The sequence below is a fragment of the Thermobia domestica genome, chromosome 18 (assembly GCF_964235325.1).
Source record: "Thermobia domestica chromosome 18, izTheDome1.hap1.1, whole genome shotgun sequence".
Taxonomy (NCBI): Eukaryota; Metazoa; Arthropoda; class Insecta; order Zygentoma; family Lepismatidae; genus Thermobia; species Thermobia domestica.
In genome coordinates this window covers 35168855-35240943 of record NC_137471.1, presented here as the reverse complement: position 1 = coordinate 35240943, position 72089 = coordinate 35168855, and the positions used below count along the sequence as shown (strand labels likewise).

At 36.3% G+C, this 72089-nt stretch overlaps 2 protein-coding genes across 6 annotated transcripts; both read left to right on the top strand.

Annotated features, from left to right (window-relative positions):
• The first annotated feature begins 12652 nt into the window (after window positions 1-12652).
• LOC145675456 (uncharacterized) lies at window positions 12653-46209 on the top strand. 5 transcript variants are annotated; one of them, XR_014129121.1, is made up of 5 exons: window positions 12653-12707; window positions 17910-18047; window positions 41400-41451; window positions 43146-43283; window positions 45902-46209. XR_014129121.1 is itself a non-coding variant. In XM_081745882.1 (4 exons), the coding sequence occupies exons 1-3, from the start codon at window positions 12666-12668 to the stop codon at window positions 41421-41423; spliced, it is 204 nt and encodes a 67-aa protein (XP_081602008.1). In that variant the 5' UTR covers window positions 12653-12665; the 3' UTR covers window positions 41424-41451; window positions 45902-46209. The 5 variants fall into 5 exon arrangements, 3 of the variants coding, with proteins under 3 accessions (XP_081602008.1, XP_081602007.1, XP_081602006.1); XM_081745882.1 differs by lacking the exon at window positions 43146-43283; XM_081745881.1 differs by lacking the exons at window positions 12653-12707; window positions 17910-18047 and adding an exon at window positions 21268-21465.
• A 5198-nt stretch (window positions 46210-51407) lies between these two features.
• Window positions 51408-52925, top strand: LOC145676158 (uncharacterized). The gene has a single exon (XM_081747062.1). The coding sequence runs from the start codon at window positions 51594-51596 to the stop codon at window positions 52881-52883; it is 1290 nt and encodes a 429-aa protein (XP_081603188.1). The 5' UTR covers window positions 51408-51593; the 3' UTR covers window positions 52884-52925.
• Window positions 52926-72089: the final 19164 nt, after the last annotated feature.

Genomic DNA, 72089 nt, shown 5'->3' with positions numbered 1-72089 from the left:
TAATTTTTTGTGCGCCCTCTAATTACCCAATTGGAATAATCTGCACTTGTTTTTGTTCAATAGGGACTGATGTTTGACTGGCGTAAGTTGACTTGCATTCATACTTATAGGCACGAATTTATAAACATAAATTTCGAAGAAGAAAAAAATATTTTTTCTACTCCAAAATAAGGAAATTTTAATTCCCCTAGTTGGCAACTCTGATCTTGGGATGGTCCAATTGGTCTCAACAATTAAGTATCCATATGAGGTATGTACCTGACAAGTCCTAAGTATGTCATCATCATCATAAGTATTCTGCCCTTACTGGCAGGTCATTTCGAGCACCTCAAAAGCTTCCATGCTCCGCGGTCCTCCGCTAACCTCTTCGTCTTCACGTATGATCTTTCTGTTTTTATATAATCAATTAATTGTAGTCTCCTTCGTCCCCTCCCTCTTTTTCCCGCTACCATACACTCTAGGACGTCCCTCATGATACAATTTCTTCTTAGGCAATGTCCCAACCAGTTTCTCTTCCTCTTCTTAACAACATCTGAAAGTGTTCTTTTCTCCCCCACCATTTCTAACACCCTCTCATTAGTATTCCGCTCAACCCAACTAATTTTTTCATTCTTCCCCACGCTCACATTTCGAAGGCTTCCAGTCGTTTTTCATCACTTTCACATAATGTCCACGTTTCCGATCCGTGCAGTACAACACTCCACACGAAGCATTTTATAAATCTTTTTGTCAACTCTTTATTCAAGGTCCCATAAAACTGACTTTTCTTCCTCCTAAAGGCTTCTTTTGCCATTCCTATCTTTGCTTTTATTTCGCGTTCGCACTTCATGTCATTACTAGGAATACTATTCAGATAGAAAACTAGTCACTTGTTCTATTTTCTCCCCTCCCACTTTTATATTTGATACAGACCTCTTCGTTATTCTTTTGTCCTTCTAACATTTATTTTCATCCCATATTCTTCAAAGCCCATCCTCAGATTTCCTAACATTTTATTGATTTTCTTTTCAGATTTTGCAACAAGCGCCATATCGTCTGCAAATTTTATGCATCTAATCATTCTACCTCCTACCGAAAAGCAGTCATCATCATGTAAACTCTTTTTCACTATCTCTTCTAGATAAACATTAAATAGTGTTAGCGAGAGGCAGCAACCCTGTCGAACTCCCCTTCCAATTGCAGTCTCTTCCGTCAGTTCTTCCCCTATTCTAACATTTACTTGTTGGTTCATGTATAAGTTTCTTATGATTCTTCGATCTTTCCATTCGAACCCTATTTTCTTTAGAACTCCCAACAACAATTCCCAATTTACGCGGTCAAAAGCCTTTTCTAGATCAATAAATACAACATACACCTCTTTCTCTTTTTCTATAAATCTTTCACCGATCGCTCTTAATAATCCAATTGCATCTCTTGTGCTCTTACCTCTTCTGAACCCGAACTGCTCGTCCTCAACTTCTTCATTTGTTCTTCCATATAACCTTCTGTAATTTTAGCTGCATGAGAGTCCTGTGTAGATCTCTCTAAAACGAAGGAAGCTATAGGGAAAAAAAAGAAAAGTGGAAGTTTAAAAATTCTCGACTTTTTTATTTTTGGGCTCAAATTTGAGAGGGAAATTCGACACTCAGGAAAAAATTACCATCAGAATAAACTGTGATCCAACCATATTTGGCATAGAAAGAATCATCCTGATATCTTAATTAGTGATCACACAGCAGAGGATTAAGAAAGCTGTACATTATTGTGTGCCACTTTCCCGACCCTGTCTCGAAAGGGTTAAAGGTCTATCTTGGACAGAAAAATATAAAATCAAATGAGAAACGATATTTTACAACTACGCGTATGTAGTTTGCTATTAAATTAATGCTCACTAAATCTCACGTTGTGTGTGAGTATGAAATGTATTATCTGATTCAACAGCATCCATTATATATATGATATATTGTTTAGCGTATCGTTTTAAGTAGGATTCTACAACCTCAAGTACATAAGCCAGATGAAAGCTCTCACAGAATGATTGATTGCTGCCCAGACACAACTTGTCATCCACAAATGATTATACCTCATATAACACGGTGAAACACGTTACAGTGACATATGGAAGGAAGTGGTTAGATAATTTATTGTAGTGTGAATTAATCGCGAACTGTTTGTCTACAGTGATTAAAAGGGTTTTGCAATGAACAAGTAATTGCCACACAGGAAGTTTGGCTGGAAATGTGTGTTATGTAAGAGTTTTATGTTTTACTAAAATTCTACCACAAATTATAGCGTTTTATGGGAAAATATTTTTATATATATACCGGATGTTCAGAAAGTAACTACGCAGTGTCATGTTGTGGTGTGCTAAGTGATAACTGATATGATTTTCAATTAGTAATACAACATTTTTGATTGTTTAACATATTTGTACCATATTTGAGCCCTATTTGACCAGGTATTTGTATTTGTTCACAGGTCCAGTTTGATTGAAGACCAACGTCTTGTGTGATATCATTGTGATCCAAGTCATCATGCTGACGATTGAACAAAGAATGTTTCTTGTGGAGCATGTGTTCCGCAATGGACACAAGTTTACCTCAGCAGTAGAAGCTACATTTGCAGCAAAGTTCCCAGGAGTGAAGATGCCTCACCGCAATGCTGTACGGAACCTCATCACCAAGTTTCGAAAGACCGGAAGCATTCGTAATGCTCCAAAATCAGATAGGCCATCCACAGCCACCCCGATGTTCTGCACAACGTCTTCAAGAACATGCAGAAACGTGTGCAACTGTGTCTTCAAGTGCAAGGGGATCACTTCCTGCATCTCTTATAACTTCCATGACATTAAAGTTTAGCTTCGAGTTAAATTTCAGTTGTTTAAAGTGGTTTATGGAAAATAAAATACGGCAAGTTATGAAATGTATAGTTACTTTCTGAACAAACCGTATATATATATATATATATATATATACATATATACGTGGGTCGTTCAATAAAGATGTGGCCTGACCCATTTCCAGTTGAGATAGGTTATAGATATTAACAATGTAGAATGGTACCTATCTGTATAGAAATATTGCAAAATATCAGCCTTCTAACCTAAACCGTTTGTTTGTATCAAATCCTAATCCATAATAAGATGTGACTGTGGACAAAGTTGAGACCAGAGCCGTGATTCGTTACTTCTTTTTAAGGGAAAATCGCCCAAGCAGCTTCACGAGGAGATGATCAATGTGTATGGTGATGTTGCCACATCCTATAGCATGGTGAAACAGTAGCACAAGGAATTTAGATGTGGTCGGACATCAGTGCAAAATAACCCAAGTACAGGAAGGCCTCAATCAGCCATTGAAATGACACTCTGAAACAAGTGGAGGCATTAATCCTGGAAGGCAGACGAATAACTGTCCAGGAACTATCCCAACAGGTCAAAATAAGTGTAGGGTCCATCGAAACAATCATCCATGACTATCTGCACCTGTCAAAAATGAGTGCCAGGTGATTCCAAGATTGCTGCAACCTTTCCAGAAGGAACAGCGCGTGCAAGCATCAAGACAATGTTTGGAACTTTGCAATCGTGGCCCAAAGGACTTTTTTCCCGTACCATTACACAGGACGAAACATGGATTCATACGTTTGATGCCGACACAAAAATGGAATCCAAACAGTGGTGTCACAAGGGGTCACCACCCCCCAGAAAGGCTTGTGTGGTGCCATCGGCTGCCAAGGTGATATTGAGTGTCTTTTTAGGATTGTGAGGGCATCATCATAACCTATTACGTTTCTAAGAGTGCCCGAATTACTGGACAATACTACAGTGATCTGCTTCAAAAGTTACGAGCAAAACTCAAAACATTCAGACGAGGAAAACTGTCGAAAGGTGTGCTGCTGCTCAAGGACAATGCAGACATTGCCAGGAGACAAGCAGCCACTTGTGGGTAGCAATTTTGCCGCATTCTCCGTACTCGCCTGATATGCCACCGTCCGAATTCTTCCTCTTTCCTTCGCTGAAGAGATTTCTTAAGGGGAAACGTTTCTCTTCAACTGCGGACCTCATTTCTGCAACATCAGCATGATTCACAGAGCAACCTGCATAATTTTACAAATATGGCATACATGCATTGAAGCACCGATGGGAGAAGTATGTAAATTTGCGTGGTGGCTATGTGGAGAAGGAGTAAGCTTTTCGCAAAATATCAAGCAGCTCTCTCAAATGGAAGTGGGTCAGGCCACATCTTTATTGAACGCTCCACTTATATATATATATATATATATACTGTTCCAAATTATAGAATTCATTAAGCTGAACATAATGGTGAGGATGAATGTAAATTTCCATGCATAGTTTTCGAAAATGTAGAGAAAAACGAACTTTTTTGGTCAACCTAAAAATTGACGCTGTGGTACGCGGTGTGCATCAAAAGTGCATGCCGTTTTGTTCTAAAGTCCTTATTTTTTTGTCGTTTCAGGGAAGTAATTGCGGCGTCGGAGACATTCATGAGCGAATATTGGGAATAGTAGCAGGAAAGTAGTAGAGTGAAGAATATTTCGAAAAGATTAGATAGGATGATTTGGCACATTATGAGACATAGAGGAATCATGTTAGTGGCAATGGAGGGAATTGTAGAAGGAAAATTACCTAAAGGAAGACCGCGTATTGAAATATACGGACAAAATAATGCAAGATACAGGGAAATAAAGATACAAAGGAATGAAAAATCTAGCCCCGGAAACCTGCAGCAAACCAATCAAGAGATGGCTAACCTGAGGAGAAGAGAATTTCAATGGATCTGTGCTGGTAAAATTAGAACTACTACAGTCCAAAAATCACTAGCTGGCCTTGTGTTAATTGGCCACTAAAATGCCGAAAATTCTATATAGCCAAGATAGGCCATGAGCTCACCAAGAGTGATTGCACGGTGTGCGTTCGTAAGGAATAGGCGCGTCAGCGATGGTGAGTATAAGCATAAACGAAGATAGTTGAACAACACTTCATATAACATTAAAAAGATATGCCTTGCTTGTAGCACAGCTTTGCGATACTTCTATGGCACAGCTTTGTACACTCTCTACACATTGCAATTCACTTCATCATAGGTTTCTTATAAAATATGACTTGATAAAAGCATACTTTACATTTAGATTCCACATTATTAGTCATGTCAGAGGTAAGATCCAGATATACAAATATTTTGCATTCTTATACATCAGTCTTCCAAAATAACATACGTAAATTTTACAAATCTGTGTTTGCCTAAACTGAGTCACTACCCACACAGCAAGTTGGATCAACGTAATGTAAAATTCTAATTTACTATTTTGTTCTGCATTAGGGTAAAGAGTGTTGACTTCAATATCAGTGCCAGAAACTAAAGAAGTGGAAGAAGAAGACAATCAAAATATTAGTAGGCCTATACTGTTTTTAAGTGAAGGATATTTCAATTGAATATTGCTCTTGTAGTGTTAATATTTAAACCATTTAAGGTAATTAATATATATCTGCATCATATTTCATATACTTAATTTAGTTCCAGGTTTCTCCAGAACCAACGTAATTGGAAACAACGTGGGAAACACGGGAAACAACGTAATTATTTAAGTTTTCAATAGTCTATATATAGATATGTAAACTTATTACTGCCTTCTGCCATAGGACACTCAACAAACTAGGGAAAATTTGATAAGAAAAGGGAAAGTATTTTGTCAGTCAAGGGAAATTTTCTTAAGAGACCTCATCCCGGAAAAATTAAAATACCGCTAATTTTGCAGTAATTGTGTGATATCTTCAAATAGATAAAAGATATCTCATGTAACGGTATCTCATGTAAAATGATATTGTCTAGAGCGCTCTTGTTCCACATTTCAATTATCTTTTATCTATTTGAAGATATCACATACACTGTAAATACTGTAAAATTAGCAGTATTTTAATTTCGCCAGGATGAGGCCTCTTAAGGATAACTACGAACACTGGCTGTGCTGTGATTTACTGCACCTTTCACTTTCGCATGACAAATGTTTTCGGTTGCTGCCGCAGCGTTATGCCCGAGTTCGAATTCTTACGGTAACAATTCACGTATCAGACGTTGTTGAGCAGTCAACATCACTGCCAATAAAAATTAACTGAAGGAACTGGCGGAGTGGTGGCCTCAGAGTTAAAAAGAGTTCGTTTGCTACACCACCTCTTGCAGAAATACATAAGATACCTCAAGAAAAATCACCTTAAAGAATACATTGCTCAAACTACTACTGCTTCATAATGGCTCAACCGCCGAAGAAGACTTCTCACCGCTGGCGCAACAAATCTACTAACTTAAAAATTTTATTCATTAATATTCAAGGTATAAGAAGGAAAACACTTGAACTGTCTATATACGCTGCCAAACACAAAATTGACGTCATTGTCATTAATGAAACTAAATTAACCAATATCAACGCTCTACAAATTCCAAACTATAAGACTGTACGCCATGACAGAAAGTCGCCGTCTGGAGGTACTGCTATTCTAATAAGGAAAGAAGTCTCTTTTTCCATCTACAACATTCCCAAACGGCTACAAGACGAGAAAACTACTCCATTGGCTATCACACTACAGCTTCACATTCCAATCATGTTGGTTACTCTCTACAACCAACCTAATGAAGATCTATCTCAAAGTTTACCTTTACTGACACACTTCTCCAGATTCCAGTATTCAATTATATTAGCCGATCTACATGCACAAAATCAACTATTTGGAGATCCAATTACAAACAAAAATGGGAAAATTCTAATGACTTACCTTACTAATAGTTCTCTCTTCCTTGTAAAACAGGATAAACCTACAAGACGTGCCCAAACAGCAAATGAACAGGACACTAACCCTGATAAAATTCTGATCACAAGTAAATTACTTCCAATCATACAAGAAGCGCACACCAATTATGACCTTCCCTCAGATCATGGAGCCATAGAAATACCACTTAACAATACCTTAATTTCATCTCAACATAATATTACTATTAAGGATTATCAGAAGACAAATTGGGAAGGATACAAGGAAGATATCACTCGACTATTATCTGATATTGAAATACAGAACAATGAGGATTCAATATCGCAAGCCTATGACAGAATCACTCACATCATAAAAGATGCTCTGGAAAAACATGTTCCTACAAAAACTATCAACCCATATGAAGAACGAATTCCTCGACACCTTCTTGACAAAATTAACCATAAAAATTTTTTATATAGACTATACAGGAAAAATCCAAACCAAGATACTAAACGGATCATTAACAAACTCAATCATGAAATCAGACAAGATATTACTCGTTTCAGAGAACAGAAACTAATCAACAAGTGTGAGAATCTAAAAAATCTATATATGCAAAAATCTCCAAAATTCTGGAAAGAATTAAGACCCAAATACAAACAAACTAACAGTAAGGATATACCAACAAATATTGATGGACAAAATTTGCTCACCATAGAACAAAAATTAGCATTTTTTCAACAGAAATTACAACATCACTTCAATCAACCACCCACTACAAATCGGAAACAAAAAGCCATCCAAAATCTCGCTAACAAAATGAAACCATTTCTCCAGCACAAGCAAGATATTCGAACTCAAGATATAGCAGATGAACACCTTGGAAATGTAGAACTACTTCTTCAAGACATATTGCCAATAGAAATTAAAGAAGCCGCCAAAAAGAAGAAGAATACAGCACCCGGACCGGATGAACTTCCCAACATATGTATAAAAAACGCTCCTGATTCTCTACTAAAAGCCTTAGCACAAATATTCACCTACAGCATTAGCACAGGTTTTATACCTGAATCTTGGAAACAATCTTACACCATTCTACTTCCTAAACATGGAAAAAATCATTCTCTGTCTACAAATTACCGTCCTATAACTCTCACTTCCATTATGTCTAAACTATTAGAAAAAAATATTGGTTGATCGACTACATAGATATTTCCACACTACTCAGCAAATCACTCCTAATCAAGCTGGATTTCGTCCACAGCATAGTTGTACAGACCAAATATTACGCCTTCATAGTCATTTGGAGAAAGCTATTAAGAAGAGACTTAAGGTAGGAGCAATATTCCTCGATCTCAGTTCAGCATTCGATTGTGTCTGGCACGACGGCCTACTAACAAAATTACTGCAACTCAACCTTCCTACAACAATAATTCGATGGATATGGAATTTCCTTCAACAGCGTCAGACGCGAATCAAGATGAAAGGTCAACTATCAGAAATAATCAATCTAAATCGAGGTGTCCCACAAGGCACAACTATTGCACCACTATTATATATATTATATGTGAATGATACACCACTTTTAAACAACAACACGTGCAATTTAGCACTCTTCGCTGATGACACGGCATATTGGACATATGCTAACAACACCACCCTCATATTAAATCGATTGAAGCGTCAAACCAAACAATTTCAAATCTGGTGCAATCGATGGTTCTTAAAACTAAACCCGCAAAAAACTCAGATACTGTTATGTTATTCAAATGGAAAAGGCATTAGGAAGGACCGCCAAAAATCGATTATCATAGACAATACTCATGTTTTTCCAACAAAAAATGCAAAATACTTGGGGGTCACTTTAGATAACCGATTGAACCTCAGAAATCATATAGCAATAGCCAAAAAAAGAGCACTTCTAATTATGTTTAAACTAAAACATACAATTAACCAAACAGCTTTAACACCAAAAGCTAAAAGCCACATATACAAATTACTAATCAGAACAATATTACTCTATGGACACCCTATTTATAATAGGGACAATATAGCTGAGGTGGCAAAAACGGAACGTTTTTGGCTCAGACGAATATTGCAAATAGAAGGAAATATAGATAACATTTATGAACAAGCAGAATTACTACCCATAGAAATCACAATAAACAACTTAAATTTCAAATACATTGAAAAACTAAGACAAAAGGATTTCTATCAAAAACATTACATGGCTGAAGATCAGCAATATCACCCAAATCCAACAACAATACTTCAAGCATTAACTAATTATTATTTTGATCGCATAAATGAATAAAAACACAACATAATCAACATCTCAACAAGTTTTTGACTCAGTGTCGGTTCTCGGACTGGTGCGGACTCTGTGGATGCGGCGAGACAACAACTTCACGATCTACACAGAAGAGCAGAAGAATTGGTATATTGCCTCCTTCCCAATTTAACCTACCCAAACACACCTAATCCCTACACACCAAAAAAAAAAAGAGACAAAAACAAAAAAAAAACCACTGTGCCACTACAAGCAGACTTGTTAAACCACACACACAAAAACAAACACTACCTTGGATAAAGTAGCTTAAAGCTAGATATCCTTCCTTCTCAATAGAAAAGGAAAATGACAGTACTTGACTTGACTTGACTTGACTACACCACCTCTTGCGTCAGTTTGTGCTTGTACTTACGGCCACTCATAGTCATATATATATGTACGCGCCTGCTCTTTCAGTTGAGCAAATATTGTAAGACTTATCACTCATATTAGTATACTACATAAACATTATTCTCCTCGTGATCAGAACGGGTATTTCAGCTAATATTATATTATCGAAGAAGTAATTAGTGTGCTTTCATCTACAAAATAAAAGTTGTTCCTTGTTTTAATCTCCATGGCTATTCGAAAAATCTGAGAAAAAAGTTATACCTACCAGAGATATTTTTTCTTCTCAAGGAGGAGATAAAATTCTATGAGGGGAAAAATGCACTGATTATCCAAAACATTATAAACACCCGGTATACTTTTTGAACCAACTTGTTGATGTTACCTGAGAGGCACAGAGCACAGCCGAGCCGCTCTCCAGACGATGACAGGGCTCTCACTCGATAAGTCAGTGTAATGCTTGTGAGTAATGCTTGTCAGTGTAGGGTCTAGTTTATGATGACCAGGCAGCTTGGAACGAAATCTCAGAAAGAGCATGACTTGTCAGGTGTTACCGAGTTTTGTGGTTAGTGTCTTTCAAAGATGAGAAAAAGACGGTAAAACTAACACTAAACCTCACGATATGTGGTGGCAATACCTCTTTAAAGGTAGACGTCTTAGATTGTCGAGGTTGGTACAACAAAATAGGACGCAAACTATTGCACAATTCACAGCAGACATTAACAATGGATAAAAGTACGGATGTGTCTGAGAACAATTTCACCGTATACAGTTAGATATGATTCTCTGTACGACATCTCATTTGTGCACCAATGTTAATTTCACGTCATCGTACCCATTGTAATTTAACGCCAAGCAATAGCACAACGTTGCATGGTCCGATGAATCACGGTATTCCATTCATCTCATCGATGGCCGAATCAGAATTCATCCTGGGAAACATTTGTTCGAGACGTGCACAGCAGGACAATTACAAACAAGTAGCTCTATTGTGTTTTGGGGACCTTTACACAGTCTCAGTAGTGTGTGTGGAAGACCCTATGATGGTTTGTAGTTACCGCAGGTTATTGATTATGTATATGCATTAATGTCCATATTTCCAGATGGAAATGCCATCTATTAGCAGAAAAGTGCTTCTTGTTGGGATTTACTAGTTCAAGGACAAGCATTGTGAATTTTAACTGCTACAATAGGCCCTAAACTTGTACAATCTTCTCCCAATTGAACACTTTGAGATGTTATTGAACATCAGACTCCAGATCATCGTGTAATTTACAGGAATTAAATTATTTGTGTGTGCAAATGTGGCGCTATTTCTCCAGCCACCTACCAAGGTGTCATTGCTGCTGTCCTGCGAGTCAAAATTGGAAATACTTCCGTTGGCAGAATTAGGCATCTCTTGGCTCTAGTCAATTTATGGCCGGAGGCCCCATGCCCATCATTATATCCTCTATGGTAAGCTGTCCACTAATGAAATCGCTCCAAATCTTAATTATTTTTTCTTTTGCGGCCCCTCTGAGTTCTGCTGCCGCAAGTAGTTGCCTTGTGTACTTAGTCGGACATTCAAACATTAGATAGGTCATCATAACGTTCTGCCTGATCAGTGTATATTTATATTAGTCTGTCCATAACTATCAGACATACTAGGAAATGTTCTACTATTTTTATGGAGTCAGTGTCCCAAAAATAGGTCCCATCTCCTTTCTTAAACCTCTGTCCAGACTAGAAGTGCTGGAAAGAGACAATTTTCAGTTTTCACTTGATCGTCATGGAGCAAAATGGTAATAGATTGCTATCAATTTTGGCAACCAACATAATTTTTTATATTTTAATGTACGCACTATAGCCTATCTTTGGTTTCTGCAGGACTTTTACATTTTCTCCAATCATGAAATGCCCTGTTGGTCAGTCAGATAACAGAAGCCCTGAACTTCGTAATTGTCATGATATTATTTAGTTATCCTCACACTATTATCAGTGATTCTGCGTAGCAGTACCTCGTTTGGTTTCCACTGGGGACACTTAGTCGGAAAAGTAACCCAGTTTTTGTTTTCAGACCAGCCTTCCTGAGTGAGTTTTTTTCTGGATTTTCCTCCTTTACATCAGGAAAATGCCGGGTTGGTACCTAACATACAGGTCTCAGGCTGCTTTCTTCCTTCTCCATTCCTTTCTTGCTCCCTGATTTCCCGGCCAGTATGATCATTCTACAAATATTCATTTCTAAGATATTCCTCGTCATAGGCGACAAATCACAGAAAAAAATGGACACTTTCTGGCAAAAGTCGAGCAGAACCGGGACGTAAGCAGTCGTATTATTACTAAAAAAGCGTAGACATTCATCACTAAATAGTATTAAACCATTTGGAAAAATCTGGCTGCTAAAAGAAGCTTGAGTTTGGGGCACTCAAGATAAAGAAACATTCGATTTAACTGCTATCTAAGAATCTCTACTGACAAGTAACGAACTCTAACGAGCGATGAAAATTGAATAACACATGACAACAATGTGCGAAGAGGATCATGGTCGAAGCTAAAAGACGTCCATAATTGCTTTGAAACCCATATTGACGCCCAAGAAAGTTATGTTTTGTGTTTGGTGAGATTAGAAGGGTATCATGCATCACGTGGTGCTACTGCCGAGCAGGACAATATTTTCGGACCTGTGCTGTCGACGACTAGTGCGAATTCAGCTATCAATTCTAAACAAATGATCGGAATTGGTAATCAGAAAGGCGTGTCGTATACAATACTGACAACGTCAGACGGCATACATTTTTAACCACTTATCAGAATTTAAGTAACTTAGCTAGGAGAATTTAATGCATTTACCATATAGCCAAGCCAACTATCATTTGTGAAATTATCTGCAGAACTCCCTGAATTGTTTTACGTTAGTTCCAATGGAGGCTTGTCGAAAAGTTGTGTCACATTTTTCTAACAAGAAATCATTGCAACGGTATTATGGTGTTATCGAAAATATGACAGATCATCGAACAAAATGGTGGGTAAGAAGTTCCATAACATTCTTTTCAAATTACGGTAAATGTCTTCCCAATTTTGACCACCAATGGTTCAATACATTTTAGATGTGATATATTCCATCTATTCCAAATATTTCTACTATACCGTTGGCTATTTGGCAGACCAGAAAGACTCATCTAACAGATAGTATTACATTTTTAAAAAAAATAAATATTTTTATTTCTATCGTCACTAAGATTACAGTTTTTTTTAATTTTCAGAGGTCCAATGGCTGTTAGTGCAGTAACTATCTGCAGATTCATCGAATTGGTAAGTGTATATTATGCATCTTATTACGAGTATAATACAGTGTCGGATTGGCCAGGTTGAGGGCTTTTGACGCAGGTCCTTGAAACCATCTCTCTTTCTCTCTCTCCATATATATATACATAAAATATAAACTTAACACGTCAGTTACAAAGCGTGATAAGTGACAAAATCGTATTTTCTGTATTGAATAAATATGTAGTACAAAACAAATCGCAGAAAAGTTACAATAATACTAAGACAATCCAACGTAATCGGAGCCGTTACGGGCTAGAAGGGGTCTTTTTTCTAAGTACGAAGTTTTACTGGTTCACGAGGCCGTACTGAAATGAGCGAAGAGGGACCGAAACGACTTCTTTCGGAAAGACGAACTTAGGCTTTCGCAACCCTTTTGGTAGGAAGACTCAAGAAAGCATTTGCAACCGCGAAAATTCGACCAAGGCATCAGGTCCTGTGCCTCATGATCCCTGCGAGGCCCCTCAGGCCTCGGGCCCTTGGCTATCTCCAAGTAGTCAACGTGGCCAGTCCGGCACTGGTATAATATCTTATTTCTTGTTAGGGTTAACATTTATCAGTATTTCTGAGGACGTACTCACGAGTTGAGAGCAAAGATTCTGGTCCGCATACATTTTTCGAAATTTCAAAATTTGTCAGGATTTGCCCAGTGGCAGTGTGTTGTCTTCCTAATGTAGTCTATCGTACCGATAACAGCACTCAATAAAGGAATGTAGGAGTTAACTTGTCTAGGCATCACAGCCTCTCTCCTATGCCACAGTATCGCCTTTTGTATCGATTCTTCAGAGTCTATGCTCGTCAATAAAAGAACGTAGGAATTGGCTATTTTGGCATGGCAATCTCTCTCATAAGCCGTGGTACTGCGTTTTTCATCGATTCTTACGGATCTATGCTGCCAATGTTTATTATGTCTTATTTTATGAACATATAGTCATATTGAGATGGCTAAAGCTTGGCATATCATGATTCCATTTCTTATTATTGTGCTTACTATACGCACACCATACTGTTGTAGAGCCAGCGATAAAAGTATTCGAACTTCTGACAACTATAACTCCACTAAATAGCGATGATTCCATACCGGGACCGAGTATCTGGGGAAAACTTATATATCATTTGGAAGCTCTTGCCATGAGAAGTACGAAATCGTTTTCAAATCACGGGCAAACCCGCAGCCTGACCTTATAAGGGGCCAGTTTGTTGGTGTTTGTGACCCTATGTATGGCATATTCGACAGACGCAAAAATGAATCTTGCGATGCATCACGTATAAGCTTCTAAGCCCATCATGTTCCTTTTCGGCTCATTGCTAGAACGTGACTCGGGCAAGAGTTTGATAATATCACTTTGCATCCAGACGTACCCATTTGGTCAGCGTTACCAACGGATTGTAAATACAGTGTGGCAAATGGATTCTGTACCACTGGATGTATTTATGAACCGTGGCACAAACATCATTCGTCACTAGAGAAAATACACTGTGGACGTATTCTTCTTACAAGGACCCCAGTTTGTCAGTATTGCCATCCAAGTGTAAAAATGAGAAATTGCAAAACAGGTTCCGAACGATGAGAACTATGTAAGACACATGTCATTCCCAACATTGTTATGTTTACACTTGGTTTGCAACACTGGCAATCTAGAATGGTTGAGGGACGATCACACACAACGTCTTTTTGCTATAGTGTCGTGTGATGTTCCTGAAAAGCTGCAAAGTTCTCTACTTTAAGATTGATCTCTGTTGCCTGGTGTGTGTTATTCAATTAATGCCACACACCAAAGATATTATAACTCGTATTATTTCACTACATACTACTTATTAGAAGAAAAAAAACAAAACACTAATTATATACGAGTTAAAAAAAACAGTTAAATTCAAAATCTAAAATCTGGCACATTGAAGGAAATAAGTCTAAATCTTTGTCTGCATACATGCGTCATTCGAACATCTCTTTTCTTCTACAAAGGAAATCATCACACTGAGTATGGATTAAAATTGACAGTCCTTTGGGGATTCGAATCCCAATCTCCTGAGTGGAAATTCACTATGGTAACCACATTCTGCGTTAATCAGCTTCATGAGGTTGCACATAAATTTTCAGCTAAGTAAAATCCTTTCATGCATATCTCGACAAGCCACTGAGGTCGTATGAGGAGACGACAATTAGTTGAGGTACATAGTTTGCTTAATCAAAGATTATTATTAGGATATTGCTATTGTAATCATATTAATGATGTATAATTACTATCATTCCAACCTTATCATTATATAGATTCAAGTTGTTTTACGGCATTATTATGACGTGAAGGGAAATGTGAGCTTTGCGAAAAATATACTTATAGATTGCACGAATTGTAATTTCCAATTACTCGCAGCAAACTCAGTCGTGTCTGACTGTAAATAAAACCTATTATCTAACAGAAAATCAAATTACACAAAACAGATCTGAGATAAACGAAATGGTCCAGCAAGCTGAGTGAATAGTTTAACGTGTTCAAATCCTGTAGGGGTGATTTTTTGTTTTGTTTCTTATTATGTGCTTCTAACACGGAGACTGAGAACATATCTCTGAATTACCTTCATCAATTCTTTTCTTTTCAAATTGGATTAGAAAACAATGTTATGCCACTTGTAAAATGAAAACAAGATACGAAGTAAAACAATATTATACGACTTCTAGAGTGGAAACAGGGTATTGAATGTCTTTATTATTATATTATTATTATTATCCTCTTGAACGCGAGAAACTTTTGTTCGATTCGATTCGCGGCAGGAACTTATGTGCCTTGGACACCACGTTGAGTTGTGAGTTCACGTCTCATATAGAATCCGTGATGAAAAGGACAATAAATTTTTATTAATCAACTTTGAAACTCGTAACATAGAATCTTAAAAAAACACTTCATTCAGATTTTGGTATGCATTTTGAAGTGACAAAATCATAACGTTTGTAGAGATGAATGAATGAAGAAATATTTACGTTGTTTCTATTATAATTCCGTGCATAATGCCGATTTCTGCGGAATGAAAGTGTTTAACTCGAATTAAAACTGGAGTTCTGTTTCGTATTGTACATTTATAGTTCCCATTTATATAAAAATGATGTTGTAGAGAGGCATTGGAATACAATTAATTAATCACTCTAACATAGTAACAAAAATGGGATAGTGCGTCGTACAACATCAAGAGTAATGTCGAGTATACGTACGTTAGGATTGGATAATATCACACTGTCTAAAAGGTATTGAGAGGAGGTCAATATTGAGAAGACATTTACTGCCGAAACTACACATGCACCATTTTATTTGATATTCATTTGCCGTTAATCGGCAACACTATACTCCTATATAGCCTCCATTGTTTCTGGTAAAAAGAAATGTGACAGTAGTTTCGCTTCAAACTAACTTAACACCATTCATAGAAATCTGCGGGGACGAAAACAAATTATAGTCTGACAGTGCCAAGACTGTGCTATATGGTCAATGTATTAAAACCTCACTGCCAAGCTTTTGCAAATTCTGTAGAGTTGTTAAATATGTATGTCGTCTGTCTTGATCAACGTACTATACGACACGCTTTCTACTCATCAATTCTGACAGTTTCTTTTGAATTGCTAGTTGCACAAGTGGTAGTTATCCACGGTAGAGATCCGAATCTAACTGGTAGTAGCATCTCCTGTTGCACGACGTTATTCCAGTTTCACTAAACTCACAGCATAACCTAACTTGAGTCAGTGTGGGCTTTGTCACAGAACTTGGAGCTTCCGCTCATTTAGGCTACAATCTTCTTGCACATTGTTATAGTAGACTATTCACTTTACATCATTCGTGAGCATCCGCTTTATAAATGACTCGAGTTTATTAGGTTTCAGTAGAAATTCGACCGAGTAATTCTTCGTGAGTCAGATCATGTGAGATCCAAACCGTCGAGTATTTTATTTTATTTTTTTATTATTATTATTTTTTTATTTGTAGCGATTTATCTTCAAATGGTCTATCACTATTTGTTGATGAATATTTAGGTCAATGACGATGTTACGGCTCCTTACACACCAGTTCTACAAGACTTCTTCCAGAATACTTTTCACTTTCGCCGTTTCGTTCCAAACTGATCTTTTAGACTACTGTAGAATGAGATGAGACAGATACTACGTTTATCGACTCGAGACTAAATTAAAATTAAGAATACTCTTTGTAAATGCATACGATAAAAGACAGCTCGTGTAGTCTTGATTGCATCTCTAGCTGACAGCTGTATGAACGTTACTTTGCCGGTGAAAGATGAAAGTTTATGTTCATTTTAGATGAGGCACACGTTTATCTGACTGACTTCAATAAGTGCAGGTAATATATTACCACCCAAGGGGAGAGAAATATCTTGAACCATGATATCAGGAAATACTAAAAAGTTTCGTTATCACTGTAGGATTGAGTTATAATGGCAAGTTAATTATCCGCCTCCTAGTTAAAAGTGTCAAAATCAACGCGGTTTCAGACAACTGTCCTAATCCCGCTGATTGACATAGAATTCCAGCTTGCCGGTGCAGGTTCTCATAAACTATGATTGCATCAGAATAACAAGTCAAGACATATATCTGCTTACATCCGACAATTTTTGGCGGATATAAAGTGGCCAAAAGAAATGCATATCGTCCCGTACAAGGATATCTCTGCTAAGTCACTCGACGTCTTCCCAATAGATTACTGTGCCTTTGGATTGTTTAAAACGACCCTTGGACGCAAACAGTCATTGGAAAGCATAGCAGGAATGGACTAATTTCCGCATGACTATACTTTGTACCTGCTTGCCTGAATGGAAACTCCGCTGCGGAGCGATAATCCGAACTCACGTCCATCACACGTAATATCAGTGATGGTAGTGGCATAGCATTTCATAAAGTAAAACACGTTCATTTGTGTTATCATAGATTCAAAAGAACATTGTACGTGTTCTATTTAAGTCATAAAATATCTCAATATTTATGTTAAAGGCACAACTACTATCCAGCTTAGACAGACAGTTCCCAATTATAAACCAACAGTGTTGTTTGGCAACTCATGCGTAATCAGCATAACCTTAAATGTCTTTCGCATTCAAGTTCTCGATCCTCCTAAATAATTATTGTACTTTTCTTAATGCTCTGAAGCTGAAGAGCGTTAGAAATATTTCTGACATTTTTCTCTCTTTCAGGGACTTCTCATAGTATTGTCTGCTTTGTATTACTATGGTGATTACCAAGTTGTATGGGTGGCGCTAAGTGGAAGTACCTTGATGACCAGTGGTTTCATATTCGCCATTATTGTGAATCAGCAATTACCGAAAGGCGCGGTAAGAAGTACAATTACCATATTTCTAATACACATTGTTAATCTTCAAGATAAATAAATTCTTAATCTCGAGTACTCTTCGTAGATATATACCGTAATTAACGTACGCGTTTTGGCGTGGGAGACCTGAGTTAAATTCCCGGTGAAAGCTTATGTGCTTCGGATCCCACGTTAAGGTGAAGGTCGATGTTTCATATACTCTCATTGTTGAATAGGTTCGATTTTCATTGTGAGAGCAAAACAGTTATTCACAATCAATCATTTCCAATCATCATTCGTCTTTCTTAGCTAAAGGTAGTGTCGCCAACGAGATGCAATTTGAGAATGTCTCGTCTCGGAAGGGTGATATCAAAGCTCTTTCTCCGTCTCCGAAAACGTATTTGTTTTTATTTGAAAACTATTTCTCGTAAAGAAAATTCAATCTCGTCTCCTCTCGTGGGCAACGGTACTTAAAGGGCAAAACTGTGGGAAGTTACAAACTAAAATTCAATGTTATTTCCAGGCCCGAAGCCAGCCCCAAAATTTAGGGGGGGCCCGACCCAATCATATTATACTTCATCACCATATTGTAGTTCATTTGTAAGCCTACCGTGAAATTTTATGGGGGCCAGCCAAAGTTTAGGGGAGGCCCGGCCCCCCCTGCCCCCCCCCCCGTGGATACGGGCCTGGTTATTTCATTTCCCAATGCACTATATTCTTAGGTTAGCGGAACGAGATCTAAAATTTTGTCTCCAACTGTGGACCCAGCTACGCAAAAATAAAATAATCAAATATATATCTAGGACTATTTTGAGAATTCAATATATATATATATATATATATATATATATATATATATATATATATATATATATATATATATATATATATATATATATATATATATATATATATATATCGGGTATTTTAAAAATGGCGCCCACGGACTCAAGAGGACTATTCTACAAGTCAAAATAAAGCAAAAAATATATATAATTGTATACCTTTCGGGTCCTAGTTCAGAGACGCGAATTACACTATGTGACAACGTCGCAGGTATAGAACCACAGAGAAGAACTATCAATCTTTCAAATAATTATATCGATTTTTCCAGTTAAAGTCGATCTACGTTGACATTAGCACCATCTATTACCGTAAAAATCAATGTAACTGCTTGATGGAGTCATAGACCAATACTAATACTAATGATTCCAAGTTACTCTGCGACATTGCCAGATAGTGAAATTTTGATTCCCCCATAGCGGCAAATGGAGGCCGCGGAGGGTATACCATGATATATCATTTTCAGTTTATTTCGACCTGAAGAATAACGTAGTTGCGCGTCGGTGTCATTTTTAGAGCACATGAGCCAGGAACCGATAACATTACTGTATCCACCTTCACATGGGACTAAGTAAACCTTTGCCGTTGACTTGGTGTAAGTTTAAAACTTGCTCCAGTTGCTACGCGATTCTTTACAGGGTCTGAAGTAATGTTACAGTTTATGTAGTGCAGATAGTGTTACAAATGAGACGAGAAATAATGTTTTCTAGTCTTGTCTCACAAATGAGTAAAATTATCTCCTCATCTCGACTATTGGAATGCTTCCCTTGTCTCGTTTCGTTTTATAATTTATGTACCAAATTCATGCATTGATTTTTCTCTTAATTTCATGCAGTAGTTTATTATTGTGCTGCCAAAATGTCTTGAGCCATGGCAAAATTGCGAACTAAAGCTCACACCCTCACACACCCACGCGTTGAGCCAATAAGGGCTCAGCTGTTGCTAAGCGAGAGAAAGCGAGTGGAATTCCTTCAGTCGATAGCAGCGCTTGCAACGGAAGACTAGGGATCAAGTCAATGTGGCATATCTTTAGAATGCTTCCACGTCATTAGAGAAAAGCGAAGAACGTAATTTAAACCATATTTATTATTGAGGTACGTACATTGTGCAATGTCTTGTATATCTTTAAACGTTAATAGCCGCTCTATATTATATTCGTAAACCGCGTTGGATAAGTGGTAGAGCGTTCACCTCTGGTGCTTGGGGTCCCGGGGTTCGATCCCAGCTCCCACCACGTGAACTTTGTGGTGGACAAACACCGTGTGTGTGGGTTTCCTCGGAGTTGTCCCATTTCCTTCCACTTTCTTCATTCCACCATTTCATTCATCCCTCATCATCACCATCTCCTTTAGCCTAGCCGGTATAATCGTGGGATGTAAAACTTAAAGATTTCATTTCACGTATTATATTCGTATAATCATTTTATCAATTTATAGATTTTTTAATACTATAAATCAGAGTTTCCCAACCCTTTTGAACTTGCGGCACACTACAGGTGTAACTTGTATTCTTGCGGCACACTCATATAGATAGTATTATTATTATTATTATTATTATTATTATTATTATTATTATTATTATTATTATTTCTAAATATAAAATACAGTGGTATTTTTTCTCTGTGATTATTGATCTCACAGAGAAGAAAGCTCGATTACTGGTTTTCCCCCGTGATAAATCATTATGCATATTTTCCATTCTAATTTAAAACTTGTCAACAATTGCAATGAAATTTAAGACTCAGGTTTCTAAAAATACAATTCCTTTTTCGAAAACTGTATCCAACCCTTCACAAAGAAGGAAGATCACTAAATAATGAACGAACAAACAAATCTCTTACTTTTAAAACACAAATGTAGGTAATTTGTATGCACGTTTGCTTTGTCGAAAGTATTGAATGATATTTCAAAATTTCAAGTTACGAAATTGTCTGCAACAATAAAGAAGCAATAATGGTCATAACAATGATAACAAATACTTTTTTTCAACGTTAAAAATGTACAGAAAAGTAAGTCAGTATGAAACTTAAAATTGTAGATTCATAGTAGAGGTTCATAGTAATGTGAAATACAAACATACATTTTTCCCTGTCTCGCAATTTGATTGCTATAGAATTAATATTTTTTTTTCAATTTCCTCGCGGCATACCAGCGGCCCACTCGCAGCACACCAGTGTGCCGCGGCACATCGGTTGGGAAACGCTGCTATAAATCATGTAACACTATAAGTTTTGAGATCTAAGGATTGGATTAACTAATGTTGCCCATGGGACTTGAGAAATTTACGATCTTGTCTCGGCATTTGAAAAGGCACATCTCGTCTCGTCTCATGAGTAACTAAGTGAGACTAAGTTCAAGTTTACTATTATATATATGTGTATTTATTTATCTAGTTGGTGACTTATTTGTTCTTGGGTTTCCTCTTGTGTGGTGTGGCCGGAGCTTTGATTCTTGAACGAAGAGAGAAGATGATTATGTTTAAAGATACCAGAAACAAAATACTTGCCGCAGGAATTCTTGTTCTGTGTGCAAGTGCGCTCTTCATAGTAGATCTCTTTCTATATATAAAGTAATATCTGATACAGAACAAATATGGAGGTAAGTGTATCCTTTCATTCAGTAATCAGAAGATATTGGTAAGCTAAAGGAGAGAACGAAGGAACCAGAGCATAACAAACTCTATGGAAGTGTCCATCACCAAGAGCAAAATGCTGGCAAAGGGGACCATTTCTTCTCGGAGCACGCAAACGAAGCATTTCTCCAATACGGAAACTCCCTCAATGTGTTCTACGGGCAGAAACTTGTAGGCGTTATTATTATTATTATTATTATTATTATTATTATTATTATTATTATTATTATTATTATTATTATTCTGAATTAGACTAGATTCATCACGTCAGTTGTTACGTGTCTGTTACCAGAGTCTTTCAACAGATCTTTGCTCTTGCTAATCCTCGAAGCTGGTTCAGAGCATGTTCTGATTGTCTCATACATCTTACTTCTCATGGCTTCTGCTCTATAGCTTAAGAACCCAAAGGCTCAGTGTCCCAGAAAGCAAACTTATTGAATTTTATCCTGAGCTACCAAATGTACTCCATCTTGTTGTTACCTATCTTGGTGTTACCTAAGAACATGCTTTGTAGTACATATCTTACTTAATCTTGATCTGCAGAACAGGGTTTTTTCGCTAAGCTAGTGGGACGTTATGCATCCGCGCGTCTTGTACATGCAAACAGTGTGTGTCTCCCAAGTTCGTTTTTATTTTTTTGATACCTTGAGCTTATCATTCTGTAGTTGGTTGCCTATAGCCAGGTTTGTATTTACGCATTGGCTACAGAAACCCGGGTTCAGAGCGCCATCTTAAAGTGAATCGAGATTGCAGTTTGGTATCACTGACAAAAAGCTATCTACCGGAGAGAAATGTAACAAACAATGTCGGTACCACAGAGAAACCTAGTTGTGGTGTCACGGCGCTACTGGTGCTAAAAGAAGCTGAGGGTATTCCTTACTGAATGCCAGTGTAGCCCATGCCCTTAGTTCTGTACGCTCACCTCACCCAGTTGCTGGTCTTTCAATGTATGTGAATGTGGTCGTATTATACAGGGTGGTCCAAAAGTCTCGAAGGTGTAGTAACTGTGAATAGCTTTTTTTTTTATTTATCATTAGTTTCCATTGAAATTTCAGGAACGTAAAGACCAAGACTGGGATAGTGTTTACACTTATATGAGGAATATAATCTCAGGTAGGTATTCGAAATGATGGGCATCACAGATACGGCCCCTGAGTAGCACATGTTTCATGACAGGGGTCAACACTTTTGGACAGAAAGCCCGTATACCCGCTTGATTATTTTCTCTGAGGCTATCTGAAAGAGAAAATGTATGTGAACAAAACACAAACAATGCAGCAGCTCAAGGACATATTTGTGCAGAAATGTAGCACTCGGACCAGAAGTGTTGACCCCTGTCATGAATCATGTGCTATACAGGGACCGTATCTGTGAGGCCCATAATGGCAGGCACCTACCTGAGATTATATTCTACACATAAGTATAAACAGTCTCCCATCTTTGGTCTTTAAGTCCTTGAAATATCAATGGAAACTAATGATAAATTAAAAAGTTTTTTCAGTTATAACTTCTTCGTGATTTTTGACCCACTCTTTATTTGCAATTGGTGTTCTATGATAGTTTGACTATTGATAATTAATATTTAAGCAGACTTATGATTATTATTATTATTATTATTATTATTATTATTATATGCTAAATACCAACGAATAAGGCTGGTACACAAAATTTTTATGGGCCTAGGAAGATAAAATACCTGAATATGGGTCTGCATGTTGATATTGCGGAGTCGCTAAACTCATTATAGGGTAGTCTTTTCCTCGTCTCTTAATTTGGCCTAGAGTGCCTCTCAAAATACTGTTCCTTCATTCCTTCTTTGAAATAATTTATACTATATATTCTATACTATTATAAATGGCCAAAGAAACTCACTCATCAACATGCAGCCAAAGGACTATAGTTAGAAGCATGAAAATTGAACAGAATAAATCTTTATTATGGATGCAAAGGATAAGAAAACAAGTTTTAGAATACGTATTCTAAGATTGTAACAGGCTGCCCTTTACTTCTACAAAAAATATAAAGTACTAGTAGGATAACCGTTTTTCGCACGGGGAGAATATGTTTCAGTTTGAACACAAAGGGCTAAATTTGCAGTTAAACGTATCGGAAGTTTCACTGTTCATCTCAGTGACCCCGAAAACTTTGGATTCGTTACTAATATCAGTCATTTTCGATCATTTTTGAATATCTCACACTCCCCCTATGTTGCAGCGTCAAAGTAAAATGATAAAAAAAAACATTTCAGACCCGAATGTTGAAAATTTGATCAAGATCGTTCGTGTGGTTTAAGAGTAATTAAGTCACAAATGTAGTCACTTTCATATATATTTTTTCCCTTCAATTCTGAGGGAATTCGAGGAAAATGGAAAATTTTTCTGAAAGAAATTTCTTTTTCAAAAGTTTAGGTCTCTCTGGACCTGTCCTATGTTAACGTACAGGTCTCAAATTCGCTTTAAATATCTTAAGTGGTGTACGAAATACGTGTGCAAAATATCTATCTGATATCTTTTGATGGTCATGCTGACGACATATTATGTGTTCTTGGGTTCCATAAAACCTTTTAGACAGCATTTCCTAGCCTTTTGCGTTGTACTCTTGAAGACCAAACAGATAACGTCATGACCCCCACCAACTTGACGAGCTTTTTCTCAAAACACCTGTGACCCACAATGCATGTACGACTAAAGAATAAAAAAAATATATCAGTAATATATGTTAAATAAACGTTTTAAAACAATTCACATGTATACACCACATAGGTACAGCATAAATCCTGAGCTGGTTAAATAGAATGACAAGTGTCAGTATTCATATCAGCGTCCTCGAAAATTGAGTTCGACAGTAATATCGGTAGTTTACGAATCTCTAATGTCATTCAATTCCGCCCTAAGAATACTAGAGGTGTTTTACCCCACTATTAGATAAACTTCCAATTAAACGGGATCGTAAGTGTTACTATTCATTTGGCCCAACTCTTAAATTTCGGTATGGTCTAATTAAATAGGATTGTGTACGAAGCGAAGGTCCGAGGAGATTTTGCTCTGTTTTGTCTATTTGAACAGGGAGAGAAGCTTCTCAAAGTTAATTCGATAACATAATGTAATACATTCTTTTCCATAACAGGGGACATACATAGAGGACGATAAATGTAATATTTTTTTTCTAATCTCTTCTAATTTCTTTTGACATGGTATTCTATTTGCAAATTTAGAGTTTCACTACCTTGAGTATCCCACTTTTAAATTTTATAGTAGCACATAAAGGAAATGACTATATATACACACAAGCTGAAATGCCTGTTCTTCGCAAGGAGAGAATAGGCGTCTGGAAGACATTTAAATCGCCTTTCTCTTTATCAGGGGGTAAAAATGAGGCGGAACGCAGTGGCACGTCTTCCCCCATTTCCAGAAAATATGTGTGGCGTCCCTCCACTTCCTAAGAATTTACAATGAGCAAAGATAGGCACGGGGGACGCTGTGACATCAAACATCCTCTACCTTTTCTGATCCACTTTTACCCCTGCCCCTTAGGATAAGCATTTCAATGAAATTGTTAGGAAAATAATCCACAAGATACTATATTTTGGCATAAACTTTGAAATACTGTACTCCGTAAAATACGAACTTATAATCAAATTGACATAATTAAAAAGAAACACGTTCAGGTAGGTAATACCGTGTTTCAAAAGTTATCTCAAACGGATTAATCGTTTCCTCGACCCTAAAAATCTATGAATGAGACACTATTCTTGATTATTTTGGATATTTTTCAACCCTCCTCACCTACTCTGCTACTTGGGGATGGACATAGACTTAAACAGCGTTGGGAGTGTCAGTATTTATCTCAGCCAGTCCTAAAACTGTCAATTTGACACTAATAGTCGTTTTCGATTATTTTTGCGTTACCCTTCCCACACCCATTTTCGGGTACTATAGATGTCTTAACCCACTAGGGGGTGTATTTGGACTTAACGGCGTCGAGAGTGTTAGTATTCATATTAGTAACCACGAAAATCATGGATCCGATATTAATATCTGTCGTTTTTAATTACAGTAGAGCGTCGATTATCCGAAGTAATTGGGGGACATGGGTGTTCGGAAAACTGGTTTGTTCGGATAATCGAACTGTACATGTTTATTTGCCAAAAAGAAGTACTGTACAGTAAATTTATTCATAAAAACAGGCATCTCTTTAAGTACCCGGTACGTATTACCTTTACAGGTTCTCCTATTCTCACACACAGACACACGCTATGGGGTATTACCCCCACTGGAGACTAAACATAGAGTTAAATGCCATCGACAATTATCTTAGCAATACCAAAAACTATGGATTCCCCACTAATAACGATAGTTTTTTTTAACATTTCTGGAAATCACCTCCTCCGACTCATACCCTAGGTGCACTAGGGGTCTTCTTCCCATAGTGATATTTTCTAGATTGTAAATAATACGTGTATCAACTTGATTGAGTTGTTCCAGCCGTTTCAGAGTTACACTGGAACACACACACACACACACACACACACACATATATATATATATATATATATATATATATATATATATATATATATATATATATATATATATATATATATATATAATATGAACCTTTAAAATTCATTTTTTTCATGATTTCGGCAGCCTATAACACATAAACGATAGGGATTTCGCCGTATGTTTATTGGAACTTTTTTTGTTTGTTTTATTACCAGGAATCACTCCTCTGCTTTTGTACAACGAATTTAGCGCCGTACTGTATATATACATAGATACATACACACACACACACACACACACACACACACACACGCATATATACATATATATATATATATATATATATATATATATATATATATATATATATATATATATATATAGATAGATAGATAGATAGATAGATAGATATAGATATATATATATATATATATATATATATATATATATAAGAAGATATGGACCCTTTACATATTGTGCTGTCCAATTTAGGTTAACATAGGTTTTTAAATTTTACGGAAGAAACGTGTTATATTTCATAATACCAATGTATAAAGGTAACTTGGGGGAATAACGCCACCTTAAGGTTCTTTGATTTTTCACACTAATATGTGAACATTTAGAAAAGTGGAAAAGGCTTTCAGCAATAGAATAGTCTTTGCACCATTCAAGAAAAAAATATCGTCTCACCCTTTGCAATAATAAACTGTGAGGAAGCCATTTTGTGCAAAAAGACATTTTGGCGTTATTACCCACGTGTGTGGGTAATAACGCCAATAGTACCGGGGTAATAACGCCATAGAATTAATTTCTTACAACCTAAAGTACAACACGATATTAATTACTTGGCATACACATGAACATTATTTACTCTAAGATTAATTATAATAGATACTCAACTTGAAGGGAAATATTAAATAAAACGTAAAATGATTGAAAAATACAAAAAAACACTTACTTGTGTTTTCATATAATGATTTACAAAGTGATACCTGGTTCTTTATTGTTTATAACAGTTCATACTTTCTTTAATAAGTTAAGTTCAAACTTGAATGTTAAATAAATGAGGTGTGAATGAAATCGAGAAAACAAAAGAAACACAATAAACTAAATAAACATTGTAAATGAACATATAAGAAACTTTTAAAAAGGCCAAAATTGAATGAATTCATTCAAATTTTTCTAACAAGGAGAGACTGCCAACCGTGAAAGCTGGATTTAGTTCAAACTTTGTGAAATGGGTATTTTTGGTTTCACTAAGAATGGTGATGATAGTTGTGCAGTGCTACTTTGTTATAGACGACTATCATCACCGTTCTTAGAGACATCGAAATACCTATTTCGCAAAGTTTGAACTAAATTCAGCTCTCACGGTTGGGATCCTTTCCTTGTAGTGTAACGAAGGTTGCAAATAATGTAATGCAAATATTACGTTAGATAGGGTCTAATAATATAAGTTATTACACGTAAAAGTCATAAAGGTAGGTAAGTTATGAGTTTTTGCTTTCAAACTAGCATACACTTTGGACACACAAATTTTTCTTTGTCATATCTGGTTAAGCCTACACATTCTTCGTGTACATATGTTGTACAAATAACACACATTCGCATGTCTATTATTCGATCTTCATCGCAAATTCGGCAATACCACGATTCGTCTTCCTGTCGCTTCTGCTTCTTTGTTACAGTCGATTTCTTCATTACTGCTTGCTTCGATAAGTTTCCCTTGGTCGTTGATGGCATATCATCCAAACTTTTTGAGGTCTGCATTTGTTTTCCTTTCGTATCTTTCCCAAGTTCTTTTGTAGGCTGAAAAAGGTTTCTTCGCACCACTGTGGCAACGCTGTTTATGGCTTTTGCTGGTCGTTTACGGAGTGTTGATGTTTTAGGAGTTGGAAGTAAATCATGGAATGAAGTTGATGTTTCATCTTCATTTGCATCTTCTGGTTCCGCAGCTTCAAGATTTTCTTGTGCTGTAATCGGTCCTACCGTTGACGTGGAATGTCTTGAACCAGTAGCATCATTATCACTAGCAGCAGCATCATGCGGTAAATCAGAGCATTTGGATGAATCTGTCACGAGGCTAGGAGCAAATGCGTGGTCAGGAATAATATCTGGATGAAAGGGAAAAATACACGTTGCACGAAACCCGGATTTTAAGTTTGAGGGTGTGGCAGCTTTGTCCCAAGCTCTACTGAAGATTGGTCCAAAACGTTGTTTGGTTATTCCACTTCCTGTATTTTGTTTGAGGAACATACGGACTTCCTGGTCCCAGTAAGTTTCGAATGGACCAAACACAGATTTGTCCATGGGTTGCAATTCGTGTGTTGTTTGACTTGGTAAACAAAATAGCGTTATTCCATACCTCTCTGCAGCGTCTACAATCGAAACATCTAAATGACTTTTGGCACCATCAAAGATCATAAGACAGTTCTCGGCTGTTTTGTACCGAGAGAAATGGGCAAGCCATTCGATGAACATTTCACACGTCATACTGCCTTTCGGCGTCATACCTACTGCACTCCCGGCAGGTAAGTTATCCACTCATTCAGGCTTCATACGAACACCTCTGAATAAAATCATTGGAGGAATCATTTGTCCAATCGCATTACCACAAGCAACAATGGATACACTTTCACCATGTTCTTGCCCTACGATATGAACATTTTTTGATCCTTTTTTTGCATATACGTATCGTTCAAATTGTAAATTTAGACGACACCCCTTTTCGTCCATATTGTAAATAAGCTCAGGTTTATTCATTACATTCAATTCCGTCATAACCTTCTCAAGCTTATTAAAATAATCTCCTACAACAACCCGATTCAGCTTCGCAGCTCTACCTGGATTCAGTTTCTGGCTTTTGCGTTTTGCAATTTCTGGATGCCGAGATAAGAACATATGCAACCAATCATATCCAGCACTTTCTTTTTCGCGACTGAATCGATGCGCCACTTTATTTTGCTCACAAAACTTGTACACAGAACTTCTAATCACTTTTGAAGTTAGAGGATACCCTATATCACACAACTTGATAATTCTTTCACACAAGGCGGCCTCCTGTTCTGAAGACAGAGTAGGCTTTGTTCCTAATTTGGTTGCTGTTGTGCCTTTCACAATATGATCTCTAAGTGTTCGTCTTGGTATTTTGTAAAGTCTTGCTGCTGCTGTGACAGACAATTGGTTTTCCTTCACTGATGTCAAGGCAGCTTCGAGTACCTCTTTGGGCCAAGCTGTACGCAGATTGCGTTTCTTGTATTTCCGTGGCATCTACAACATAAGACAGACGCAACACTAAGTATCACTATTCAGAATTTCGAATAATAATAAACAAACGTGGCGTTGTTACCCCGATTTGGAAAAGGCGTTATTACCCCAACCATTCATGTTTCTCATTCGGAATGTGAATCACACATTGCATGAGAGGAAGATAATTAGTCGCCATTGTATTTACAAACTATAAGCTATGAACTATAAAAAATACAAAATATACACTTTTAACTCGCACAATAAATGTCAGGACACTAACAACTTACCTTTCCAATTTTACAACAGACGTTGCCAACCTTCTCCTAACACACTCTTTCCACACTCACGCTCGACACAATGGAGCCTATAAACAGCAAACCCACCATGTGGTTTCAGCAGTAACGACACATGTACTGCATATGCCACCTAGCTGATTGCTTGTAAACTGTGTGAGATACGGGCACATGGCGTTATTACCTCGTCAGGCGTTATTCCTCCAAAACACCTAAGTACCCGAAATATCTAAATTTGGATCTTACCTCTCACATGTGTAACAAGGTAGAAGTACGAAATGCAAAATGTCCTCTTTCCCAAGTCACACTCCATAAGGATCCAATGATGAAACAAAATGCTATGAGCACGCAGTATACGAAGTGATGATAGAAGTGTCACATATCTGTGTTTCAGTAGTTTTTTTTTTTTTTTTTTTTTTAGTATCCTCGTATATGCACATACCCACCATCGCTGATGCACCTGTTTACTACGGAAACGCCTGTCCTGATTCGATTAGAAAGAAGTCTTGCTTTTTTAATAGTCACCTAGTACGAGTTGATAAGTGTTTATAGCCATGTCAGCTATTCTAAATTGAATCTGAAGTTTATGTTCTTTTGGCATACGTATCGAAATAATTGTTGAAAAATTATAATTCTTTCACTAATTTCCTTCTTATTTTTTCCTGAAAGATTTCTGCTGGACGACATGAAAATATCTCACTTAGCAGAGATAAAATTCAAGGGAGATTGGAAGCAATTGTTGTTGAAAATTACAATTATTTTACGATTTGCGTATAAATACGGCGTCTGTATATGTGCATAAAAACTACAGTGCAGAAAACACAAACCAGCCGGTGATAGGTGACCACTACAAAGCACGAGTGCTATCTAAACGAGCCATGGCAGAGCGAAGTAAGGGGTCCGAACGTTAGCGAGGAGGTGCGTTCGAAGGAAGCAGGTGCATTAGCGGAGGTGAGTTCACGCATAAGCGAGGGAAGTGTAAACAAATTGGGATATGAGTTTCAATGCACTTGTCACGGTTTCACACTAGCAGCGCTCCGCTTGTAGATATAAAATACAACTTCTCTACACCGTGCAGAAATAACCGCTAGTGGAAATAGTGTCTAATACAGTCATCTTTCATATGCATTCACTCCGTCGTAAATTACTTGTAATGATTTTACATTGGTAACCATACACTTGTAAACCTAAAATACAGGTGTATTACTTTGTATTAAATTATATCGCTTTCAGAAATTTGTTCTTTATAAATATGTCTTTTCATGCAAATTATTAAATTGTACCTGTAAATCTTCCAAAATGTGGTGATCCAAAAGTAAACGAGCACGAATTTGCACCCAGTAATGCAACTCTTTCTTTATGAAACACTTAGTAACACTGATCACCCTGATGCACCACTTCCTATATAACTAGTAGAAATTTATTTTTTCCCACAATGCAACGCAAGTGATACCGGTGACACTACTGGCTAGAGTTGGAACTAATTGCATCGTCTGCTACTAATTATATCATTGGCTAATTCTATCAGTCTCACGCGCTCTGGATGATTTGGTTCGTTCTTGCTTTTAGTAGTTTGTGGTACCTAACTTCCTTGAGTGGTGGCGCCACAATCTCCACAAGTTCAGTGGAAAGAGCAGCTGAAACCTCTTATACTATATAATTACTCTATCCTTTTGGGCGAATAGTGTTCGAATACAAAACAAGAACTAGTCTTATTCAGTTTTGAGAAACAAAAAAGAAAAGAAACGATGCAGCTGATACGAAACAGTTTTCACTGCATAAAGAGAAATATTTGCAATTATTGCGATATTAAGTTTATAGCTTCAAACAATTACGAAGTTGAATGAAAGGAAGTGTGGTAAGTGAGTCTTTTACAGATTATACATCTTATTATCTCGCAAAGCAAAATAATTAAAATATCTATTAAGATTTAATTACTTTCTAAGTAAAAATAGTCAACTTCTAGCGGTCTAATCAACATTCCTCTAAATCTATGGGTATTTGTATATAAAAGATGGAATTACAAAGGTACTAAAAGCAGACATAAATCAAAAATAAATAGACACGTAATAATGAATTCGGCATTACTGTTGTATCGCCGGACCAATTTGTAAACCGACAAAAGTACCAAAATATACTGCATTCGGTTATATTTGTTTGAATTACATAAAGTTACGTTACATTACGTTATTAGGCGTGCAGTTTTACTATACGGATCCATAGTAGTAGTAGGAACGGGTTACAAACCCCGCAGGGGTTGGTTGGGTTCTGTCCTCCACATGAAATAGGCAAATTAAAGACTTGCCAAATTTTTTTCGGCATATATTCCGAAGTTGGGCGTCCGCTTTCGTCAAGATTTTTCACTGTTATCTCCTTTCCACACTTTCTGCAATTTGTTATTAGGTTCATTAATCCGTGCTCTTCACAAATTTTAAAAGATTTTGCTCGTTATCAATATATTCCTTCACAAATGTTAAAACTGCTAGTTCATTGCCCTTGTACATTCGCCATATTGGCAACATAAATGCTCGTTTCTTTCCCACAATGCAACTGTTTGGTTACCTTGCGCCAAGTAGTTCCCTCCGCTCGGCATATAGTCCCATGTTTATAATCGCTTATATATAACAAATAAACAGATTTTTCGAGACTCTTATATATTATCAAGCACACAAACGATCAAATTATCCATATATTTCCTGTAAATTTTAAAAATTTCGCTGAAAATGGACGCCCAACTTTGGAATTTAACCCTTTTTTTCTGTACATTTTACAATCTATGGGTCCGTATAGTAAAACAAGTGTCGAAATAGTCCATCAAAAACAACGAAAAATACCACTCTCTTAACTTTTATTATTTCCCTGACCTGACTTTCACTCATTCTTCCTGACAAACTTAAATAAATTCTCCAATTGACCCGGTAAAGGGCGTGCGTGGATAAGTATAGTGAAATGGCAAAAGATAAATCTTGGAACGACTAGTGAGTGGTATGTAGGTACCATCAAGATACATTAATGTCTCGTGTTTCAAACCTCAACTCTCATTGGTTCATGAAAAATTGCGCAAAATCGGAAAAGTGAGATTAATTTATTTCTCAAGAATGGCACGATCGATTTTATTCAAACTTAAATGTATGTATAGGTGTATATAAGGACTTTATCTGAAAAATTAACAGCTCCCCCCGACCATTTCCCCTCAGGAAAAATTCGATTCAATATTTTGAGCCCCTTCTGACCTGTGATGGTCTGCGAGCACAATTATGAAAAAATAAAATTTAAATGTCGCTTTAAGCCTACAATCACATATTTTTTTTCCAAAATTATATCACGGGTACACCATGGTCAAAATGGGCCAAAGTCAACCATAACACACCTATAAGGAAAGAATTGCGAAATGCGAAAGCTATTGATGTAACTTTTGCATATTTGCTACCTGAATGAATGAGAAATCACACTTGAAAACTGCCAAATTCACTGAGGCCCCATTGATGGCCTGAAACTGTTGATATTGGTATTAATTTCATATGAATCAATCAGCCTGAACATGAATATGAGGTTAAAATTGCCATTAAACCTCCGTAAGTATCTGATTTGAGGATGTCTGAAGTTTCAGTGTGCGTGTCCATATAAAAAAATCAATGTTATCTATACCTACAGTGTTCAATCAAAATGAAATAACCTCAGCTGGAAAGAGAATAACCACCAACAACAACATAATGTAATGCAACCTTTCTTGTAGTGTCTCCCATAGGTCCTGAGATGGAGATAGGGATAAGAAGTAGAGTAGTGGAAAACTGCAACATTTAAATAAATGGTAATTTCATCCAAGAAATAGAAGAAAATGTAATGCAAACGGAAAGTCAGTTACATGTAAGAAGTAAAACTATTTCAGTGTGTGAAACAAATAAAGAAAGATGAAAGGAACATTGTAGTACATACTTCAGTCCTTGACACTGTTTTCACTTATGACCACACAAATGTTGTCGTGATCGAATATTTTGCTCAATATTTGTTCTGGTTTTGGGATCCTCGACAAATATCTTCCATTACTTAGGTAATAAATAATGGCTGCAACATCGGAGCAAGAGCCAACTGTTCGCAATCCATTTGCGCAGTCGCAACAATACCTAATGACCCTTGTGCTTGTGGGTTTTCTCGGGGTTCTCCGGTTTCCTCCCATTTTCTTCATTCCACCATTTCATTCATTTCTCATCATCACCGTCCCCTTTAGCCTACCCGGCAAAAGCGTGGGACGTAAAACTTAAAGATTTCATTTCATTTTTCCTAATGTCCCTTTTGTATCCTTCTGTATTTGGTTGTAGATGAAGCATTTGTATCTTCCTTTGCGTATGTCTTGAATGTACTGTCGTTTTCAAAATCTTGTTATCTTTAACATACTGCATATTAATGTTATCTCTTTCATCCAACATTTCACCCAAATAACATATTGCCTGTTTATATTGGAAGGATCCACAAAACAATCCTTTCAAATATTTTTCAGTCATCCGAGGAAAATCCTCAAGACCCTGTGAATAAATAGATGTAAACGGAAGTTCTCTTGTTCGCAATTTCTTCTGTTCAACAAAGGCTGCAAAAGTGTTTTTGTTTCCTGAAGTTTTTGCAGATTTCATGATTGCGGTGATTGTGGAGTGGTTTTCATCTAGTGTCACACGTAAGGAGAATTCATTGTGTAGAGAACTAGTAATTCTATATATTATGGGCTGATATTAGCTATCACTTCATTTTCAAATATGTCATCCAACAGACGATACTTTTCCTTCAGCATTCCATATGTAGCTTCAACTAGCCAACGAATTTTTGTAACAAACCTAGTATCATTTGCTTCTGCTGTGGACATTAGTGATTTTTCCCCTTACATGCAAGCATATGAACTTCATAACCTTTGTCCTCAATGTAAGTTTTACAGGGTCTATATTTTATTACATTGACTACTAATTTACTATTATAAAACGTACAATTCTTGTGTAAATGGGGGTGTTGCCTCACCCCACGAAGAGTCACAATAGAAGCTCCTGGCTGTCAGTATTCCTTTTTTCACGACAAATTCACACAGTGACAAAGATTCATTGTTTCGTGTTTGTTTTAAAGTGACAAGAGTATTCATTCCCAAATAAATTGTTAAATATGAACAGTTTCAGTATATCCCAAACTAGGGAAGGGGCGCCACAGTCCATCAAATGGGCACTCAAGTAAATTTGGCGCTTTTTAGGTGTGATTTCTCATTCATTCACGTAGCAAATATGCAAAAGCTACATCAATAGCTGTTCTTTTCGCAATTGCTCCCTTATAGGTATGGTATGGTTGGTTTTGGACCATTTTGACCATGGCGTACCCGTGATGCAATGTTGGAAATAATATACGTGATTGTAGGGTTAAAGCGACATCTATTTTTTTCATAATTGTGCTCGCAGACCATCATAGGTAAAAGGGGCTCAAAATATTTAATTAATTTTTTTAAAGCGGGAAAATGGACGGGAAGCTGTTAATTTTTTCAGACAAAGCCCTTGTATACACCTATACATACATCAAAGTTTGAATAAAATCGATCGTACCTTATTGAGAAATTAATTAATCCCACTTTTTCGATTTTGCGCCATTTCTCATGAACCAATGAGAGTTGAGGTTTGAAACGTGACAGATTAATGTATCTTGGTGGTACTTACATACCACCCACTTGTCGTCCCAAGATTCATTTGGGGCCATTTCACTATTCTTATCCACCCATGCCTTTTCAAAAATTGGTCCAGCGATACAGCAGTTAATCCATGAATTCTGTCAAGGATTCTAATTTTATCATTAGTGGAAGACAAGAAATTCAGTGACTTTTTCAGTTTTATGTCCTCCATTCATGATGTATAAGCTATAAAAAGTGGATGTGATGATACAAATGGTCGTATCGAAACCATTTCAACCTAAAAGGTATATAATATCTATTGATAGACTCAACAGTGTATAATACATTGGTAATTGAAAATAAACAAGGAAACCCAAGGTACTGTAGTTTTGGAATATTTTCTCGGGATCTCAATCCTTTTGTGGTATCTACGGAGAAAGTTTTGAACATTTCCATGAACATCAAATAAGGATTAGTTTACATTACAGGGTTCAGTTCGTTTTCATATGCAAGGAAAAGTAAAACTAATTTAGAATTAGTTTTTGACAGATAGCATTGTTGTATTTTTACTGCTAGGGCATGCTCAGTGTCATTGTGCCCAAAAGTGCGAAATCACGCACCAACTTGTGTTAGGTGGTCTTACAAGTTAGTATTGTATCTAATCCGATTTACGGCAGCACAAAGAAGGAGAGTCTGCTTGGCATGAGTAGATGCGTTTTCGAAAGTGTGTGTGTGTGCGTAAATGAGGATTCGTTTACTTCATTATTTCTTCATATGACCGTTTGTTTTCATGGTTGAAAATAGTGCCCTTGTTCGTGTCTATTTCAAATCTACAGTAATTTCATATTTGTTCATTTTTCCACGCCGAAAAATATAGACAATATAGCTGTTTGAATTCATACAAAAAAGTGTGCTGCAGTTTTTCAGCAGAAAAGCACTCACTTCTAATACCTGGATTCTATGGTTCGAATCTCAGCTCCTGCCAAGTGAATTTTTTGGAGGACACATTGTAAGTCTGGGTTCCTCCATTTCCTCCCACTTTCTTCACGCCACGATTTAATTCATTACTATGATAGCTTTCTCCCTTTGCCTCAGAGCATGACTATGGGACTATAAACTCAATATAGACATATAGATATAAAATAAAATATTAGTAGTACTCACCCTCTTCATCCAGCCACTCAGAAAAAATGTAGGGATACCATGGCCAAGGACGAGTGTGCCTACCCGACAACAAAATAAAGGGAAGGATACAGAAGTTTTTCAAGTTTGGGAGTCAAGAGGTAAATCTGCCGACACGAGTACAGTAAGTACCAGAGGTCAATCATTGCCAAAAATGGAATCATATTAACCCAACTCGACAGGTTACATTGACAGACTCAGAATGGGTCCTAGACCTATGATACCGGTTTATAGGCCTGTGTAGGTGTCATATGACGATTGAAAGTTTGGGTGAGCCTAAAATGGCGAAAAATTCAAATTTAGGAGTTTTTAAACTCATTTATCTTGTACAGTCACCAGCAAAAGTATCTCCCTCTAAGTGCTCTAATTCCATTACTTGGGGTCCAAATAATTTGCAGTTGTGAGAACGCCTGAACAGATGCAACCCAACGAACACGTAACTTTTCTCGGCAGATACAGCAGCTCGCAGCACTAAGTGAGGTCTTTATGCAAGGATATTGTGAGTAGAAGGCGCACGAAACATTTCTCCATTCTCAGATAAATCTTTATGCTTCAGAGTGTCTTGTTCAGTGAACACCATCTATTATTCTCAATATTACTGTCTATGTAATGTATTGTTTTGTTATATATTGTATGTTCAGTGAAATAAAAAATACTAACCACACATGAATCAGAAAGTAGATGAAAATATCAAATCTAGAACAACTCCTGGAAATAAGTTTGTAAATGATTGTCTCCATTGCTAGAACTTCTCCAATTCTCCTCATTCCAAAATATTTTTCTTTCTGGGGAGAAGATCTTGCTGGTCACACTGAGTATCCATTGAAATTGAAATATTTGAAAAAGTTTGAACCTGGCGGGGATTAGAACCCGGGTCCGCTGAATAGAAGTTCAATGCGCTAACCACTTACCTACCGCGTCACTTCATCTTCCACCTAAGCTAATAGCTAGTTAAAATTACTTCATGGAAGACTATGCACAAGATACTAATGCTCATATAAGGAGACGTTCCTTATGTAAGTGTCACAATGACTTACTCGAGATTTCCTTGCTTAACTAAAACAAAGTTATATATACGTTCCTCAATGAGGAAAATATCATGAAACTTCGTTCAAGTTAAGGTAACATTACCGTTTTCAACGATGGTCCCGATTTACATTACAATTCTTCTTTATTTTAACTTCAAATTTCCAAACAAGACAAGACGGAAGAAATTTTCACATTCTTCGAATTGTATCAACACGTATAGAAATAGAAAGTTCTATGTTTGTCTTCCATAACTACTTGTATATTTTCTTACCTTCATATGAGGAATTTGTGGCAAAGGGTAAAACAGAAAACTCACATTTCAGCGACCAGAATTCGAATTCTTTCGAGGCATTTATTACTTTTTGTTTACTGGAAGATATTGTTTACGTAATTGGTATTGTAATTCTGTTATTCCTTTATTATTATCGTTATTATTATTATTATGACAAAAGAAGGAAAGCAAAAGTCACATAGTCGAATCTATTCATAGGAACAGGAAAGATATACTGTATGTCAGATGTTTCTTTGGTTTACACATAAACGCAATAATATTATTACGTATGGATTTACAGATGACAACAAGAAATGGAGTATAAATATTTGTTAGCTGATAATAGTAATGAATTTTGTTTCGCGCTAGTTAGAAAAGCGAAGTGACATCTTAAATAGAATCATTTCCGTGACTAGAGTTTTAAGTTCGATAACTATTTGCAATTTGTGACAGGCGGTAACAATTCCAGAATGCCTAGGGTAACAAGATTTTTTCCCATATTAACAGTAAGTACTTTTCCATTCATCAATTGTTGGCTAAACACGTTAAGTTCCCAGAAAGTACGAATCAATGTTGATAGGAAGAAGTAATTTTGTGTTGTTGGCATTTCACCTGTGAAGGAAGGCGTCTCAACACTGAGACTCACTATCAGAGAAATTAAATATTTTTCATATTAGTATACATCAGAAGTATCAATATTGATAATGATAAAAATTTCCTTAATTACAGCAATCGAACCCGAGACTTCAGCGTTGTGAAGCTAACGCTTAAGCCACTACTCTAAGACGTCACTGTTCTGGGAGAAGGGAAAAACTGGATGTGTAGTAAATTCAGTAAATTGCGCACTTCTACGATTCCAATGTGATAATGATGAAAATTTCTGATTTTTCATGTTAAAATAGTAGTATTATGTAGAAAGAATAGTAAAGAGAATTCAACTTTTAATTGAAAATCAAAAGTATATACAAACATCCAATGACATGAAGGAGAAACTGGCCTTTAGAGGGCTTCGAACCCTTGACAGGCACAGTTCCGTGCCGTGAGTGGAGCGAACGGGGCGACGGTCCCTTGTCTCCAAGTAAGGGAGCGCGAAATTCGGGAAAAAGAAGAAAGGAAAAAGTCATAAAATGCTAAAATCGAGGAATAGCAGGGTTTATATTTAAAAATATTCTTACACTAATCATGGTGGCTGTTCGGGCTTTTCTAGCGACCTCAGTCACAAGTACGGGGGCGCCGTCGTATGATCTCACCTCGAGCCCAGATTTTCCACGACACAGCTATGGACAGGCACTCATGTTGCCTGGAGTCTGGTGTTTCAGAGCACTGGAATATTTTTTAAAAGTTAACCATCTTAACGAACATTCCTCAATAACTTTTGTTTCATATTTATACGCGATTTACTTAATTTTACTCATTTCACCCACTTTTCCAGTTTTTTCCAGTAATTCGTTAAGAACAGGAACAAAAACACAGAAACATTGAGAGCAGTAAAAATCACAAACACACTTCGCGCGTTCTGCTCTTGCCTGAAGTAAAACTCAAATATGGTGAAAATGCAGTTTTTGGTCTTCCCTCTCTTATGTGTTGTCAAATCTGCAAACACAAACCAAAATGAGGAATATTAATACACAAGATGCTCAAAATCTTAGCTATTCATGACATAACTATTCCATGAATCCTAATAACTGTAGTATATTCACAAATCATCATTTGTTATATTTTACCGAAATACGTCATGACTTTTCCGACAACCTAATACTTTGATGTTATTAATACACGAAGTTCATTGATCTAATCACTTATTCACTTACTCTCTTATGATCATCAAAACCTTTAGGGTACTTTCCGTAGATATAGAAAGGTGAAACGTGGTATCCAGGCTTGGTGTAGTGTGCGAGTAAACAAATAAAAAGCTACAGGATGATATTTCCCTCCCCCAGACCTCTTACGATGTAATGTGTTGATTATTCAACAAAAAAGACTTGAAGTCAAATCAGAAACTACATAAAATATAAAAATATGTAGTCAGGTCTCCACTTTGCAGTAATAATAATAGCAATAAAGGAATAAAAGAATTACAATACCAATTACGTGAGCAATACCTTCCTATAAAGAAAAAGTAATTGCCTCGACGGGATAGAATTCTGGTCGCTGCAATGTGAGTTTCTTCTTTTACCCTTTGCCACAAATCCCTCATATGAAGATAAGAAAGTATAAAAGTAGTTATAGAAGATAAACATAGAACTTTCTATTTCTACACGTCTTGGTACAATTCAAAGAATGTGAAAATTACTTCCGTCTTTTCTTCTTTGGAAATTAGAAGTTAAGGTAAAGAAGAAATCGGGACCATCGTTGGAAACGGTGATGTAGCCTCAACTTGAAGAACGAGTTTCGTGATATTTTCCTCGTTGAGAAACGTTTATATAACTCGTTTTTGAGTTAAGCAAAGAAATCTAGAGTGAGTCATTGTGACACTCACATAAGGAACGTCTCTTGTGTACAGTCTTCCATGAAACGATTTTAACTATCTAATAGTTTGGCTGGGAGGTGAAATGGCGCGGCGGTTAAGTAGGCTCAGTTGAGCGCGTGTTCTCGAGCTGTTCACATCGTGAGTAATGTGGGTCCTGCTAGAGTGCCTCATATTGCTACACGTACATTCCTTTGAAGACTTCTGCTTCTTTCTCAAGATTAGTGTTGTTTATGTGCTTTGTGTACCCTTTTTGTACAGAGTTTTGCAGTTAGATAGTATGTTCTTCTATGGAATATAAGGATTTGCAATTTCAATTCAAATTTGACCGAAAGTATAAGAGCGTCAAACCTAATGCTAGCCAAGTATATCAGTGGTTGGAAAATAAGTTTACTCGTATATTTGAAAACATTTGTACGCTCTAGTCACATGCGGAATCAAATAGCATAATTATTGAGTTTAAAGATTTACAATCCTATGAACATTTTCCTGCAACCGATCCTTCATCTGTAGAGTTCACCCACGTGACTGAGGAGTCTAGCACAGTACGGATCGTCGCCGCTGATGACCCGATTCGGTTGGTTCGTATATATGACCTTCTTCTTGAAGGACCGTTATGAGTACTAGAAAATCATTTTAAAACTTATGATAAAGTGTGCAAAGTGGAACCGAGACTATGGAGTGCCCCGTTTCCATCTGGCATAGACAGTGACGTACGTACGTATTGTTCTTACGGAAATACATAAGCATATACCGTCTCGTATCATACTACTATATACTATACTAGTACTACTATACTACTACTATAGATATAGAAGAAAATGTAACGAAAGACTGTTTTGATTCAACTTTACTTAGCTCATACTTTATATTTACTTAGTTTATATCTCATATTTTACACGATAAGTTTTACAAGCTATTTTGATCAAACTTAAACCTCCCTCAGAAGAAAAACATGTAGCTTTTCTTTTCCATTATTCTTACAAGTTTACGTTTTGGTATACGTTGCAGTTATATTTCAGTGTAGGGTTTTGACAACACATATATATCATACACAAGAGAGAAAGAAAATGAAAGAAAAGAAAGATAGAGACGGAGGATAGAGTATTTTTTTAGAATTATATTAATAGAATTATAATACTTTCCATGTGTATTACAATGGCTCGCTGTCATCAAGTCAGAAAGCACTGATGCATTGAATTGTTTACTGCAGAATTTCTAATCTCAAATATTTACTAATTGGAAGTAATTAGTTTTTTTTCTGTTTTACAGACACGGATAAATTATGCTAGATAAGGTCATCATAATGAGATTTGCTGAATTCGTAAGTATTTGTCTGTATGTACCTTTCAATTGTTTATCTAGCTTTAAGCCCTGTTTTAAATATAGACAACACAGGATCTAGAGTCATTTTTTTTACTTAGTCTTTGAAAGGAAATCTAGCTTTTTGTGACTAGAAGTGTATAAACAATATAAAACATAGGGTCTATACTGTACATTTAAATAGAGGAATGATAGAGATCAGAGGTATAACCTGTTAGTTGATTTGGTATCTAATATTCCTTTTGAGCAATGAAAAGAGACGAGACATGGACTAATATTAATGTGAGATCCGAAGCATCTACAAGCCCATTAGAAATCGTACCACGATTTCCCACACCCAAGTCGCGTGTTCTATCCTACATTTGAAACTGAACCAGAGCTGCAACAAAGAATCAGACTTAAATTCACCCCCCAAAAATAGAATAATACCAAAGAAGCATACTCACACCACAGAGAGATTGGAAAAAGAAATTAATTTGTTCCCTACGTTTTGTTCACTCAAGCCCCAGCTTGAATAGTAAAAACAAGTCAAGAGGGAGATAGTGGGTCTTCTCTCCTGGCCATTTGTGGCAAAGTGGGTAACACATTCACCTGCTGTACGTGCGATCCAGTATTAAATCTCCGTTGACGTATTATCTCCTATACAAATGTAAGTAGTACCCTTTCCTGCTGCTCCAGTGGCTAGCGCGCGTCTTTGGTGCATACGACACTGGGTTCAGTTCCGGGCCGGAACACATTGGACTTTGAGCATCTTATGGTATTTCGGGTTCTACCTTAAAGTGTACTTCCATGTTTCATATCGCCTCGGCGCTGAATGGGATCGCTAAACTTTATTGTAATGCCCTTTAGGCTAAGAGAGACGATGGTTAATACTACTAAATCATGATGGACGAATTAGTGGAATCAGAATGTGGGAGGAAACGAGAGTACCCAGAGAAAACCTATGGACTCAGTGTTGTCCAACACAAACTTACTTGACCAGGGATCGAATCAGGGATCCCATGCACCAGAGGTAAGCACGCTCTACCACTGAGCTCTTGTGGGTGTCCCCGCGTAGCGTAGTCGCTAACGCTCTCGCCTTCGGTGCGAGCGGTCCCGGGTTCGATTCCTCGGTCGAAAAAGTGTAACACGCTTTTTCAGGCCAGCCATCCTGAATGAGGTTTTCCTGGGTTTTCCTTATTCACACCAGGCAAATACCGGAGTGGTACGTAACTTACAGATCCCAGGCCGCTTCCTTCCTTCCCCAATCCTTTCTTCCTTCCCTTTCCCCGGATTGTGTGCTCCCCGAGGGACGTCATCCCTCAAATTGTGAAGGACTAAAATGGCCTTACATGCCGAAAGTCCAGAAATCTAAATCGTAAATCCTAAATCCGAGCTAGTGTGGCCCTCCATCTTTAATAATTAACGGTAAAATCCGAATACTGCTTCGGAACCCACCTCAAATATTAAGTCTCAACGCTGAAAAGGGAGTACTAATCTATCGAACTGCCTTCCCCCTTGATTCTGTGTATTTCCATAATATACACCACAACTTGTGGTTTGTTCTAAGGTTACACCTTGAAAATGATAAATTGGACACAACGTAAAACGCACAAAGTATCGAATTCAAATCAATATACTGTACTCTCTTTATGTACTGGTTTTCCACTGTTACTCCAAATATAATGTATTAGTTCTTAAAAAAATATTTTCCAGATTCTAATAGTGGTGAGCATCATCCTCCTAAGTGAAACTTCAAGCGTTTTCATTATTGGTTCATATATCGGATACTTGTGTGTTCTTCTCGGGCTTTTGGTTGCATTTGTAAGAAAAGAGGATATGCCAAGAACAGTGGTAAGTGCACATCCAATTTTTTTTTAAGTAACTTGTATATAGAGTGCATTTTTATTCTAATATTAAAAGTAGGTTGTGTATTTTGAAGCGAGCGTCTACTGAACTACTCGACGCAACCAGCATTTGTGTTTATGTTTGTTCAACGATAATTCTCATAAAACTAACGGAGTTTTAGTGAAATTTGGTACGTGCCTTCCTCCAACCTTCCGAAATAACTTTACTGTTTGGGATTGGAATTCATTAATAATAACACCTTGGGAGAAGCGGGTTCAATTTCCGGCGGATTCAATTGTGTGACTCGGATTCGACATTAAGCTATACGTTCACGTCTCTTATAGTCTCATGCTAGAAACGACGCAAAATACGAATTACAACCCAACCTCACTAATAAGGCCAGGTGAAAGGGATTAAATTAACCCCACGATATAAGTTATGATTTCACAATACAACAGTTTTCGAGAATTGTGGTGAATCAGTGGTAAGGTACTCTCCTCTGACATATGGAATAAATACTTCAATCCAAGCTCCCACCAAACAGTTTTGTGGTAGACAAACACCATGTGCATGAGTTTCTTCGGGGTCCTCACGTTTTCTCGCACCATCGTCATCCATCTCATTATCACCATCTCCCTTAGTAGTGATACATAATCATGTGCAATAAAACTAATCAATTTTCCCATATAACCTATTATTATTATTATTATTATTATTATTATTATTATTATTATTATTATTATTATTATTATTATTATTATTATTATTATTATTATTATTATTATTATAAACCTTTTGGCATATCCTTTGGGACTAATGAGATTTTTATTTTATTTCAGCTTTGGGCCAGGAAATGTTCCATCCACGTTTCTCGATCTTCAACTTCCTTTTTTAACTCCTAATATTTTCTTCCATTTTTAAATCATCTATCAGTTCCGCTCTTCTTCTTTCTATTCCTCCCTTTCCTTCCATCTTTCCTTCTATGAGGGTATGAAGAAGACAGTTTCCACTAAGATGTGTCCAATCTAATTGGTCCTCCTGGAAACGTCCTCTTTTCACCTATCCGTTCTGAAACATCTTCGTTTGTTGCTTTCTCCGTTCATTTTATCTTCTTCATCTTCCTGCAACGCCACATTTCAAAGCTCTCTAAATATTTTTTTTTTCTTTAACTTCTGTCATGTCCAAATCTCTGAACCGTACAGCTCAATATAGCATATATATAGCACTTGATCAACTTCTTTCTTAGATCAGTTATAAGCGTGCTAGTTGAGAGTGATCTTTTGTAGTATAACCTAAATGAAATATATTCAACTTTGTTAAAACATAGGGTTCATTTTCTTTAGGGCATCCGGACCATCATTATTGGATGCGGTTGAAAAAGAGATCATGGATAAGTGGATAAGAAAGAAAAGTTTCTGTATATTTCTGTTTCCTTATAGCTGACTAGCTGAAATGTCTGTTCTTTGCACGCGGATTACAGTTTTATAGAAAGTATATAATCCTTCGCTCCCCTTAGGACAGTAGCGTAGCCAGGATGTGTGTTTGGGGGGGGCGCAAGTGCTGTTATAGGTACATATAGAAAAATTACAAACAAAAAAAAATATAAATATAAAAGTATATAAAAAATTACAAACATCAAAGTACCGAAGTACATTGTCGGACCTCTTTGGGGGGGGCCCGGCCCCTCCGGGCCCCCCCCCTTCCCTACGCCACTGCCTTAGGATATGCATTTCAATGAATATAATGATAAAATTTCATAAGATAGGCATGAACGTTAAAATAGCCTACTCTCCTAGAATGTGTTCTGTAATCAAAGTGGCTTGATAAAGCGCCAGCTTAAAGTGGATACTAACTGCTCCAAAATACATTTTAAACAGCTAGTCATTTTCTTGAGCCCAAAACGACACTAGTCTTAATAATTTCGTATTCCCATACTGACAAAACTGACTGAACTTGGATTTAAACGGCCTCAGGAATATCTCAACCACTTGGAGTACTATGAATTCGACACTAATATCGGTAGTTTATAATTATCTTTAGATTTCATCCCTTCCAAAACTCCTAACAATGCTAGGCGTGTTTTATATACGTGAACTCTCTTCTTCTTCCAAACCTTTTTTTTTTTCAGTCAACTGGGGTCGGATTTTCAGATTCCAGTTCTCCACCTGTTTCTATCTTTGTCATCTCCGCTGTGACACCACCTGCACCATACCGTTCTTAAGAGCCTGCCGTTCTTAAGAAATAATGATGCTCTTATTTCCTTAAAAAAAGAACGAAAACTCGATTTAGAGGCCGTTCAAAAATTTTGTGGCCCCTGATACAAAAATGTATCAAAAGATCCCATACATTTCAAACAAAAATTTTCTTGTAGGCGTTATATCTGGAGAACTACATATAGTGTAACCAAACCCAAACTATCACGAATTTAGCAGTACGAATTTAGAATTTATACTGGATTTCGACAATGTCTGGCAAATATTTTCCGTGATGATGTTCCGATATGTTCTGGTGCAACTAAACCACTGCTTAAACAGGTGGATGTGCCTGTCTAAGAGAGGAACGTTTGGTAATCCTGATAGCTATTCATTCTTTATGCTTACGTCAACCTTTTTCTTTGTTTGTAGCAAATGTATTACGTGGCAGTTGGGATTGCAACATTCTTTACAGTTGGACTACTCCAAACCCTTTGGTACAATGGCAAAGGAGGAAAAAATATTTTCTACGGCGGAGCGACTGAGAGCAGCGTAATAATTGAATCCGTCATTGCTTTAACATTTGCTACAGGTTTAGTGCTTGTCGTGGATATGATTTGTACGTATAAGAACAAATAACATTTCAGAATTTAGTTTTTTTATGTATATTTGTAAAGGAGAAAAATCTTACAAAGCTTGTATATTCACAAATATTCAGTGAACAAACAATAAATTATAGATTTATGTAATGAAATCTTCTTTTTTTACCCTCAGTGAAAATATTTTAATTTTACTCGTAATATTTACATTACTGTATATTGTAAAGGTCTTCCTTTGAAGTGGTAGGTACAGCTAAGTTAAGAAAATCAGAGTCCAGAATTGAATCTCACTACCGGTTTATTATAAAAATCTTCTAATAAAATACAATATTTACAAAAATATTACGATATAGCTTTCTCTAATGAGAGATTGAAAAAGGTGGCCCAAGACCTTACAGCCTTAAGAGTCCCTATCACTGCGAAATTAAAATACCGCTAATTTTACAGTAATTATGTGATATCTTCAAATAGATAAAAGATAATCGAAAAGTGGATCAAGACCTCCCTAGACGATGTTATTTTGCATGACGTACCGTTATCACGAGTCACCTAGTAGCTTTCCGTTTGCAGTTATTTAGAAACGCGAAAATAAATGCCGATTTTCTAAATGGCTGGAAATCGAAAGCAGATAAATGAGTCATGATAACGGTATCTCAAGCAGAATAATATTGTCTAGGGAGGTCTTGTTCCACTTTTCGATTATCTTTTATCTATTTGAAGATATCACATAATTACTGTAAAATTAGCGGTATTTTAATTTCGCAGTGATGAGGCCTCTTAAGACAGGATCTTTACAGTACCCCGGGCAAGCTAAGTAGAGTGGTGTAGGAAACCCTAATGCTCCGAAGCAAGCAGTGAGGGGGTTAAGGGTCATAGAGCCATGAAGCAGGCTAAAGAAAACATACCAAACATACCTCGCGATCGAAGTCGAGGTTTAAGTCGTAGTTGTTACCTCGATAATGGCAGAAACACATTGATTCAAATGGGTATGTGTATGCCGAAGATGTACGCTACATCCCGACCTAAACGTCGACCGCGAAAGTGAATTAGTGATCACGATGATAAACAACTGAGTTTGTTTTTACATCGATGTTCAGTGGAAGCATCCCTGTGGCTCGTGTTCTCATTGTTTCTCCCTGAAACGCTGCACGGATAAAATCTTCATTTGTTCAGAATTTCGTCTGCAAGAGGATTGTGTGTATCTATGCTCGAGAGGTTTTGCTGCACTGTAAATTTGATTATGAAAGACATATTAGTAGAACTAATGAAGAATGTTCCAGCAATATGGAATAAGAGGCACAAATACCATAATAGGCATGTTTTAACCAGAGATTTGAAGAAAATAGCAGCTCAAATGGGAATGTCAGGTAAGTATTCATATTTATTTGAGAATTATACCCTAACTTATATTATTATATAAGGCAATGGTGGTTACAGGGAGGAGACTTTCAAGTTGAAGTCTATAAATTCCGGAATTTCTAAAGAAAAAAGAAACTAGTGTTAATCATATATATGCCTAAAAACTTCACGCCCCCACCAATTCCGAGATTAATAAAAATAATTTCTTCTAAATTCGTTACTGATATAAGGTAAAGAAATACCTGGAAACACAGCCATGTATCCACACACAGAGCCCGAAGTATATTGCTTTGGCATAAATATATATGTCAAACCTATACGTAATAGGGCACACACACATGTCGTAATGATATGATGAGAATGTCAAACTGACGACGGTGGTATATCACCATGATGCTTAATATGTCATTTTGACATACGACAGTGTGTCACACATTTTGTCTGTTTTATAACTGATAGTAAGTCAAAATCAGACATCAGGGTAGTCATAGACTTTCTGACATACCAAAATGCTCTCTACACATACAAAGTGGAATGGCAAGATGACTTCTATTGATATCATTTTGACATATGAAAGCAGTCAAATGAAAACTGAACAACTTCTCTGAGATCATAGTTTTTTGCAGTAATCTACGGCATTGTGGGGATCATTTGTAAGTATCTTTCCCGCCCTTACTATTCAAGATACAAGCTTGAAATTTTGTACACACATATAGTACACAACTTAGTATTTTTCAGTCTAAGGAGTGCGATTTAAGTTAAGGTTACTGGCAAAAAACTTGCATAAAACGAAAACAACTCGTTCGATGTCAATGAAAGTTTCACCCTTTGCTCGTCATAGTATCTCTCAATTGTACGCTAAGTCTGAGTACATAATAATGAACGGGAAGCAAATGACAGCCGAACTGTCCAAGGCTGTCCGCGAGCGGCTTATCCGATTCTACGAGAACCAATGCTCGCGTGACTTTACGGCTGCTTTAAACCACTTTAAGTGTGAATACCCTTATAGTACTGTGCATAGAATGTTGAAAAATTATGTGGAGACTAGTGAAGCATCAAGAAAGAAGAAATCTGGTCGCCCAATTTCAAAATGTACACAAAAAGTGAAAAGTGCAATTAGATGAGGACTTTTGAAGAACCCTAACTTGTCAAACCGCGTTTTAGGACGAAAATATCACATTTCTGAATTCAATGTAAGGAAGATCAAGAAAGAACACGGATTCAAGGTTGAAACATGTAAAAGTGTACCCTTTTATACCAAAGAACAGAATAAGCGCGCTAAGATCATCTGCCGCAAACTCTCCGACAAGAAGTTCGCGAACAAGATTGTGATCATGGATGATGAAACTTACTGTTACTAAAATTTAGCGTTGGTGCCTGTTTCCAAGTATGTATCATACATTGATAAACGTCAAGTTAGTCCTAGCAAGTTCGTAAAACCTAAAGACAGGTATGCGAAAAAGTTTCTGGTCTGGCAAGCGATCGCGGCAAACGGCAAAGTTTCGCCTGCTGTTGTTCAAAGTGGGACAATCAACGGTGACCGCTATTTAGAGTGTATTGAAAAGGTTTTGATTCCATGGATACAAAAATAATTCACCGGACATGACATTGTGTTTTGGTCCGATATGACGTCTTCGCATTATGTTTAAAAAGTGCGTGACGCGCTTACTGGCGCTGGTATCGAGTTTGTCGGTATAAACGAGAACGCGCCAAAAGTTCCTCAGGCTAGACCCATTGAACGTTTTTGGGCTCTAGTTAAACGCAAAATGGCTAGAAAGCATACTTTCATCAAAGATGTGAAAGACATGCAAAAAACATGGTCGGAAATTGCAAAAGAAGTGGCAAAAAGTATTGGACAAGCGCTTTTCAGGAAGTTCCGGATTAAGCTTCGAGAAATCAGTCGCAAGGGTGTCTATAGCGTCAAATAGCAAACCAGTTCTTTTTTCAGTTATCATTTGATTATTATATTAAAATGTGTTTTGATTTGTCAAGAAATGAAAAAGTTATTACAAAAATACAAAGTTCCCTTAACTTAAATCGCACTCCTTATTTTCAGATATCTGCGTTAGCATAGGATGGGACCAGGGGGCGAGAAATTTAAAAAAACAATTTAAGAGAAAAAAATTCAATTTCTCTCAAGATTTCTCGCCTCAGGGACATGATAGGGAAATGATGCAATTTAAAAGGATGCCCCGTTGTGGAAAAATGGTATAAACCATGATCCTACGATAAATAGGAATGATTCTGTAACCGCTTGACTTAAAGTATATAATTTACCTAGAACCTAAAAGAGTTAAAGCGAAAATGTGGCACTAAACTTTGACAGATCTATTATTAAAGATTACACATTTTTCTAGCTAAAATATATAGCAAACTTATATGTATAATGACATATTTTATTGATTGTGTTTTTGTACAAGACCTCTTAAAGTGAATTTGCATCGGAAAATGAAAGTGTAAACCTCCATGTAAAAACGAGCAAATAACTTGATATATAACTTGGTGAAAAACCGAAGCGGCTTTGGAGGAAACCGAAACCGGTTTCGGTGAAAAACCGAACCGGTTTAGGAGAAAACCGAAATGTCGGTTTTTCGGGTTTCTGTTTTTATAGAAAACGGTTTTAATTAAAAAACGTTTTTCCCAAGCCTATTCAAAACGTGTTGAAACTCTTATAATATTTAGCCGTAAGGTATTACACCATGAAATGAACTCTTCGCAAAACTATCCAACATTTTACACTTTGATCTCGACAGACGCGCAATTACTGCGCGGGCGCTTGAAGAAGTGTGTACTGTTTATAGGCAAGATATGTTATCAAAACCAACAGCCAAAAGGTGGTTTAATTGTTAACGTCCTGGAAATTTGATGTCGAAGATGCACCTAACAGTAGGAGACCAATCATAACAAAAGTGGATAATATTCTGGAATATGACAAGTAAGATTAATATGCAAGCAATCATGACATCGCCGATGACCGAAACATTCTTTACGATACAGTGCTAAACTATTTGAAGAAAGTTGGCGTGGGAGACCCGGGTTCGATTTCCGATGGGTGCTTATGTGGTTTGTATTCCACCTTAATCAGTAGGTCCACGTCTCATATAGCCTCACTGCTGAACTGGACATTAAACTCAAAAATCAACTCAACTCATTTGGAAAGTAGATCAAACATTTTCTCTCCTAGAGCAATCATAGTTTTCTTAAGAAAGTTTAGAAATGTTTATCGAGTTACGAATTTTTTTTGGGGGGTGGGGGGAGGTCCGGACCCAGTGGACCACTCTTGTGAGTGCGCCTCTAATTACGGTACATTTATATCTCATCCTCAATTCCCATAATTTTCCTTTTTCCCGTTAAGGTGTCAGACTATCAAAAATTATACAAAAGCTAACCATTTTTCTTTTGTCCGTTTTTTGTAAGTAAAAAAGAGATAATGAAATGCAACTTACCACAGTAATAGATAATGTTATTCTACACCCAAAAATGTGAATTGGAAGAATTTTGATTGTTGTCATCCATATTACAGTGTGGCCAGAATATGAATTACCCAAAATTCTAGGTAAAGGCACGGATTAAAAAAAATGAATTCAACGGTAATAATAGAATTATCATGTTGTCTTGGCTTCTTGTTAACTACATTTTTAAATAATATTTGTATTTATTTTCTACTGTTTATTACAAAATTATTTATTTTGTATTGTTTGTCCCATTTGTATTATCGGGTTAGAATAACATTATCTACTATTGTTGTAAGTTAAATTTCATTATCTCTTTTCACTTACCTAAAACAGGCAAAAGAAAAATGAAAAAAAGCCTTTGTATCATTTTTAGTAGTCTGCCACCCCTAATTACACCATTTTTCTACTGGCACCTTTAATGTGTAAAAACGTAGTAATAATATTTTTTTAAAAGTACAAACGAGTGACTTTCAATCCAAATTAATTGTCATCTTTTAAATTGTTTCTTGGCAACAATAATCCAATCGTAATGCCATAAGAAGAATTTGAAGATTAGAGTAATTTTTGCAGAAAAAAAAACAGCATTCAAACTCCGTTCTTCATTCACAATAGGTTCTTTCGTTACTCATTTGAAAATAATTTGAAATTTAACTTTCTGTTTTTATTGAATTTCTTGAGTGACAACAAACCATTTGAATTAAGACGTGAGAAATGTCCAATATTCAGGAATACTTTGAACCTGATTTCTTGAGCAAAGACATGCTAAACAAAGTGGTGAGGAAAGCTTTCAAAAATCCTGATCTCAATGTAGTTCATTTCAGTTTAAATGTAAATAAAAAAGTGTACAGTCGCAACCAAGGAACATTGGTCCTCGCTGTTAGAGAATCAATTGGGTTTATTAAAGAATATACATTTGTAATTAAAATTTATTTTAAAATGAAAGGTATTCGCAGTATTCTCTGTGGTTTGGATGTGGCCGATCTAGATGCTTGGTGTTACTATATAGTTTTGCCAACTTTACAAGAATTTGAGTCAAAACACCTCAAAATTATGGATGTGATTTGTGAGTGTTATTATGTTAGTATTGGTACGAGTGTTGATGTGGTCATTTTGGAAGATATTAAAAAAGTATCTGGTTACGAAGCCATACCCTTGAACAAACCATTGGACATTAACCATGCAAACCTTGTTGTTGAAAAAATAGCCAAACTTCACGCTGTTAGTTACGGATTGCAGAAACGAAATAGATTTGATTTCAAGAAAAAATTTCCGTTCCTTTACGAATCGGAAACATTGCTAAAACGCAAAGATATTTTTACTTCCCTCATGTTACCCATTTTACGTAAAGTCCATAAAGTTATTAGTGAAATAGCTAGCTTCTTGGAATGGCCTGATGCTAAAGAAATTGTAGATCAGTTAAAGTATCTGTTTGAGAATGCTATGGATATTATTAAAAAAGTAACTGATAATTCTAGAGGGATATCTGTATTTATAAATGGAGAATGTCACACCGGAAATCTGTTATTTGCTTACAACAAGAGCGAGTTTAGGACTCCAGAAAAGGTGAAAATAATCGACTTTTACAACGCGCAAGTAACTCATCCAGCAATCGAATTATCTTATTTTCTGTTTACGTCAACAGCATACGTTTTACGAACGGAATATTTACACACCATCTTGAAACTTTACTTCAAATCTTTTATCCTTGGCTTAACAGTGCTGTACACAAAATTTTGGGACGAACTGTATTTTGATGAATTTGTCGAAGAATATAATACTAGATCTGTGTACGGATTTATCCTTGCTTGTGCGTTACTCCCAGCTGCGTATGAGGATCCAAGACTGCTTCGAAGAATCGAAAAATGCAAGGAAAGCGAGATGAATCATGTAAGAAGTTTAGTAGAACAAATAAGTATTTCAGATGAACTTAGAGAAAGGCTAATTGATATGGTAATTGAAGTGAGTAGTTCAGGTGCTCTGAAAACATGGTGTTCCTTGTAAATATGCCTTAATTTTAAAATAGATTTCAATAAATTTTGTAGAATGTTATTTAGTGTTTAATTGGAACAATGATGTGTAACCGGGAAACATATTATAATATTCCGCATGGTTGGTTTACAAACAACCGACATTGCTTATATTTACGAAAATTAACAATATGCATCTTACTACGGATTACTGTAGCTGCAGACAACAGAGCCGCCTTACCTGGAGCACCTATATTAACAGAGATGATTTAGGCGACAAGCACAGGCTGTGACTGGTCACCCTTGCTCTAGCTTGTATGGAACTCTAGGAGACACCTACCCCAAAACCTCTAGTTTGGACGGAACTCTAGGCCTTCTCTCTTCCCACTCAGAGTGCTCGAAGCTTTGTTGGGACTCCTAATCTCAGTCACCTAGCTTGCTTCGGAGATATGTGACTCCTAACCTCCTCTCTGCTTGTATGGAGCATTGGAATTCTAAATCCACTCCACTTAGCTCTGTGGAGATCAATCCCTAGGCTACTTCAGCCTAGAGAATTTACATTACCCAGTATAGAGAATTTACATTATAGTGAAATTGATAATATAATGTTTATAGTGTATTTTGTAATAAAAACCGCTCTACAATATACTAATCAATAAACTTCACCAAACTGAGACATATCAAGCGGGAGACCTGACCGAGCTGAGACACATACCAATCAGAAGATCTCACTGAGCTGAGATATGTCAATCAGTAGATCTTACCGAGATGTGGCATATACCAATCAGGAGACCTTACCGAGCTGAGACACATACCAATCAGAAGATCTCACTGAGCTCAGATATACCAATCAGGAGATCTCATCGAGCTGATACATATACCAATCCAGAGATCTCATCGAGCTGATACATATATCAATCAGGAGATCTCATTGAGCTGGTACATATACCAATCAGGAGATCTCATCGAGCTGATACATATACCAATCAGGAGATCTCATCGAGCTGATACATATACCAATCAGGAGATCTCATTGAGCTGATACATATACCAATCAGGAGATCTCATTGAGCTGGTACATATACCAATCAGGAGATCTCATTGAGCTGATACATATACCAATCAGGAGATCTCATCGAGCTGATACATATACCAATCAGGAGATCTCATCGAGCTGATACATATACCAATCAGAAGATCTCATCGAGCTGATACATATACCAATCAGGAGATCTCATCGAGTTGATACATATACCAATCAGGAGATCTCATCGAGTTGATACATATACCAATCAGGAGATCTCATCGAGCTGATACATATACCAATCAGGAGATCTCATCGAGCTGATACATATACCAATCAGGAGATCTCATCGAGCTGATACATATACCAATCAGGAGATCTCATCGAGCTCAAACATATATTAATCAGGAGATCTCATTGAGCTGGCACATATACCAATCAGGAGATCTCATTGAGCTGATACATATACCAATCAGGAGATCTCATCGAGCTGATACATATAACAATCAAAAGATCTCACCGAGCTGAGACATGAATCAGGATCAGGAGTTATTTTTGATAGCGCCGTCCAAGAAACACCTCCAAGAATAAAATAATAATCGTCCATTTTTTTTAGGACAAATGGGTTATGCCATGTTATCATGTTATTTATAAAATATTTATTTATGAAGTATGAACAGAATTGCCTAAGTCGTTCCTAAGAGAATCGTCCGGAAAACTCATCCCCATTCCGAGATTTTTCAGTGAGTTATGCCATATTGTCATTTATTTTAAATGAAATATTTAATCATGGAGTATGAAGAAAATAACCTTAGTCTTTTTGAGAAAATCGTCCAAGAAATAAAACACCGCCCATAATAACCTACCCATCCTACATTTTTTCAGGATAAATGGTTTATACCATGTTATCGTGTTATCAATGAAATATTTATGTATGAAGTATGAACGAAATGGTATTTTTGAACAAATCGTCCGGAAGCTAGCTCAAGGTAAGAATAAAGTACTCCTTCTCAATTCTTCTCACAGAGATGACTTATACCACATAATGAGGTTGTTTTCGGAAAATTAATTTATGGTAAATCGTTAGAACCGATTAAAATGATTAAAAATAAACAGACATTTATCTCAGTTTGGAAATTCCGCTTCTAATGTCAATTTATGTATCGTATTTACTCGAAAATAGGCCCCGTATTTTGTTCAAAATGTAAAACTAGAAATCGTGAGGGGGTGCTTATAATCGCATAAAACGTTTCTGGAATTAATGGGGGTATTTTCCACACCACAATATCTGTAGATGCATTCTAATTATTGTTTATTTTCTTAAGGTTAATTTATTGTTCCTGTTATTTTAGCTTACAAGGGACATCACCCAATTGTCCGGCTCCGATTTCAATGAATTGTTTCTAGCTGATAGAGGACATATATGTATTATTTGTGATGACACAAATTTTTGCCATGGTGCATGCTTTCTATTTTTTAATAATTATTAACAGTTGTGATGTGGTTATTAGAGATTACTGCAGAAGTATCTTACTAACCTTTTTAAACGGAGCGTTAAGGAAAGAACAACCATGTAGATACATATAAGGTCTAAGGGGAAGTTGTATGGTAGGTATGACCTTGACGGCAACCATTTTGGAATCCGCCATTTTGAATTAAGGTCAAGTTTTTTAAATAGCAATAGGGTAATATGATACATAATTTCGGACTAAAATTTAATCAGGAAGACAATGGTGAAGCTAGTTTTGAGATACACCTGTTTGGGGAAAAGTTACAGGCATTTAATTGTTCACTTACTATGTGCAAAAGTCCCTTACCTCCGCTTCTAACCCGCGTATTAATAATAATAAGTGGATAAAATCTTCGGTAATACATATTATGCCTAGAGGGAAGTGGTACGGTAAGGGTAACCTTGACGGCACCCATCTCGAAATCCGCCATTTTGAATTAAAGTGAAGTTTGAAAAATGAAAAGCATGGCATGTGACACTTCATTTTAATAGTAAATTTTCCCAAAAAGCCAGTGGTATGCTTATTTTTGTTCTGTAGTTAACCAGTATGAATTTAGGACTGCTTCTAATGTGCACCAAACGTCCATTATTCGATCTTTCAAATTGGCAACACTCCTAATTTTCACCGCATGTTTTAAGATTCCAACTGGCACTTTGCAATTATTGCCATGGCTCATGTTTTCTTAATTTATTACATTTTTTAAGAGTTGCGATTTGTTAGTACAAAAGAAATACAAATGAAATTATTACAAATTGGTGTTATACGAACACAAAATTATCAGGAAATGTTGCGCAAACGACAAATAATAAAATATTTTTAATAAATGCAACTTTCAACGAACAGCAGCAATGATAGAAAATATCAAAGAGGCATAATGACTGTTTCCAAAACATTGTTTGTACCATAAACATAATATGAAAACACGTAACTTGTTTATAAAGAGGTGTAACTTAATTGAGTTCCCGATCAATACTGATTATAAATCTTACAAACATGAATCATCGACAACAATCGCAAGAAAACGGATGACTTTTTTATCTGACTAGCTAAAAAATTGCCATAGACAATAAATAAATAAATATAAAGAAAGAAATAAATATAAAACAAAACAAAAGACCCTTGATTTACACAACAATAATATTTCGTTTTCCTTTTTGAAGTGAATTTTTATTTGATTTTTTGTCTCATCTACTATACAAGCTGCGTCTTCATTATTACCTTAATGCAAAGTTGGAGTTGTTTCGTTATACTGTGATTCATGTCAGTAAACGAGTTTTTGAAGGGTAGGTATAGGAAATAAATAATTGCATGGCAACTCTTCAAAATTCAGAAAGATTGCTGGATGCTTATTCCAACACTATTCACGAACTAACAAATCGCAACCTTTTTTTTAAAAAATGTAATAAATTTAGAAAACATGAGCCATGGCAATAATTGCAAAGTGCCAGTTGGAATCTTAAAACATGCGGTGAAAATTAGGAGTGTTGCCAATTTGAAAGATCGAATAATGGACGTTTGGTGCAAATTAGAAGCAGTCCTAAATTCATACTGGTTAGCTATAGTACAAAAATAAGCATACCACTGGCTTTTTGAGAAAATTTACTATTAAAATGAGGTGTCACATGCTATGGTTTTCATTTTTCAAACTTCACTTTAATTCAAAATGGCGGATTTTGAGATGGGTGCCGTCAAGGTTACACTTACCGTACCACTTTCTTCTAGGCATAATATGTATTACCGAAGATTTAACCACTTATTATTATTAATACGCGGGTTAGAAGCGGAGGTAAGGGACTTTTGCACGTAGTAAGTGAACAATTAAATGCCTGTAATTTTTCCCCAAATAGGTGTATCTCAAAACTAGCTTCACCATTGTCTTTCTGATTAAATTCTAGCCCGAAATTATGTATCATATTACCCTATTGCTATTTAAAAAACTTGACCTTAATTCAAAATGGCGGATTTCAAGATGGTTGCCGTCAAGGTCATACCTGCCATACAACTTCCCCTTAGACCTTATATGTATCTACATGGTTGTTCTTTCCTTAACGCTCCGTTTAAAAAGGTTAGTAAGGTACTTCTGCAGAAATCTCTAATAACCACATCACAACTCTTAATAATTATAAAAAAATAGAAAATATGCACCATGGCAAAAATTTGTGTCATCATAAATAATACATATATGTCCTCTATCAGCTAGAAAAGTTTCATTGAAATCGGAGCCGGACAATTGGGTGATGTCCCTTGTTAGTATTTTATTTTTATGTCTATTACAATCTTATTTTTTTTTATATATCTTGACCACATATTTAACGGACCGTTAGAGATTTGTTCATTTTATTTCAGTGTTAATGTTTCAATGTTTGGTTTATGTTTATTCATTTTTATATATATGACGACGTTTTGTCTATCTGCGCTATTCGGTTTATGTTTATTACTTGTTAATTACCTCATGTTTATGTTGTAAAATTGTCTCTCTGACATATAAATAATCATTATTTATTTATATATTTATTTATTTGTAATTATGTTTGAAAAAGAAGAAAGTGTGATATAATGTCAAGGATGTTATAAAATAGAGGATCTGTCTATATGTATCTTCATCCTATTAAATCGATGAAGGAAAAAAACAACCGAGCATCGGCACGTCTGATTAGCTACTCTCGTTTCTGCCATCCTCTGATTGCCTACTTTCGTTTCCGCCATGATTGTTGGCTCAAAACATTGCGATCCTATTGGGCGGAGTGGGCAGAGTAGGGGTGGTGAAACTGTGACGTATGGCTTCAAGATTTTGTTGTAAAGGCAGATCCTCTATTTTATAAGATCCTTGTATAGTGTATTGTCTTAAAAGAAAACTACTAAATAATTTTGAAAAAATAATTTTGTGTAATTTTAAACCACAAACTAATCATCTAAAGATATAAACTACAATTATTTATTCTTCTGCTTTTTATACTTTGTGAAAGGTATTTGTTGCTAGGAAGTTTAAAGGAAAAAATAATGTATACGTAAACCAACGTTCTCTGATATCTACAGCTAACATTAGCTGTACGAAAATACATTGGATGTAAGATTCATTAACGTCTGAAATCCAAGTTTTCTTTCATTGGCATTTAGGTCATCGTGACTATGTCTATGATATTTTATCAAATGTATTAGCTACATCCAATTAGGCACTTTCTTCCGAGGGCACACTGTCTTAGTTACGAACCTGTAATATAGATCCTTCGGCCATCGTCTACTTACGGAACAGAAGGGAATATCACACGTACCTCGTTTCATAACATAATATAGGAAATTCTAATACTTTGCATCTAAATGTTTCTAAGTCCATGTTTGTTCGGTTTAATTCCAACCCTAGGTAATAAAAAAATGAAATTAATATTTCAGTTTAACTTCCCACGATTAACTTCCCACTTGCGCTAAAGGAGATGTTAGTTAAGACAAGTGAATGATGCTGGAAGAATTGATGGAATGAAGAAACGGGAGTACCCCGAGAAAACTCACGAGCACGGTGTTGTCCACCACAAAACTTGACTGGAAGCGGATTGAACAAGTGACCTCACGCACCACAGGTAAGGATCTACAACTGAGCCACCGTGTTCCCCTTGTAGGTAATGGATTGAACATTCCAAAGAGGTGCCACTTTATATATATGAAAGAGTTGAGTTGAATTTCAGTTTAGCGTCCCTTTCAGCAGCGAGGCTATGTGAGACGTGGACCTACTGATTAACGTGGAATCCGAACCACATGAGCTATATATATAAAAGAGGAATTCCTTTGGAAATGCTAAGTGTCTCCTTTCGATGAATTCTTTTCCTTCAACCTTCAGAAAACTGACTTAAACTATTGATTTTGCAAAACTCACCGCTAGCTTCTCACTTTAGGTAGTGTATATTTACAACGAAGGGGGTGCACATACACCTTTGCACTCCCCTAAATCCGGCCCTGTATATATACACTACCCCCCTTCATATATATAACAAGACTGTAACAAGAATGATGTTAGGATCTTTTTGGCAACGTAAATTTTCGTTATTGATTGCTCTCAGCTTATAAAACTGAATGTAAGTCAAGTATAGCACTTTTGAGAATGAACAGATGTACTTCCGACGACTATCGAGAAAGGTGCTCCTAAGCCTAAGCCTAAGCTCCTAAGTCCTACAGCAAGCCAATCATGAACCGTTAATTTGGTAATTGCGTTTTTTTTTGTTTTTTTTTTTTTTTTTTTTTTGTAATGATCGAATACAGGGCGCTTGTGTCCGCATTATCAAAGGATGCTCAAAATCAAAACAAATATTTAAGGGGGTGACCATATACAGAGAAAAATCCGTTCTCCGGACAGCAGTATATTGTACAATTATACGGTATCCTCTTGCTTACTATAGAAATCAGTACGGAGCATATGCTACATAGGCACTGCCCTTAGATGTTACATCATGCCGTTGCAGGATGTCTGATATCTAACAGTCTTCCTCTTATTACATACATGTAATGTATGTTACCTTCGTCGGCTATATGTTATATACGTCCATTTGTATGTGAGATCCTGACCGCCTACATTGTTTCATACAGAAAGTACGTATAGATGGAACACTCATACAGAAAGTATTATGAAACATGCGTTTTCAGTTATACGTCTGCTGTACGTTAAGTCCAAAAACCACATGAAACCTATCTTTTTAAGTACGCCACCTACAATTTTTTTTTCTCAGTGAATTCTAATAAATACGGTAATATCTTAATTTATTATTTTGTGTTCATAAAATAGGAAACATAAGGGAACGCTTGGACATTTCGAAAATAACTTTCTCAGCATTTAGCACTTCATTCAGTCTGAATTTATATCATACACTTTGACTCAAATATACATATATCCTAAGAAAGCGGAAAAGGGAATTAAATTTTTAACACAAAGACTAACTGCTGAGATGAGTTTTTAAATACAGTATATTCAACACTTGGTTCGAGGTGTGTTTATATTGTTACACTTGCACTGAGAAAAATCTGTTATCCGGACAGCAGTATATTGTACAGTACAAATATACGGTATGCTTACGTTTACTGAGGAAGTCTGTACGGAGCATACGTTGTCCATATGCTACATACGTACTGCCTCTTTTTCCCGCTTAGATAGTACATCGCGCCCCTGCGGGACGTCTGGCATCTAACAATCTTCCGTATGTTACATACGTTAGTTATATGCTACATACGTCCGTCTGTATGTGAGATCCTGACCGCCTATATACAGTTGCTTCGTTCATACGGAAAGTACGTATAGATGGAACACTTATACGGAAAGTATTATAAGTTCTTTCTTTCATAAGATAAGTATGCATAGATGGAACACTTATACGGAAAGTATTATAAGTTCTTTCTTTCATACGGAAAGTATGTATGGATGGAACACTTATACGGAAAGTATTATAAGTTCTTTCTTTCATACGGAAAGTATGTATATATGGAACACTTATACGGAAAGTATTATAAGTTCTTTCTTTCATACGGAAAGTATGTATGGATGGAACACTTATACGGAAAGTATTATAAGTTCTTTCTTTCATAAGGTAAGTATGTATAGATGGAACACTTATACGGAAAGTATTATAAGTTCTTTCTTTCATACGGAAAGTATGTATGGATGGAACACTTATACGGAAAGTATTATAAGTTCTTTCTTTCATACGGAAAGTATGTATATATGGAACACTTATACGGAAAGTACAGTGAAACCTGTCTATGTTGGCCACCATCGGTTCCATGGAAAAGTGGCCAACTTAGACAGGTGGCCAACTTACAGAAAATAAGTGTGATTTGTGTATTTTTAGAATAGGATTTCTAGTATTACTTGATTGTAAAATTTTAATAAGCAGTGGCACGACAGCTACTTATAAATAAGGTATATAGAGTAATCATAAATATATACAGTAGTAGAAAATATTACTACAGTATACAAGAGCGCTGATTTCTCTGTAAACTTCGGGGGGGGGGCATTCAGATGCAGAAGGTATATATATGAAGATTTTAAGACAAATTGCACTCAAATTATACCAAATATTGTATACTCATAAATAAAATAGGGGCCACATGAGCTTTGGGGGGCCTGGGCCCCCTCGGATCGGCGCTCTTGATAGTATGTTTAATATATATGCATACCTTTCTCTTCCTGAAAACTAGTCTGGTACATTGGATTACTCGGATTGAAAACACAATAACACAAACAACCATGAAATAGAAGCGTATGTACGCAGTTTATTGAAATAGATATTATAGCACACTGAGTTATTCAGATTGAAAACAAGAAAAGCTAACTTATAAATTGAGAAATCCATATGCAATTTATATGACTTCTTTTCAGTTGTTACTGAATGATGGTTCATTCTAGACATATTTCCTTTATTCTTTTTGGCAGATATGCACATTCTAATATTGTAGTTAACTACCTCTTGTTAATGAGCTAGAAGTGTTTCTTTCGGAGCAAAAGATGTTTTGAGAAAATCTTGAGGGAATTCATATCTCAAAACCTCCGCTACCTTTTGACATGCAGTCAGGTGCCAATAAATGACAATTGAGCTTTAACCTTGAGAATTTTCCGGAATTATTAAAGCTTCCCACTGATGAAAGGAGCCAATATAGCTAATGGTTTTACCAAAACAGACAGGGTAAACAAATACGTACAACCATTTCCTGAATTCCTGTACATGCTTTTTCTTATTCACATCTTTCTTCACCACCCTTTTATGAGGGTAGTGTTCTGGCCATTGATCTCCAAGAACAAATCGTGCGAATCTATGTTTCTTTGTGTCCAGTCACAAATACAGAACATCTGCCTCTCATATGGGAATTCGAAAGAGTTAAGAAAAATAACAAAACTGTATTTTTCGTGGCCAAGATACGCAGGTAAATTTATCATTATCATCATAGGGTAAACATTGCTTCAGTGTGGCCAACTTCCAAGATAGACAGGTGGCCAACTTATAGAGTAGTAAGTAACGAATGTCTTATGGGAAAATGCAGGTTCAAGACGAACTAGGCCAAGATAAGCAGGTGGCCAACTTAGAGAGGTGGCCAAGTTGACAGGTTTCACTGTATTATAAGTTCTTTCTTTCATACGGAAATTATGTATATATGGAACACTTATACGGAAAGTATTATAAGTTCTTTCTTTCATACGGAAAGTATGTATGGATGGAACACTTATACGGAAAGTATTATAAGTTCTTTCTTTCATACGGAAAGTACGTATGGATGAAACACTTATACTGAAAGTATTACAAAACATACGTTTTCACTTATACGTACGTTTGCTGCGGGATGTTAAATATATAGTCGTAGGTTAAATTCAAAAACTACAGAAGTTACGGATATAACGTACATTTCTACGTACGCTAAATATATTTTTTGATTTAAATCCTATCCTAAGTAGGCGGAAAGGAAATTATTTTTATTTTACACACACACACACACACACACACACACACATATATATATATATATATATATATATATATATATATATATATATATGGAGAGAGAGAGAGAGAGAGACTGAAATGAAGTTTTGAATATATTTAGCACTTGTTTGGATCTGGTCTTTTATCATTTTATTTCGATTTAAATACAGGAGAAAAGAAGATTCGAAATGTTTCTATAAATCTATTGTCTCGGTGCAAAGAACAGTATTTGACATATTACATTATAACACATACTCAAGTAGGCATTGCACATATATTTACATATCACTACATTACGATTACAAGTGGTCCCTTTAGTGACACACAATAATAAGCCTACATTTTACATTAAATAGTTTTGCAATTTTATTATTCTTACGGCACCTGAAACAAGGCGGATTGTTATAATAAAGTCGTAGTTTATACCCCATTTTAGCTTCTGCATATTTATGGCGTTGATTAGTTGCTGTGATTCACCTAACCACTGTATTACCATTTTAATTGACAGAGAGCTTCGTGTGAAACAGCCTCGGAATATAAACTAGATACTTCTTCTCGTTCAATCAGTAATTTTGATTAAGGGGACAGTTTCCAGAAGATTATAGGTGTCCACAACCAGGGTGAAGAATGAGCCTCCTGACTTTTCCTAGCTCGGTGAAAAAGTCCAAAAATATTAAAGTCTTTCCATTGATTTTGGTGGTCTTTCATAGCTAAATTACATAGCAGTGTATCCTGGTTCATTGGGCAAAATTTTCAACATGCATTTCAGTCCTATCTTCAGGATAATTATTTTCAAGTGTTTACTCTATAAACATTAAACGAGCCATCCTGAGTAAGGCGTTCCTCATTCACAGCAGGCAAAGGCCGAATAGTTTCCATAATGGTCCCAGTCCGCTTCCTTCTTTTCCCGTATCTTACTTTCTCCTGGGGTCGCGGTGGCTCAGTGGTAGAGTGCTGACCTCTGATGCAATGGGTTCTTGGTTCGATCCCAAGTCGCGCCAAGTGGACTTTGTGGTAGACAATCACCGTGTGCGTGGGTTTTCTTGGGGTTCTTCCTTTCCTCCCACTTTCTTCATTCCACCATTTCATTCATTTCTCTTCATCATCCTCTCCTTTAGCCTAGTCGGCATAAGCAAGGAACGTAAAACTTAAAAATTAGGGATGCGCACGAGACGAGTCGAGACTGGATTTTCCTGACAAAATTCGAGTCGAGATGCGGCTCTTCCAATAGAGAAACATACATTTTTCGAGTCGAGACATCACTTTTACAACACATTTTCGAGACGAGACAGCCACAAATCTTGTCTCGTGCGCATCCCTAATTAGAAACAAAGTAACAAGCTTACATGGAATTTTATTAGAAACAAAGTAATAAGCTTATATGGAATTTTATTAGAAACAAAGTAATAAGCTTATATGGAATTTTATTAGAAACAAAGTAATAAGCTTATATGGAATTTTATTAGAAACAAAGTAATAAGCTTATATGGAATTTTATTAGAAACAAAGTTATAAGCTTAAATGGAATTTTATTAGAAACAAAGTAATAAGCTTATATGGAATTTTATTAGAAACAAAGTAATAAGCTTATATGGAATTTTATTAGAAACAAAGTAACAAGCTTACATGGAATTTTATTAGAAACAAAGTAATAAGCTTATATGGAATTTTATTAGAAACAAAGTAACAAGCTTACATGGAATTTTATTAGAAACAAAGTAATAAGCTTATATGGAATTTTATTAGAAACAAAGTTATAAGCTTATATGGAATTTTATTAGAAACAAAGTAATAAGGTTATATGGAATTTTATTAGAAACAAAGTAATAAGCTTACATGGAATTTTATTCAACGATAACACCCTTTAGGGTAAGGGAGAATATGATTAAGGCAATTGAATGATGATAGAAGAAGTAGCGGGATGAGAATGCGGGAGCAAACGGAAGTACCCTTGAGAAAACCCACGGACACGATATTCTGCTCCACAAACTTACTTCACTGGGGATCGAAGCAGGAACCTCAATCACCATAAAGCACTCTACCTCAGTCGCCGTGCCCACCCACCCACCCCCGAAAAAATGTAACCTTAATCGAAACACGAAAGCACTAAATAAGATGAATACTAAAAGTATGAACACGTGGTTGGTCACCATACTATTATCATGTATTATCACGAAAGTTTCAGTTGCCAAGAAGGGAAGGAAAAGCAAGAAATTTGTAACATTTTACAGTCAATGTTTTGTTTTTTGCAACTATATATACAGTATATATATATATATATATATATATATATATATATATATATATATATATATACATATATATATATAAAGTACTTGATAAACTACCTGAGATCAAAGGGATGACAACATCAACAAACTAAGAACAAAAGTGCATCTGAAGTTAAGTATCCTGTCGGTCAGTGGACCAGAAAATCGTTCACAAAGATGGTTGAACAAACCCCCACAAAATGAGAAACACACCAAGTTTCATTGAGTTAAATAATGAGCTTGTCACAGAATTTGCATGCTGAAATGAACAACCATGATGCTGTTGCGTCTAAGTCTTTCTTTGCGTTGTGTTAAACCATCCAATTTTCAACAAACATCAACCCAACCGACAATAACAGCAGCGTGAACCGCTAATGAGTCTGGGTTTTCATCCGATGATTAAAATAAACACGTTAGTTCTCCGCATTCACAGTTTAGCAGGCAGATTAAAACAAGGATAAATGTAGCTTGGCTTTGGTAGGAAATAACTGTGGAAATAAAACAAATGAAAAAAATGTATTTTCTTTTCAGCAGTTAACGAGATCTGTAACGAGATATGTTTCTTTGTTCCCCATATAGCAGTTAACCACACTTAACCACTGGGTTATGAAAAGAAATTTCTTTACTAAAGCTTGAGTAGGAGCGTCTTTACCAATCGACACGGTTAGTATACCACGTATGCATGAGCTTCTCTGCGTGTGGATCAGTTATTTTACGAGATATGATCAAAAATATACGATGAATAATTATTTTTTATTAGAAATAGGGATGCGCATGAGACGAGTCGAGACAGGATTTTCATGACAACATTCGAGTCGAAACACGGCTCTTCCAATAGAGAAATATCTTCCGAGTCGAGACATCACTTTTACAGCACATTTTCGAGCCGAGACAGCCACAAATCTTGTCTCGTGCGCATAACTAATTAGAAACAAAGTAATAAGCTTACATGGAATTTTATTAGAAACAAAGTAATAAACTTACATGGAATTTTATTAGAAACAAAGTAATAAGCTTACATTAAATTTTATTAGAAACAAAGTAATAAGCTTACATGGAATTTTATTAGAAACAAAGTAATAAGCTTACATGAAATTTTATTAGAAACAAAGTAATAAGCTTACATGGAATTTTATTAGAAACAAAGTAATAAGCTTACATGAAATTTTATTTGAAACAAAGTAATAAGCTTACATGAACTTTGATTAGAAACAAAGTAATAAGCTTATATGGAATTTTATTAGAAACAAAGTAATAAGCTTACATGAAATTTTATTTGAAACAAAGTAATAAGCTTACATGAACTTTGATTAGAAACAAAGTAATAAGCTTATATGGAATTTTATTAGAAACAAAGTAATAAGCTTACATGAACTTTGATTAGAAACAAAGTAATAAGCTTACATGAAATTTTATTAGAAACAAAGTAATAAGCTTACATGGAATTTTATTAGAAACAAAGTAATAAGCTTACATGAACTTTGATTAGAAACAAAGTAATAAGCTTATATGGAATTTTATTAGAAACAAAGTAATAAGCTTACATGAAATTTTATTTGAAACAAAGTAATAAGCTTACATGAACTTTGATTAGAAACAAAGTAATAAGCTTATATGGAATTTTATTAGAAACAAAGTAATAAGCTTACATGGAATTTTATTAGAAACAAAGTAATAAGCTTACATGGAATTTTATTAGAAACAAAGTAATAAGCTTACATGGAATTTTATTAGAAACAAAGTAATAAGCTTACATGGAATTTTATTAGAAACAAAGTAATAAGCTTACATGGAATTTGATTTAATCTCCTTCAAAGTACTGTTCTTGGCTAGCAATGTACTTATTCCAACGTTGAATCCATGACTGGAAGCATTTCTGGAAGGCTTTTTTTCGGAAGAGCATTCAGCTGTTCTGTCCTGGGATTCTCAATGTCAAGAATGGTGTCCCCATAAGTACTACGCGGAGTCTATCAAACTCCGCTGTCGCAGTAACTTTCCGTTCGACCGCCTCTCCGGATTGTCATTTCCTCTACCTTCTTAGTTATATTTAGTATGTATGCGAAAATTAACATCGTGCAGTTGGTTTCTCCGCAATCTATTGTTCGGAGTCTGACAGACTCCGCGTAGTACTAATATGACAAAAAAAATTTAAGAGGCCTCATCCCAGCGAAATTAAAATACCGCTAATTTTACAGTAATTATGTGATATCTTCAAATAGATAAAAGATAATCGAAATGTGGAACAAGAGCGCCCTAGACAATATTATTTTGCGTGAGGCACCGTTATCACAAGTCATCTAGTGGTTTTCCGTGTTCAGCCGTTTAGAAACGCGAAAATAAATGCCGATTTTCAAAATGGCTCGAAATCGAAACCAGATAAGTGAATCGTGATAACGGTGTCCCAGGTAAAATGATATTGTCTAGAGCGCTCTTGTTCCACATTTCGATTATCTTTTGTCTATTTGAAGATATCACATAATTTCTGTAAAATTAGCGGTATTTTAATTTCGCTGGGATGAGGCCTCTTAAGAGTTAAGCACGGTTTTATTGTTTAGGTAGATGTCGCATTGTGTTACATCTGGAGAGCACAGTGAATATGGACAGACTAGAATATTTTTTCGGCCAAAAACGTTTGGCTGAAGCGACAAACATGTGGTCAGCACTCTTTATCGCCCTGTCTCTGACAGTCATAGCTTTTTAGACCTTTAGTAGCTTTTTAGACCTTTGGACATTTTTTTTCACGACGGACAATGACAGTGGAGCTTCTATTCTTAAGTCAATTCAAACTTCAATTTTGATGTTGTGTACACTTTGACAAACCAAAGTTATCTACGTGGTGCACTGCGACACTGCTAATTTATAATTAAATACTGACAGATTTCTATAATTTTCCTCTAATATAATTCCTATTTGACAGAATTTTAGGCCATTATGGCTGAGTGGTAAAGAAATCTCTTCGGGTGGGAGAGGCTCTTAATTAGATCCCAGATTATGTGAGTTTCTGGTAGATAACGTCATGTACGTGGGTTCCTCGTATATTGTCAATCCACTAATTGTTTTGCGGTCATTAATTTTAATGACCAACCTTCTCCTTTAGCCTAAAAGAAAATCGTGGAACGTTGAATTTTTTTTAAAAAAACTGTTAGATTATTCGACCGAGTGTCTCCACTGGGAATCGAACCCGAGACTGTTCACACTAAAAGTTTACGTTTAGGTTTTGCTTCCTAATACACTATCGAGGTTATGAAACACGGAAACTGTTATTAATGTAGGTTCCGAACTACACCTGGGACTTGAATCCGGTACAGTTGTAGGATACACTGTCGTTCATCAGTATAATACATTCCTCTCCACGGGTTCGATTCCCGCTAGGGACACTCGATTGAAAAAAGTGTAAAAGCTTTTTTTTTTTTAGGTAAGCCATCCTGAGTGAGGTTTCCCTGCTTTTCAATTTCATTCCCATGAGTCAAATGTTGGGATAGTATCTAACATAATGGTGCAGGCCGATTTTTTCCTTCCCTTTCATGGGATAGTGTGATCACTAAAGACCGGATGTTAGGCAAAATGAATGTTCTTTAATGTTAAAAATATGATCAAAAGTTACGATTCAAAGTTTATATGGGGATTATAGTTTCAATTTAAGCCAATTTTATTTTGCCTATTTCGCCCATACCTGCCTAAATAATTGCTTTAGTGACTAATGTTGCCTATTCTATGCATTTTCTTCAAAATAAAATTTTATTGGGAAAACATATATAATTTAGTATTTCAAGAAATGATTCTTCTTCTTCCGAGAAATATAAGTGTTGTTTGTAGTGATACAATGTAAAACTTTGGACTGCTATATGCAGTGATAAAGTGCTGTGAAACTTTGGGCTGCTGTGTGTACTGATAAATGTATAAACTTTGGACTGTCATGTGTAGTGATAAAGTGCTGTACGGAATATATTTACCAAATATACATGGAATACGTGTCAAGCTTCGTTTTCGTGTACGGTATACAGTAAAAGAAGGTATAAACAAACTGGTATGTTTCTATATTCTCCGAACATTATGTATGACTTGAATTTATTTTTTAATTGTACTTAATATTTATCTTCATTATTTTGAGTTACATTTTAGTGCCTATTTTTTAAATTTTAAGTGCCTATTTGCCTGCCAATTTTCCAGCTTTTAATACCTAAACATCATGTCTCTAGTGATCACGGAGAGACATCATCTTTCATACGTGACGGCCTAACATGGCCATAGATGTCAAAAGCCCAGAAACCTAATTCCTAATCCTAATCCTAGTGACGGCCTAACATGGCCATAGATGCCGAAAGCCCAGAAATCTAATTCCTAATCCTAATCCTAGTGACGGCCTAACATGGCCATAGATGCCGAAAGCCCAAAAATCTAATTCCTAATCCTAATCCTAGTGACGGCCTAACATGGCCACAGATGCCGAAAGCCTAGAAATCTAATTCCTAATCCTAATCCTAGTGAAGGCCTAACATGGCCATAGATACCGAAAGCCCAGAAATCTAATTCCTAATCCTAATCCTAGTGACGGCCTAACATGGCCATAGATGCCGAAAGCCCAAAAATCTAATTCCTAATCCTAATCCTAGTGACGGCCAAACATGGCCACAGATGCCGAAAGCCTAGAAATCTAATTCCTAATCCTAATCCTAGTGAAGGCCTAACATGGCCATAGATACCGAAAGCCCAGAAATCTAATTCCTAATCCTAATTCTAGTGACGGCCTAACATGGCCATAGATGCCGAAAGCTCAGAAATCTAATTCTAATCCTAATCCTAGTGAAGGCCTAACATGGCCATAGATACCGAAAGCCCAGAAATCTAATTCCTAATCCTAATCCTAGTGACGGCCTAACATGGCCATAGATGCTGAAAGCGCAGAAATCTAATTCCTAATCCGTTTCACTCCACACTATTTAGCCGACAAGAGAACCGGACTACGAAAGCACTCTACACGACGATGGAAATATATGTGTCTGATACAGAGAATTTTGGATGAACTGCGACCTTTTCGTTAACACATTGCTATTAGTAAATAAACAGTTTGCCGGATCATTGACAAATATTAGTTAATAATATTACCTCAAAAGACTTGCGTTCATCATGTTAGCTGGTTGTTAAACTCAGAATACATATTTAAATAGCACCGTGGTGGTTGTCCTATTTCTGCGTTCCTTCGTTTGTTGTTATATGACGCGATGTTCTTTCCACACCAGGTGGACAAAACACCCGTGTGCGTGAGTTTTCTCGGGGTTCTCCTGTTTCCTTGCACTTTCTTCATTGCACCATTTTATTTATTTCTCATCATCACCGTCTCCTTTAGCCCAGACGGCATAACTGTGAGACAAAGATTTCATTTTAATTTCTTTCCACACCAATCAACACCGCGTCTGTGTCACACTGGTAACACCGGACCAGTGTTAACCTTATCACCGGACCTGTGTTATCAACATGCACGGAAGTGCATGGCAGCCAAGTTCCGCGAAGAAAATGAAAACTGGCCTGCACTGCCGTAAGCATATTATACACGAACAAGAGTTTTGGGTAAAATCGCCGATTTCGAGGCTTTGTAAAAACGATTCTATTAAGGGTAGAAACATGAAATTTAGAATGTAAGGAGATATCCCACAGATGGACTCATATGCCAAGTCTCACATTCCTACCTTCAACCATATTTGAGTACTGGACCCCCAAAATATGCAGTTTTCAGGCTCACTGACTCACTGACTCACTCATCAAATTGATTAGGCACTTCCCAATGAGGTAGAAACGTGAAACTTTGCATAAAGATACCCTATAACAATTGGAGTATGGAAAAAGTCTAAAATCTGAGGAATGTGCTATGGGAAATTTTTTATGGGCAAAAAACTGTCCTTAGCCAGGAAAAAAATCGTTTCACTCACTCACTCATCAAATTGATTAGGTACTTCCCAATGAGATAGAAATTTGAAACTTTGCATAAAGGTACCCTACAATAACATGAGTATGGAAAAAGTCCGAAATCTGAGGAATGTGCTATGGAAAATTGTTTATGGGCAAAAAACTGTCCTTAGCCAGGAAAAAAATCGTTTCACTCACTCACTCATCAAATTGATTAGGTACTTCCCAATGAGATGGAAACCTGAAACTTTCCATAAAGGTACCCTATAACAACCTGAGTATGGAAAAAGTCCGAAATTTGAGGAATGTGCTATGGGAAATTTTTTATGGGCAAAAAACTGTCCTTAGCCAGGAAAAAAATCGTTTCACTCACTCACTCATCAAATTGATTAGGTACTTCCCAATGAGATGGAAACCTGAAACTTTCCATAAAGGTACCCTATAACAACCTGAGTAGGGAAAAAGTCCGAAATTTGAGGAATGTGCTATTGGAAATCTTTTATGGGCAAAAAACTGTCCTTAGCCAGGAAAAAAATCGTTTCACTCACTCACTCATCAAATTGATTAGGTACTTCCCAATGAGATAGAAACCTGAAACTTTGCATAAAGGTACCCTCTAACAATTTGAGTATGGAAAAGGTCCAAAATCTGAGGGATGTGCTATGGAAAATTTTTTATGGGCAAAAAACTGTTCTTAGCCAGGAAAAAAATTGTTTCACTCACTCACTCATCAAATTGATTAGGTACTTCCCAATGAGATGGAAACCTGAAACTTTGCATAAAGGTACCCTGTAACGACCTGAGTATGGAAACAGTCCAAAATCTGAGGAATGTGCTATGGAAATTTTTTTATGGGCAAAAAACTGTTCTTAGCCAGGAAAAAAATCGTTTCACTCACTCACTCATCAAATTGATTAGATACTTCCCAATGAGATGGAAACCTGAAACTTTGCATAAAGGTACCCTATAACGACCTGAGTATGGAAAAAGTCCAAAATCTGAGGAATGTGCTACTGGAAATCTTTTATGGGCAAAAAATTGCCCTTAACCAGGAAAAAAATCGTTTCACTCACTCAC

Coding starts and splice junctions, on each gene's coding strand:
- LOC145675456 (XM_081745881.1), top strand. CDS start 41,413: ATGCTAGATAAGGTCATCATAATGAGATTTGCTGAATTC. Junction 41,452..43,145: donor TAATGAGATTTGCTGAATTC/GTAAGTATTTGT, acceptor AATATTTTCCAG/ATTCTAATAGTGGTGAGCAT. Junction 43,284..45,901: donor AGGATATGCCAAGAACAGTG/GTAAGTGCACAT, acceptor CTTTGTTTGTAG/CAAATGTATTACGTGGCAGT.
- LOC145676158 (XM_081747062.1), top strand. CDS start 51,594: ATGTCCAATATTCAGGAATACTTTGAACCTGATTTCTTGAGCAAAGAC.